The sequence below is a fragment of the Lissotriton helveticus genome, chromosome 8 (assembly GCF_964261635.1).
Source record: "Lissotriton helveticus chromosome 8, aLisHel1.1, whole genome shotgun sequence".
In the NCBI taxonomy this organism is placed as follows: domain Eukaryota; kingdom Metazoa; phylum Chordata; class Amphibia; order Caudata; family Salamandridae; genus Lissotriton; species Lissotriton helveticus.
This window is the reverse complement of record NC_136069.1, coordinates 1498696149-1498768237: the sequence shown is the minus strand read 5'-3', so window position 1 is coordinate 1498768237 and position 72089 is coordinate 1498696149.

Genomic DNA, 72089 nt, shown 5'->3' with positions numbered 1-72089 from the left:
CAATCGCAAAGTCCGGTATTCAGAAGCAGGAATTTGATGAGGTCGCTCATCATATCTTCCTCCCTGACCTGTTGGAAAAAGCTGTGGGAAACACCGAGCTTCCAAACTTTCCTCCCAAACACTAATGGGACTCCCTTTGGCTTGTTTCATTTGAAACAACTCAATAGCATTCCCCATGACTTCCTTGGAATGCAAAGGATGAACACTATAATGTTCATATATTTCTTCACTAGTAGAGGGTTCTACTTTCTCAATTTGACCAGCACACAGATCACTATCCTCTTCCTCACTTACTTCCTCTTCTGCAACATATACATTCTTATAGTATTTATTATTTTTTTTCAAATACAATGTTGCCTTTTTAACTTTCCTAACATCCACTAAATCTTGCCATATTTTCTTATTCTTTGTCGGAACCCCATTAACTAAGATAACCAGAGGTTCCTCTTCCACTTTTTCTACTCCAATTGTGTTAATGTTTTTCTTCAAATCTAGAGGCAAATAAACAACTCTTCCCTTTAATCCTCTCTGTAAATCTGATGGAGGCAATTTCCCTGTCTTTGGCTCCATTCTTACAATAGCCTGAAAGGGATGGATACTTTGAATCAAAATAGATTCATAAGTATTTAAATCCTTCAATTCAGAAGGAATCTCAACCAATTCCAGATTATTATGAACTGCTCTAGCAGGCATCTGGTTTTGATTTAATTTATTACAACAATAAGTACACACACGTTGATCCAATCCCAAATCAAAACAATTTTCTACCATCAAGTATGTTGCGAAATCCTTCCATTCACTATTATTTTCCCTTTCACTTTTTGCATATAAATCCACTAACTTAGTCTGATTCTTATAATAAGTGCGTCGACAACACACACAAGTGAAATTTGGCCTCTCACTTGATTTGACCTGAAACGTCGCAATTTCCCTCTGGAAATTATCTGTACTGGAAACCTGTACACTATCTTCCACATTACCCGCTTCTTCTTGGTCAATTTCAACATTCTCCTCTTTACTTCCAAAGTAACAAAACTCAATTTCTTCACATATATTCTTCACATCTATTTCAGAACCATGCAAAAGAGCAGCGCATAATTGTTTAAGCATAATTGCTGGACTCTTAGCATAATACAACATTCTAACTAATTTCCTCACTTTATTATGATGCACTGCTAGCATCCTGAAATGATGAAAAACACTCTGGCATACTCTCCTGGAAAGACAAGCCAGTGAATGACCATGCAAACCTGTCACTTCTCTCACTCTGCAAGGATCTAATTCTTGCAACAACTTCATTTTCTGCTTCAAACTTTTCTTATTAAATGACCGTACAAAATCACAAAGCAAATTGATGGAATCCTGTCGCACACTGCAAATACTACTACACTTCCAGGTGTACACAGGACCCTTAGGATGTCTTCCTAAAACCTCATTACCTAACACCTCTTCTGCCTCTGTTGTCACAAGTTTTTCTTTTTCAACTGGACAACCATCTTTCACTTCATAAGCTCGACCACTGGTGTCAACTGCATGCACCAAATCATTATCCTGGAAATAACTCTCCTCATTAAAAAATGCCTCACAGCTTGAACTATGCATCCATTCTCCAGAAAAAACTTCACAAAAATTACTACGATTAACTATTCTCTTCCATCTACTATTTCTTTTGAAATCATAAATTGCCTTGTTTAGCTTCCTAATTCTATTGATTATCAAAATAAATAACTTACGTTTAATTTGAAATGCCTGATCAATAACTTTCTCAACTTTTTTTTTCTCTTATAAAAAACCACTTTCTGTTGACCTTTCTTAATATTTTTTAACCCCTTCCATGCTCATGACGAGCTGGGCTCGTCATGCAGTAGCCTCCTGCTACGCTGATGACGAGCCCAGCTCGTCATGAATAGTGGTATCTGCAAAATTCCAGCACAGGAGAAAAATCCCCATAGCGTTCAAGGTGTTAACAAATTGCCAATTATCCTGTTGCGGAACATTCGTTTACGAATGTCCCTAAACTGTTGTTTCCTTCTACTATCATGCACAGAGTTATCTCTTGCTCTAGCAGTAACATTTTTCATTGGCCTTTCCTTTCCGTTTGAATTGCTTCTCTTTTTCTGGACTGAAACATTTTCTGTAGTAATATTTTTTTTACTACAGATATTTCTTATGAATGTTTTTGTACTCTTACCCGGTGCTTTCTTGGTGACTTGACAAATCTTTTTGTTAGAGGACTGCTGCTTTTTTTCATTGACCTGCTGTCTTTGACGTTTTGCAGCCTTTCTCAGTCTTTCTTTGGTTGGCATGGTGAAATCTTGAAATGATCTGCAGTTGAATCTGTGGTAAAATATATTAAAAAATGTTATTAACCACTATTACCCAACAGTAAATCAATAACAGTAATCAAAAACTTAAAACACTACTTGACTTTTTTACATAGAAGATTTTTTAGTCCTTGGCAAATTTAGAATACAGAAATAGCAGAAAAGAAATGGAATTTATATTCATTTTACCTGTGCTATTTTATATGTGAATCTGATCTAATTTTATGAGCATATTTTAATATTTTATTGAAGACACTACACATAACCTGTTTTTGAAGGTGTCTTTATTTTTAAATTAAACGGTTTACATTTTTACTTTTTATTTATTATAAATTTTTAAAATAAATGTTTATAGTTCCATAGGCTCAAGCACGTCAGCTTCCCATCCTATGTCATATAATTCTGACAAATCTGCATCCTCATCACGTTCTTCTTCATCCTCAGGATTTAAATCATCCAAGGGATCAACATCCACTGATGTTTCAATTACGAGTTCAATGATGAGGTCGAAATCAACTGATTGCTGATTGTCGCTCATGTTGATGTTGTCTTTATCTTTAAAGAAAGATAACAACAATGAGATGTTGCAGAGTAAGAGACAAATCTCAGAGATTATAATAGTAAAATTGTTTAACAAGAGTAACATTTTGCAGCTATTATTTAGCCATGTCCAGCGATGCTGAGCAGGTGAAGCCTATGTCTAATTTTTCACTGAACAGGACTCATCTCTTCTTAACCTTGGATAAGCCTCACCGACTCTGTGTCCCCTGCAAATACTTAAATGTAAAGGGGCAGATTTATGTTAACTGGCACATCCCCAGGCATGCACCAGTTAACGTGAACCGCTGCTCTGCCACCCATGGTGTGCCGCATTTACAATCAGATAGGAGAAAGCTGCGTCAAAACCCTGCGCCTGCTTGAAGCAGGCATAGGTCTTGACGCAACATTGTGGAGATGGGGCACCCCTGAGCGTTGCTGGAGCTGCATCGCACTTGCGATACAACTCCAGCAATGCGCCACCTTAACGGCACAGATGCGTCACGCATCTGTGCCATTTTTGCCCCATGCTGCACCGCATTGTAAATGCAGCACACCATGGGTGGCGGAACAGCGGCACAGGATGACTGGCACATCCCTGGTGATGCGCCAGTCATCATAAATCTATCCCTAAGCTTCTTATCTTGTTAGAGATAAACCGCCATATGTATCATCAAACTATTTTGCATTTCCTAAATAGCGAATTTTAAGGAATAAATAGCGATTCTTTACCATTCCTAATTTGCGATGAGCAAATTGCTAATTGCAAAGTACCCATTCATTTCCATGGGCCAGGAGGCCCATAGGAATGAAGGTGCAATTTGCGATTAGCAATTAGCTCATCACAAATTAGGAATTTTTCCAAAGGTGCAGGGGTGTCTCAAGAACACCCTGCTGCACCCCTGAAAAAGAAATTTGGGGGCATATGGCGCACATACATGACCTAAGGGCATGTATGGGCATCATATGGCACCTTTTGTTTTTTAGAAAAAAAGCTTTTTGAAAAGAATTCGCAAATTCTAGTTGGTGGTAATTTGCAAATCCTTAATGGCATTTTTTGCATATTTTTTGTTTGATACATTGCATTTAAGGAATCGCAACATTTGCAAATCCTTAAGTGCAATCGCAAAATAAGGAATAGCAAATTTTGCTATTCCTTATTTTGCATCAAACTTGTTTGATACATACCATTTGTCTAATTAGCATTCGCAAAGGCCGAAATTCGCAGAATTTTGGCCTTTGCGAATGCTAATTAGCTTGATACATATGGCCCCAAGTGAGGCCTGTCTTGCAACATGGTGCATCTTTTGTATCACTGCTGCATCGATTTCATGTGGCACGGTTTTTTTACACCATGACACATCTGTCTAAATGCATCAATTTGTAATTTTGTCGCCTCATAGCAAATCTTTTGCACCGCCGCTGCATCAGAAAAGTGACCAAAGTGGCGCAAAAGAGGCATACACCTATCATAAATCTGTCCCTAGCATTTTAAATGATTAATTCAGGATGACGATAAGGTGTGGCCTATCCAGAGGTTTGTTTAAGGTGAGGCCTACTCAGGATTGCAGATGAAAGTTACACTTGATGAAGAATACAGAGGAGATAAAACATGTAAAGGTCTACCAATGAAGTAAGTGATGTCCACTTCATTGCGCCAGTCATCATAAATGTATCCCTAAGCTTCTTATCTTGTTAGAGATGAACCGCCATATGTATCATCAAACTATTTTGCATTTCCTAAATAGCGAATTATAAGGAATAAATAGCGATTCTTTACCATTCCTAATTTGCGATGAGCAAATTGCTAATTGCAAATTACTCATTCATTTCCATGGGCCAGGAGGCCCATAGGAATGAAGGTGCAATTTGCGATTAGCAATTAGCTCATCACAAATTAGGAATTTTTCCAAGGGTGCAGAGGTGTCTCAAGAACACCCTGCTGCACCCCTTAAAAAGAAATTTGGGGGCATATGGCGCAGATACATGCCCTAAGGGCATGTATGGGCGTCATATGGCACCTTTTGTTTTTTGGAAAAAAAGCTTTTTGAAAAGAATTCGCAAATTACCACCAACTAGAAGTTGGTGGTAATTTGCAAATCCTTAATGGCATTTTTTGCATATTTTTTGTTTGATACATTGCATTTAAGGAATCGCAAAATTTGCAAATCCTTCAGTGCAATCGCAAAATAAGGAATAGCAAATTTTGCTATTCCTTATTTTGCATCAAACTTGTTTGATACATACCATTTGTCTAATTAGCATTCGCAAAGGCCGAAATTCGCAGAATTTCGGCCTTTGCGAATGCTAATTAGCTTGATACATATGGCCCCAAGTGAGGCCTGTCTTGCAACATGGTGCATCTTTTGCATCACTGCTGCATCGGTTTCATGTGGCACGGTTTTTTTACACCATGACACATCTGCCTAAATGCATCAATTTGTAATTTTGTCGCCTTATAGCAAATCTTTTGCACCGCCGCTGCATCAGAAAAGTGACGCACAGTGGCGCAAAAGAGGCATACACCTATCATAAATCTGTCCCTAGCATTTTAAATGATTAATTCAGGATGACGATAAGGTGTGGCCTATCCAGAGGTTTGTTTAAGGTGAGGCCTACTCAGGATTGCAGATCAAAGTTACGCTTGATGAAGAATACAGAGGAGATAATACATGTAAAGGCCTACCAATGAAGTAAGTTATGTCCACTTCATTGTGTCAGTCATCATAAATCTATCCCTATGCTTCTTATCTTGTTAGAGATGAACTGCCATATGTATCATCAAACTATTTTGCATTTCCTAAATAGCGAATTTTAAGGAATAAATAGCGATTCTTTACCATTCCTAATTTGCAATGAGCAACTTGCTAATTGCAAATTACTCATTCATTTCCATGGGCCAGGAGGCCCATAGGAATGAAGGTGCAATTTGCCATTAGCAATTAGCTCATCGCAAATTAGGAATTTTTCCAAGGGTGCAGGGGTGTCTCAAGAACACCCTGCTGCACCCCCTGAAAAAGAAATTTGGGGGCATATGGCGCACATACATGCCCTAAGGGCATGTATGGATGTCATATGGCACCTTTTGTTTTTGGAAAAAAAGCTTTTTGAAAAGAATTCGCAAATTACCAGCAACTAGAAGTTGGTGGTAATTTGCAAATCCTTAATGGCATTTTTTCATATTTTTTGTTTGATACATTGCATTTAAGAAATCACAAAATTTGCAAATCCTTCAGTGCAATCGCAAAATAAGGAATAGCAAATTTTGCTATTCCTTATTTTGCATCAAACTTGTTTGATACATACCATTTGTCTAATTAGCATTCGCAAAAGCCGAAATTCACAGAATTTCGGCCTTTGCAAATGCTAATTATCTTGATACATATGGCCCCAAGTGAGGCCTGTCTTGCAACATGGTGCATCTTTTGCATCACTGCTGCATCAGTTTCATGTGGCACGGTGTTTTTTACACCATGACACATCTGCCTAAATGCATCAATTTGTAATTTTGTCGCCTCATAGCAAATCTTTTGCACCGCCGCTGAATCACAAAAGTGACGCACAGTGGCGCAAAAGAGGCATACACCTATCATAAATCTGTCCCTAGCATTTTAAATGATTAATTCAGGATGACGATAAGGTGTGACCTATCCAGAGGTTTGTTTAAGGTGAGGCCTACTCAGGATTGCAGATGAAAGTTACGCTTCATGAAGAATACAGAGGAGATAATACATGTAAAGGTCTACCAATGAAGTAAGTGATGTCCACTTCATTGCGCCAGTCATCATAAATGTATCCCTAAGCTTCTTATCTTGTTAGAGATGAACCGCCATATGTATCATCATACTATTTTGCATTTCCTAAATAGCGAATTTTAAGGAATAAATAGCGATTCTTTACCATTCCGAATTTGCGATGAGCAAATTGCTAATTGCAAATTACCCATTCATTTCCATGGGCCAGGAGGCCCATAGGAATGAAGGTGCAATTTGCGATTAGCAATTAGCTCATCGCAAATTAGGAATTTTTCCAAAGGTGCAGGGGTGTCTCAAGAACACCCTGCTGCACCCCTGAAAAAGAAATTTGGGGGCATATGGCGCACATAAATTTTAACAACATTCCTTTACCTCAAAAACGATTTTCAAGTCATAATTTGAAAACACTGCCCATGGGGAAATGACTTAAAATGTCCTTAAGACACATGAAAGTGTTTTTTTAAAGCCTTTGCAACTTTTTTGGGTCACTTTTAACATGGCTATGTAACTCAAACAGTCAAAATCTAAATTTACCATGCACAGGTGGGACCATATTTACAAGGAATGTGCTCCACGGGGAAAGGTCTTTTAATGTAATATGGGAAAAATAACATCAGAGACACTGAATGCCTTATAAAGAAGCATACACCATTATGTCCTTGTCATAAATTTAAAAACCATTCCTTTTCCCCAAAAACGATTTTCAAATCATAATTTGAAAACACTGCACATGGGGAAATGACTTAAAATGTCCTTAAGACACATGAAAGCGCTTTTTGATTGCCTTTCCAGCATGGTTGGCTCACTTTTAACATGGCTATGTAACACAAACATTCAAAATCTAAATTTGCCATGCACAGGTGGGAGCATATTTACAAGGAATTTGCTCCACAGGGAAAGGTCTTACATTAAAATGGGAAAAATAACATCAGAGACACTCAATTGCCTTATAAAGAAGCATACACCATTATGTCCTTGTCATAAATATTAAAACCATTCCTTTTCCCCAAAAACGATTTTCAAATCATAATTTGAAAACACTGCACATGGGGAAATGACTTAAAATGTCCTTAAGACACATAAAAGCGTTTTTTGATTGCCTTTGCAGCATGTTTGTGTCACTTTTAACATGGCTATGTAACGCAAACATTCAAAATCTAAATTTGCCATGCACAGGTGGGAGCATATTTACAAGCAATTTGCTCCACAGGGAAAGGTCTTACATTAAAATGGGAAAATTAACATCAGAGACACTCAATTGCCTTATAAAGAAGCATACACCATTATGTCCTTGTCATAAATATTATAACCATTCCTTTTCCTCAAAAACGATTTTCAAGTCATAATTTGAAAACACTCCACAGCTCCTATGCACAAAAAAACCCTGTCAGTACTAATACTTCACATTTTCTCCAATTACAATTTCTCAAAGAAACAAAATCTATTTGTAAAACACTTGAGGCAAAGCAACATTTGAAAAACACAACTTTCTTCATAATTTTCTCCTTAAAGCACACTATTATCTATCTAAATTAAAGAAATCTTTTCTCACCTTAGCAAATACTTTGAGTTTCAAAACAGTCTCAGAAACACACCAATTTGTCTTCAGCAGAGCAAAAGGTATGCACTCCAGAGTCTGCAGCTATCAAAAGCACAGAAATGCTGTAATTCTTCACACATATCTCTCATGTCACCCAATCAAAACTCTTCCCTCACTTTTTTTCAAATCAAAACCCTTCCCCCCTCTGCCCTTTCTGCCTTTTTTGCATAGCAACCACCTCCTTGAAGGCCTCTGGTGTTTGCAAGTTCACACAACAATGTTGCAATTGAACTCTGAACTCTCAGTGCACCTCATATCCAGTGCATTCTTTCATTTAATGATTTTTTCTTGACCACTCAAAATACATCTTTCAAAGAACTCATCCATGCACCCTAACTTTCTGTTTTCAGCAATCAAAATCCACCAATCACTGTTACTGCTTCATTAACACAGAAACTCCACAGTTTTTTTCATTTTAAACTCTTATTTTTTCAACTGAGCAATTAATGGCACTTTTTCCTCAGACTGCCTTGGTATATTCAAATATATGCCAAAGACAGAAATGGAGGTGGTCGAACCAATTTTGTCCACAAATTGAAAAGTCGAGGAAGCATGTAAACAAATCTGTTTCAGCTTACATGAGAGACCATGGAATGGGCTCCTTGTACAACAATAACTTGCGTTACTACATGCAAGATATCTACAGAGGAGATGGAGTTCACTTCTCAGATGAGGGCAACAGAGTTTTCATTCTGAATTTAAGACTGTGCATTGGTACCTACTTATAAGTACATAAATGTACCGTGACTTTGCCCGTGTCAAGTAACTTTTTCCAGCATTTGTGCTTGTATCGTACTGTTTTTCCTTCGTGACTTTGCCCGTGTCAAGTATCTTTTTCCAGCATTTGTGCTTGTATTGTACTGTTTTCCTTCGTGACTTTGCCCGTGTCAAGTATCTTTTTCCAGCATTTGTGCTTGTATTGTACTGTTTTCCTTCGTGACTTTGCCCGTGTCAAGTATCTTTTTCCAGCATTTGTGCTTGTTTCGTAGTCTGCCCGTCCCCCTTCGTGCTTCCCGCTTTCCTCGCCGCCCCCCGCTTCCCGCCACTACCGCCGACCCCGCCCCTTTTTCCTTCTGTTCCCTCCCCGCTCCCGCCTCCCAGCTGCTCCGCCCACCCGCGCACTTCGCCTTAAATGGCGACCGTGCAAACGCGCAGCGTTGACGCGCAGCGGGCGCGCCGATTGTGCGCCGAAGGCGCGCCAAAGGTAAGCCCGTCTGCGCCCGTCCGCGACCGGATCGCGACCAGCGCCAGGACCCCTGGCCTCCACCGACGGAAGCCGACCCGACGAACCTACAACGCCGCCGATCTCATTGCACTCAACACCGGCCGCATCCCTGGATGTTATCGAGCCGCCCTGAAGCACACCCACGGACCCTTCAGCTGCTACGCCTGCAAGTTCACCGGCACCCGGACTCATCCTGCACCAGCACGCGCCAAGCCGAACATCAGCAGCAGCCACCTCAAGTGCATCCTGCTCAACACCCGCTCCGTCCACAGACACGCCGTAGAACTCTGGAACCTCCTCGACACCACCGCCCCGACGTTGCCTTCCTCACCGAGACCTGGATGAACGCCTCCTCAGCCCCAGACATCGCCATCGCCATCCCGGAGGGCTACAAGATCATCCGGAGGGACCGCACCGCCAACCTGACGGGAGGAGGCATCGCCATCATCCACAGAGACACCATCCGCATCACAACCAACACCGACGACACCCTAACCACCGCTGAACACCTGCACTTCCAGATCCACACCAACCCGAAGACCACCCTCAGAGGCACCCTGATCTACCGACCCCCGGGACCACGCACACGATTCAGCGAGGACATCGCCGACTTCGTCAGCCCACATGCCCTCCCCTCCGCCGACTACATCCTCCTGGGGGACCTCAACTTCCACCTGGAGAACATCAGCGACCGCAACTCCATCAGCCTGCTCGACTACCTCGCCAACCTCGGACTCAAGCAACTGGTGTCCACCCCCACCCACCTCGCCGGACACACACTCGACGCCGTCTTCTCATCCAGCAAAGACGTCACCTTCAGCCACGCAACAGGACTCCACTGGACGGACCACAGCTGCGTCCACTTCAGCTTCAAAAGAACAACGATCCACCACCACCAGCAACAGGTTGCCCGAAGAAGCTGGAACAAGATCACAGCCGACCAGCTCACCACCTCCCTGAGCCAGCACCTCCCCGCCAGCTCAGCGAACCCCAGCCAGGCCGCCGTCAACCTCACGAAGTGGATCAACAACGGCGCGGACGAACTCGCCCCTCTGAGAACCCCGCCCAGCAGACCCTGCAACAGAAAAACACCATGGTTCACCGACGAACTAAAGAGCTCCAAGAAGAACTGTCGAGCCCTCGAGAAAGTCTGGAGAAGGGAACCAACCACGGACAACATGACCACCCTCAAGCTCGCCACCCGGAAACACCACCAACTGATCCGCGCCACCAAGAAAAATACATACAAAGACCGGCTGGACAACAACGCACACAACTGCAAGGAACTCTTCAACATCGTGAAAGAGCTCTCCAACCCCAACGCCGGAAACAGTGACATCACCCCGTCGCAAGACCTCTGCAACTCCCTCGCTTCCTACTTCCACAACTAGATCGCGGACATACACAACAGCTTCAGCAACCAACCAACGCAAGCCACAACCGCAACAACGCCTCCCACCACCACCCTCCGCACCTGGACCCCGATCAGCACCGAAGACACCATCCGCACAATGAACTCCATCCATTCCGGATCTCCGACTGACCCCTGCCCTCACCGCGTCTTCAACAAGGCCGACGCTGTCATCGCACCCCACCTGCGGGACATCATCAACACCTCCTTCGACACCGCCACCTTCCCTGAGAGCTGGAAGCACGCCGAACTCAGCGCTCTTCTCAAGAAACCCACAGCAGACCCCACCGACCTCAAGAACTACCGTCCCATCTCGCTCCTCCCGTTCCCGGCCAAAGTCATCGAGAAGACCGTCAACAAACAGCTGGCCGCCTTCCTCGAGACGAATGGATCCCTCGACCCCTCACAGTCGGGCTTCCGAGCGAACCACAGCACCGAGACCGCCCTCATCGCTGCCACCGATGACTTACGAACTCTGATGGACAACGGAGAAACAGCGGCCCTCATCCTCCTGGACCTCTCCGCGGCTTTCGACACTGTCTGCCACCGCACCCTAGTACAGCGCCTCGGCAACATCGGAATCCAGGACAAGGCACTGGAATGGATCACCTCCTTCCTCGACGGAAGAACACAGAGAGTCCGCCTACCACCGTACAAGTCAGAAGCCACCAAAGTCATCTGCGGCGTCCCTCAAGGATCCTCACTGAGCCCCACCCTCTTCAACGTCTACATGAGCCCCCTCGCGGCCATCGCACGCCAACACAACCTCAACATAATCTCCTACGCCGACGACACCCAGCTGATCCTCTCCCTGACCAACGACCCCGCCACCGCCAGAGCCAACCTGCACGAAGGGATGAGAGAGGTAGCCGAATGGATGACGACCAGCCGCCTGAAACTGAACTCGGACAAGACGGAGGTCCTCATCCTGGGCTCCTCGCCCTCCGCCTGGGACGACTCCTGGTGGCCCCCTGCCCTGGGCACCGCACCTAGACCAACGGACCACGCACGCAACCTGGGCTTCATCCTGGACTCCTCCCTCTCCATGACCAGACAAGTAAACGCCGTCTCCTCGTCTTGCTTCAACATCCTGCGCATGCTACGTAAGATCTTCCGGTGGATCCCCACCGAGACGAGGAAGACGGTCACCCAGGCCCTCGTCACCAGCCGACTGGACTACGGCAACGCCCTCTACGCCGGAACCACCGCCAAGCTCCAGAAGAGACTCCAGCAGATCCAGAACGCCTCGGCCAGACTCATCCTCGACATCCCCCGACGCAGCCACATCTCCGGACACCTAAGAGATCTGCATTGGCTCCCGGTCAACAAGAGAATCACCTTCCGTCTCCTCACCTACGCGCACAAAGCCCTACACGACCAAGGCCCGAGCTACCTCAACAACCGGATCAACTTCTACACTCCCAAGCGCCTCCTCAGATCAACCAGCCACGCCCTCGCCGCCGTCCCCCGCATCCGAAGAGCGACAACAGGAGGAAGGTCCTTCTCCTACCTGGCCGCCAAGACCTGGAACTCACTCCCAACCGACCTGCGCCTGACCCAAGACCACCTCTCCTTCAGGAAGAAGCTCAAGACCTGGCTGTTCGAGCAGTAGCGGCACCCCCCCCCACCCAGCACCTTGAGACCCTACGGGTGAGTAGTGCGCTCTATAAATGACCTGATTGATTGATTGATAAACCCCAAAGCTCTTCTCAGAGCTACCCTACATCTGATCACTCACAATTATTATTTTACTCTAACTTTTTTCACTAATTTTCAACAAAGTACGCTCCCCGGGGCGCTACCCGGTACGCGGACCGGAAGCTAACCTCGTGAAATTTTTTTTAAAAATGGGTTTTTTTCGCACATATGGGCCTCCTCAGCCACCCTCAGAAAACCTAGGGGGTCAAGATAAGTCTACCGTGCCCCCTTCTACCCATTCTGAACATTATTTGCCCTCCATCTTGTATCTTAAGTCGACCGAAACACAAAATGGTGGACTCCCGTAACGCTTAAGGTTCGCGTACCGGGGCGCTCGCCAGTTCGCGTACCGGGTCGCTCCCTGGGAAGCGCACCATCAAAAAAGGTGGGAAAGTAGTTTACAGAAAAGCGACTGGAGACACTTTCACCAAATATAGATTAGCTCATAGTACATACCAATCCCTACCATTTTCACAAATTTGATTGAAATTCCATTTAACCATTTAGCCTGTACACCTCTCTAAATACCCTGAGGTAAATTACTTCACAAAACACATCTGAAGTGTTGGAATTGACAACCAATTAAAATGTTACTTTCATTTTCTACTTTTTTTACCTGACATTTGATTGGTTATGTACCTGAATATATATAAAGGAAGAGAGAGAAACACAGCCATTTTGACTACTATTTCCTGAACTACATTGCAAGATCATTTTCACTCACAACTTAAACTTGTTTTTAGAAGGTGAGATATTATTTTATAAATTTGAAAACATTTTCAGATAGTTATATACTATCCCTCTGTAAGAGTTAGACATTGAGAAAGGCTTCTTTATTATAATTATGGATTGATTTAGGTTTCTGTGGTATAATTATGAATTTACTTAGGCTTCTTCACAGGCACTTTTTAATAGTACTACTTCACGCCTGAAACCATACAGTGCCCATAGATTACTTCTCTGTTATAAACTCACAAGTACCTGTCTGAACTTAAACCCAACAGTGCCCTATCTCTACTGATATAATTATTTTTTATGCAAATTACAGCAATAAAATGGAAGGTGAGCAGAATATTTCCTTCGAAATTGTTCTGGAGAACAACACAGAAAAAGATATTGAGGATAATGATGACTCAGATTTCATGGATGAATCACGGGACCATGAATTAGTTCAATGTGTAGAATCTGTGGATCATTTACTTCATTATGATGACGGTCAAATGTGGGAAGTTATGTTCACTCAACAAGAGGACATATCTGACAGTCAAATGTTAGACATTCTATTAAATTTTGAAAAACAATCCGAAAAATAAAATTATATGTAATATTAAAAAATTATTTGAGTCTTTAATCATTTTTATATGTAATTCATAAACTAGTGAAATGTTAGAAATGTTATTACATTTTGAAACACAATTACATTAATAAATAATTTTTTTAAAAATTAAAAAAGTAAAAAATAATCAACAAAACCAACAATCAATTAACATACAGTATTTGAAGTCTATCATTCTTTTTTCCTTATAGTACGCTGCCCAGAACGCTTCCCGGTTCGCGAACCGGGCGCTACCCACGCAAAAAAACAAAAAAATGTTTTTTTCTTTTTTTGCCCCGCGGGGCCCTTTTAAAGCCTCCACATTAAACCTATGGGGTCAGGGAGGATCTACTATGCCCCCTTATGGTCATTTCCCCCTTTGTTTTGGCCTCCTCTTGTCTCTCAATCCTACCGAGAGACAAGATGGCGGCCGCTCCGGACTGTTTAGAATGTTGACAGACACCGGAGAGCCAATCAGCTTCGCTACGCGAAGTTCCGTTACGCGTAAAGTCCGCGAACCGGAGCGCTGCCCGGTCCGCTGTTACAGATATATATCTTTTTTTGAACGTTAATTTCTCAAAATCCACTGAAGCACATATATTGAGACCTAGCAAAGGCACATCGGGCTACCAGTCCCTACAATTTTGCCAAGTTTCGTGGAAATCCATTCAGCCGTTCGGGCTAAAAGTGAGGCCAACCGCCCTATGGAAAACTCAATGTTAAAAACACGTTTTGGGACCACCCTTTTTTCTCGGCCCCCCCTTGACGAACCCCCCCAAATTTCCAGGGGCTGCTCAGAAACAAAATGTTCCATTTTCCAGAAAATTTCAGCCAATTCCGTCCACAAACGCCAAAGTTATTAGACATAGAATTTTCAAAAATCCCATAGGGAAAAAATCCTAACTATATATACCTACTGGCGACCGCCAGTAACAATCAATTAACATACAGTATTTGAAAAGTCTATCATTCTTTTTTCCTTATAGTACGCTGCCCAGAACGCTTCCCGGTTCGCGAACCGGGCGCTACCCACGCAAAAAAAAAAATTTTTTTTTCTTTTTTTGCCCCGCGGGGCCCTTTTAAAGCCTCCACATTAAACCTAGGGGGTCAGGGAGGATCTACTATGGCCCCTTATGGTCATTTCCCCCTTTGTTTTGGCCTCCTCTTGTCTCTCAATCCTACCGAGAGACAAGATGGCGGCCACTCCGGACTGTTTAGAATGTTGACAGACACCGGAGAGCCAATCAGCTTCGCTACGCGAAGTTCCGTTACGCGTAAAGTCCGCGAACCGGAGCGCTGCCCGGTCCACTGTTACAGATATATATCTTTTTTTGAACGTTAATTTCTCAAAATCCACTGAAGCACATATATTGAGACCTAGCAAAGGCACATCGGGCTACCAGTCCCTAAAATTTTGCCAAGTTTCGTGGAAATCCATTCAGCCGTTCGGGCTAAAAGTGAGGCCAACCGCCCTATGGAAAACTCAATGTTAAAAACACGTTTTGGGACCCCCTTTTTTCTCGGCCCCCCCTTGACGAACCCCCCCCAAATTTTTGGGGCTGCTCAGAAACAAAATGTTCCATTTTCCAGAAAATTTCAGCCAATTCCGTCCACAAACGCCAAAGTTATTAGACATAGAATTTTCAAAAATCCCATAGGGAAAAAATCCTAACTATATATACCTACTGGCGACCGCCAGTAGGTAATATATATATATATATATATATATATATATATATATATATATATATATATATATATATATATACACACATATATATATCCGCAGAAAGATTCCTCCAACCAAGGAAAGAACCAGAGGGACAAACCAGGGGACCAGGAAGAACAACTTTATTGCCGCCCAGGAGGCATGACACGTTTCGGCTGACTTCCTTCTTCAAATGCCAAACGCTGCAAACTGCCACCTGCCGCCTTTCAATGATCCATTTCACCTCCATAGGTGGAAGCCCACCTAAGGTAATATATATATTTATTGCTGGCAGTCATCAGAAGGTAGTTAGGACCTAGTTTCCATAGGAAAAACGTTTTTTGATTTGCTTATAACTTTGGCTCCATTTGAGAAATCTTCAAGAAATTTTAAAAACTAATGGGCCACTCACTTCAGCTGGCTTCTGCAATGTCCCGGGGTGCCCACTGCATACACGCCGGCTTGGGAGATGGCAGACGGCATACATCAAGGTGCATCATTGCCTTGTATGCAACATTGATGACGTAATGTATCCGCCCCTAAATATATGGGGACTGATGAATTGAATTCTGATACAAATACCAAAATTTTATATTGATAAATTTCCTTGGACGTCAGATGAAAGATTGGACTAACATTTGTGGAATACTGGTTGTGCGGTGCACTCCACTCACTCACTAATAAAGCCATTGGCATATTGTCTCATTCACCCATACAGGCACTCGCATGCTGAGTGAGTCACCCATAGAACTACTCACACTCTTAGACACTCACCCATATACCCATACAGTCAATCACACAACTACTTACCCAACCAATCAGTTATACACACACCCACTTACTTATACAAATATTAACACATACTCACTCGGCTATACAGTCACTGACAGAAGCATGCACTCATCCTCATAGCCACTCTCATATTACCCATCACTCACATATACTGCCTTTCATATACTCAGTTACTCACCCATACTGACACAGCCAAACAGACACTCGCTCACCCATACAACTTCTCACACATGAAACAGTACCTCAACTAGCCACTGCCTCACCCACTCCCTCATACGTAGGCAGTCCCACACCTCCTCACACACAAACACAGACAGCCAGACAACCATAAAGGTAGTCAGACAACCAAACACTTATGTAGCCATTCAAGTAGCCACTAACAAACCCCCAAATCCAGCTGAAAATCTTAAAAAAAAATAAGCGCAGGCTCCCGCTCTTCGTTTCCATTAGGTCTCCAGGTAGGGCAGGTCTGGGGGGCAATTAAAAATAGTGATGCGGGGGCCCGCGCGAGCCCCAGCAGCCCTGGAGACTGCCACCTCCTGGGGGCTAATTTTTGGAAACAAAAGTTAAAAAAACATTAGATAGATAGATAGATAGATAGATAGATAGATAGATAGATAGATAGATAGATAGATAGATAGATAGATAGATAGATAGATAGATAGATAGATAGATAGATAGATAGATAGATAGATAGATAGATAGATGTTCACTGAAAACACCAAAAGTTACAGGGATACAGGAACATTATAGTTAGGAAACAAAAGTTAAAAAACCTTAGAAATTCAATTAAAAAAGGTTATAGGAACGTTATAGTTAGGTTCAGGTTTTACACACACAAAACCATAGAAATTCAGCAGTTATAGTTATAGTTATCTAAAGCAACTTTAACTTGTGTCCTAAGATAACTATAGCTTGTGCACCCGCCATGCACTGCTAATTACCCCATATATTACATCACTCATGACAACTTCTATGACATCATTGATAATATCATTGCAATACTTTCTGTAAATATTATTCAAGAGAAAACTGTGCATGGCAGAGGTGTGAGGTACACTTACCTTATATGTATATATTCACTGAAAAAACCCAAAGGTGACAGAGAAGTTAGAGTTAGGAAATAGATCTTACAAAACATTAGAAATTCCCTGAAAAACAAACAAATATATATACATATACATATACATATATATATATGCGTCTAACAAATGCCATTATTGTATTGGCAAACACTTTTCAGATCCTCCCACACAAGGTACAGGTTCCACAATCCACTTTAATCCACTGCATGTCTGCTGCCTTAATACCTTTCAAAATGGGAGCGGTTTTATTTATAAATTTGTCTTCTGACTCCCACTATCGGCCGCAGCTATGCCCCATCAGGATTGTTCCACCCAAGGAGTTAGTTTACTAGATGACGGTTACCCATTATAGTAATATGGACTCAGTGTCATGTGAAATTTGCTCCTTCCCCGGCCTGTGACAGTTCTGGCAATATTGATTAAAGTTCTCCAAAAAATGCCACTGTTGCATTGCCGAATCAGATTGAGTGTCTCCTTCACTGTGCAAGTGGCTGCACAAATTAATATCAGCCTCGCTCAAAAGAACATCAAGAGCAGTCAACGTGTTCAAAAGGAATCCATTTATTCTGTTAGGCAGGTGTGTTTCAGGCATGGTTTGCCTTTCTCAGTGCTACTACCACAGAGACACAGAGTTTAATAACTGCAAGCTTTTAAACAAGGAAAAGCACTTCCATTGGTCAATCGTTCACAGTCAGTGATGACGGACTCTCATTCCTCGAATCTTTTATTGTGCCCGCATGGCACCATGCGTTGTAAATTATCTGACTTTCAGTGCAATGCAAGTGAATTGATGGCATCTGTCGTAGATAATTTCTCACACAGGATGTATGTCACTACAACGAGGGCTATAACCACGCGTGCCATTACAACGCTGTTTTTACAACGCAAGTCGTTACAATGACTTGCGCTGTAAGGGCTGGATACTGGAATAGTTTAATTTTCTATTCCAACTCCAGCCCACGTTGGCACTAGGGAAGGTGTTGGAATAGAAAATTAAACTATTCCTTTGCCAACAGCGCCCTCCAGCGCAAGTTGTTGAAACAACTTGCGTTGTAAAAGCAGCGTAGTAATGGCAGCGCGTGGTAATGCCCACGTTGTAAAGGCTGTTCCCCCTCACACACAGGGTACAGGTTCCACTATGAACTTTAATCTCTTGTATGTCTGCTGGCTTCATGCCATTCAATACCAGAGCAGTTTCATTTGCAAATGTGTCCTCTGACTGCCTCAATCGTCCACAGCTATGCCCCATAAGGATTGTTTCAACCAAAGCATTTAGTAACTGACGCTTACACATTTTTGTAATATGGACTCAGTGTCAGGTGAAAACGACTCCTTTCCAGGATTGCAACGGTTCTAGTAATATTGATTAAAGTTCTCCAACAAATGCCACTGTTGTATTGCCGAACACATTTCAGATTGGTGCCTCCTTCACTGTGCAAGTGGCTGCATGAATTAATATCACCAATGTTCAAAAGAACTTTAGGAGCACTCAGTGGTTCAAAAGGAATCCATTTATTCTGTTAGGCAGACGCGTTTCAGCGAGGATTTGCCTTTTTTAATATATATTCCCCAAAAAAATGAAGGATACGTATAAATATTTCTGAACAAGAAAAAGCAGCACTCCAAGGTGATTCTGTAACAGTTATTTATTCACTGTTAACATAGAAAATAAGCCAACACGTTTTGACTATTCAGTCTTACATTTGTTCTTACTTTTATACCATTGCAGCTCATATCTTCCTGCTGCATTATAGGAAATGTATTTATATATGATATAAATATTGCAAAATCAAATTGGCCAATTATGTTGACATTTGGTACATTTTATATTAGGTTTAGATGTCCTCTAAGTGAGGTAACATTTTATGCAACAACCTTTAAATCAGAAAATTAGATACAAATAATTTTGTGTTTTTTTATCCATTGTTACAATTTGACTTACAGTGATTTATAATGTTTTCAAAATTTAGAGTTTTGCCTCTAAGTTAGGTATCTAATCATCATGTATGATCATGTACAATCATATATAATCTTGAGGCACAAGTGTAGTCAATATCCTTGGAGCAATACAGTCTCGATTAAAGTTACTGTGGATGTATAAACAGGTGCCCAACATTATTGAGGCCTTTGGGGCTTTTCGTTCTGAGCTTAATTAAATATCTTGATTCTTTCTGTTGTCAAATGCCCACTCTGTCTCCCCCTGGGGAAGTTTGCAACATGTTCGATTCCATAATGCACCATTGTTTTGCATGTTTCTCCTTGATGTTCTTTCATGCGATGTTTAGCAACTGCATATGTGGAATCTTTGTTTTCAATAGCCCTTATGTGCTCAAGAATCCGTTGACTTAGTGTTATCTGCTTTTCTTTGTGATCTCTTAGCAGTAACAATAAATCAAAGAATTGACTGTGAGACAACACATTGTATATACCCACAAATGCAAGTGTGGCTTGAAATATGCCTGCAGCACAATTTGCCCTTTTAAAAAATGGTTCCTTGAGCACATAAGAGCCATTGAAAACAAAGATTCCATAAATGCAGTCTTCATACAACTTGTCACACATCCACTCACTAATCCATGCAATCACTCACATACCCACAAACTCACCCGTTCAGCCACTCACACAACCATTCACTCACCCATATAGCTACTCACACACCCACTTAATCAATCATACAATCCCTCAAACAGCCAGTCACTGACCCATACATAATCTCAACAGACCTATTGACACACGCATACAACTACTCACACACTCTCACAACTACTTATATACCCATTTACTCATCCATACAAGCACTCAGATGACCACTCACTCACTCACCAAAATAGCCACCAAACAGATTCTTATTCTCCAATATAGACACTCACACACCTACTCAGTTAACCAAATGCCCACTCAAGCAGCCACTTACTCACTCACCCATGCAGCCACTTACACATCCACTCACTCACCCATATAGCCACTCACACAGCTAGTCAGTCACCCATATAGTCACTCACACACCCACTCATCCACCCAGACAGCTACTCACACACCCATACATCCACCCACTCACACACCCCATCACTCACCAATGCAGCCACTCACTCACCCAAACAGCTACTCATGCACCCATTCATTCACCCATACAGGAGCTTAGGCCCTCACTTATTCACCCATACAGCCACTCACACACCCACCCACACAGCCATAGTCACTTACATACCCACTCACACACTGATACAGTCACAAAGCGACTCAGATGACATGTTAGAAACAGTATTATTCATTAGTAGTACAGAAAGAATAGTAATTTAACTTATAATATGGTTCCCAGTTTTTACAGATTTTTACAGATAAATACAGACAGAAAAATACAGAAAATATGTATTTTGTGGATGTTTTTCTCAACTGTCAATCATGAGTGCAAGGTCAGTAAGTGCACAGATTGAGAGGTAGGGGAGAGGAAAAAAGACAATAGCTTTGATAATTAAGCTTAATTAAGTGCCGATCTACAGTTATTGATGCTATTCTACAATGCAAGTGTTTTCAGATAACACTATTGCACTGTATACTGCTGAAACCTATTGGACATTCAAATGTGAGTATACATTTATCAGTCAAATAAATGTGGAAAAATGCCCATGACAGCTTCATTTATACAGAAAACACAAAATAGAAATGGATAAATACAGACAAAATGTGCAAAAAATAAAAATGGATTAATACAGACGGAAATGGAGAAAAAATAAATACCATAAAACCGGGAGCCCTACTTATGATGTAGCTTAGTATATATCTTTAAGTCTCAGAAACATTTACAAAACTCTTTCAATCACTGGATGATGTCATTAGTAATGTATTCAATGAAGTCATTTGAGATGTCATAAGTGAGGCTACAGACCATGTCATGAGTGATTTAATATGTGAGATCATAAGTAGTGCATTGCGTGCCGTAAGTTATAGCTAACTCGGGTAATTATAACTGCTGAATTTCTATGGTTTTGTACAAGTGAAATCTAAGCCTAACTATAACATCCCAGCAACCTTTGGTTTTTTCAGTGAATTTCTAAGGTTTTTTTAATGTTAATTCCTAACTATAACGTCACTGTAACCTTTTTGTTTTTTCGGGTACATTTTAAAGGTTTGTAGAGTTTTATTTCCGAACTGTAACCTGTAACCTTTGAGTGTGTGTGTGTGTGTGTGTGTGTGTGTATGAATGGCTGTTTAGGTTGGTGAATGGGTGTGTGAGTGGCTGTATGGGTCTGTGACTGGATGAGTGAGTGATTAATTGGCTGAATGGGTCTGAGTGGGGCTGTGAGTTGGTGCAGGAGTGTCTGGGTGGATGCATACGTGTCTGAGTGGGTGTCTGAGTGGGTCTGTGAATAGGAGAGAGAGTGTCTGAGTGGGTTTGTGAGTGCTTCCATGAGTGTGTGAGTCAGTCTGTAAGTGAGTGAATGAGTGTCTGAATTAGTCTGGAAGTAGGTGTGTGAGTCTCTGAGTGGGTCTGTGAGTGGGAGTGGGAGTCTCTGCGTGAGTCTGTAAGAAATTGCATGAGTCTCTGAGAAGGTCTGTGAGTGTGTGTGAGAGTATGACTGGTTCTGTAAGTGGATGCATTTGTGTCTGAGTGGGGGTACATGTCTGAGAGGGTATGTGAGTGGGTGCATGAGTGTCTGAGAGGGTGTGAGAGTGTCTAAGTAGGTCTATGAGTAGGTGCATGAGTGTCTGAATGGATCTATGGGTGCATGTGAGAGTGTCTGAGTATGTCTGTGACTGGGCTTGTTAGTGTCTGTGTGGATCTGTGAGCGGGTATATCAGTGTCTGAGAGGATCTGTCAGTGGGTGGGTGACAGCCTGAATGTGTGAATGGGTGTCTAAGTGTCTGTGTGGGAGTGCCAATAGCTTTGTGAGTGACTGGGCTACAATGAAACTACACATGCACCTTTATCCAACAATAGTTCACAGTTTTGCACAAAATATTTGGGGCCAGATGTAGGAACCCTAATACCGGTCGGTAACGGCAGAAATTACCGAATTTCGGCCGTTACCGACCAGTTTTAGGCATTTGGGATGTAGGTGGCTACATTTCAGATTCGGTAATTTACCGAATCGGTATTTAAGAATTCGGTAAATTGCCGAATTCTTAAATACCGATTCGGTAAATTACCGAATCTGAAATGTAGGAAGCACCCAAGTGAGTGCTTTTCACCTGTAAGGATTCGGTATTTACCATCAACTCTAAGTTGGTGGTAAATAATGAATACCTTTGAAAATGCAAATCTGTGCATTTTCAACTGTGCCATGTGGCGGACATACATGCCCTTAGGGCATGTATGTGTGCCACATCTGCACACAAGCACGATTCAGGGGTGCAATAGGGTGTCAAAGTGACACCCTGGCACCCTTGAATGTTTCCCCCATTTTACCGAGTAATTGCCATTCATTCCTATGGGCCTCCAGGCCCATAGGAAGGAATGGACATATGAAAGAGGGGTCCCAGTTCACAGTCTATACGACAAAGCAAAGCAAACAATTCAAAATGATCATATACATACAAATAAACAAAAAATAAATAAACACAGGGATCATATAAAGGTCAGACACACTGTTATTTAATCACAATGTGTAGAAGGAGAATAAAGCGTACATTTTTAGCGTATTCATTTACAGAGTAAGAAGATGTTCTGCATGAATGATAGAGGACTAATCTTTAGCTTTACAATTATAATTGGCAGTTGGTGATAGACCAAGGCCAACAGGCCAACAGGTAGTACACAATAAATGAACACTTCACTATTAAAATAAACCATGCTTGTTGCTCAAAAACATGTTTTGTGTTTGAGATGGCGTCAGCTGGTAGGGGGAAGGAAGAAAAGTCTATACCTTTTCACTCCTTGAGGCACCAATGTTACTGTATATGAATACGCTAACAATGTACGCTTTATTCTCCTTCTACACATTGTGATTAAATAACAGTGTGTCTGACCTTTATATGATCCTTGCGTTTATTTATTTTTTGTTTATTTTTATGTATATGATCATTTTGAATTGTTTGCTTTGTCGTATAGACTGTGAACTGGGACCCCTCTTTCATATGTACCGCATTGCACCCAGGTCCCAGTGACTTTAATGGGTATACCCGTACACTGTACCCATAGGAATGAATGGCAATTACTGAATCGGTAAATACCAATTCGGTAAATACCGAATCTTACAGATTCGGTAATTTTTACCGAAAATGTATCTATATCCCATTTACCTATTCTTAAATACCGAATCGGTAAAATTCGGTATTTAAGAATGGGTAAATTGGGATTACCTACATCTGGCCCTTGGTCAAGTGGAGTACTTCCTTCTGGTTAATTAGTAACTGGTACCTCATTGGAAAATGTCCAGTGCATATTCTACACTACATCTGTGTAATGGATCACGAGGAAAGTCTGCGCCTTGTGTGCGTCTTTACGAGAAATTTGTGATAACATGAATCCTCCTATAGAGAAGACAGCAAGACTGCAAAGAGGTAAAACTCTACCAAACAAGGGTACACCCTCTTAGCTATATAAAATAAGTGTTTCTATTTTCATGGGCCGGCCCCAGGGAGGAGGGGGTCCCCAGGGTACCGGGTCAGCATTACCCCCTTCTAATTATTGGTTTGAAGCCTCAGAGAGGTGGTGGTTCCCAGTGCTCTAAAGAGCCAATGGAGTGGGGGTCTGCACAGCTCCCCTACAATATTTTAACCTGAGCCATGGGAAGGTGGTGGTTCCTGGGGCTCAAAAGAGTCCATGGTCAGGGGTCAGCGTGTCCCCACTCCAATATGTAAATAAAGCCGCAGGAGGTGGTGGTGCCTGGGGCTCAAAGAGCCTTAGGAGTGGGGCCCCCTCCTTATTTTTAAGAAATACTCCTTGGACCTGGCCCATCCAGGGGCTCTTTCCAAAACAAGCATCGGAGTCTGCGCTTGTTTTCTTGGGGTGGGATTTTCATCTGAGTCGAGGACATGCTGCAATTTTCATTGAGAATTATAAACAATACTTTTTTGCCCTGCCGGGGTTCCGAAGGGTGAGGGTATTACTACCCTGCCACTCTTTTCTTTTTTTTAAATGTTTTGTAAGGGAGTGTGCTGAAGCCAAGTACCAAGGATTGCTGCCAACACTTTCTGGTTGAAGTGTTGGCAGCCAATCAGATCTCAGCACGAGATCGGGAGGATTCACAGAGCCTTCATGCCATTAGATATACGAATCTGAATTTGTTTTAATAACTCTAAAAGTACTGAATGGAACCAAATAAGAAAAAAGCACTCTTTCTGGACCAAGAGCTAGCTTTCTGCCAAATTTGTTGTAATGCGATCCAGCGGACCGGGCTGTAGTCTTGTTCAAAATCCCTACAGGAATTAACATGGGAAACACACTTTTATGACCCCCTCCCCTCTTTTTCGCAGCACCCATTTTCATGGATTACCCCAAAACTTTCCATGCACAAGTAAAATCACTTGCAAAAACAATTGATGGACGGAATGTTGCACAATGGCAAAACATTCACCCCCAGTCACAGATCTGGGTTTAATCATCGTTATTTTGCTCACCACACCACCCCAGTTCAGACATGGCCATATGCAAATCAGTCTTGACCCTGTGCCTCATGGGAACAGTCCAGGCCCGAACTGTCAAGCCATGTCTTCACTGGACCAGAATTAAGCATCCTAGGACTGGTTTCTGGCTATCAGCCTTCATCAGCCGGGATAGCTTGATTCCAGTGGCATGGAGAGCACGGGACTCACGTCTGAGCATACCCGTCCCACTTGGGGTGACAAATGCAAAAACAACAATTGATGGACGGAATGTTGCACAATGGCAAAACATTCACCCCCAGTCGCAGATCTGGGTTTAATCCATCGTTATTTTGCTCACCACACCACCCCAGTTCAGACATGGCTATATGCAAATAAGTCTTGACCCTGTGCCTCATGTGAACAGTCCAGCCCGAACTGCCAAGCCATGTCTTCCCTGGACCGTAATCAAGCATCCTAGGACCGGTTTCTGGCTATCAGCCTTCATCAGCCAGGATAGCTTGATTCCAGTGGCATTGAGAGCACAGGACTCACGTCTGAGCATACCCATGCCACTCGGGTGACAAATGCAAAAACAGCGATGAATTTAGGCCCTGATCTCTGTACTGGGGTGAATGTATGACATTGTTCTGCATTCTGTCCATCAACTGTTGTTTTTGCATTTGTCACCCCAAGTGGGGCAGGTATGCTCAGACGTGAGTCCTGTGCTCTCCATGCCATTGGAATCAAGCTATCCTGGCTGATGAGGGCTGAAAGCCCGAAACCGGTCCTAGGATGCTTGTTTCCAGTCCAGGGAGGACCTGGCTTGGCAGTTCGGGCTGGACTGTTCCCATGGGGCACAGGGTCAAGACTGATTTGCATATGGCTGGGTTCAAACAGGAATGGCGAGCAAAATAAAACATGGATTGAGGCCCAGATCTCTGTACTGGGGTAAATGTATGACATTGTTCTGCATTCTGTCCATCAACTGTTGTTTTTGCAAGTAAAATCACTGGCACACCTTTTTTGGGAAATTTTGAGAAAATTCGTCAAACGGCGCCAAAGATATAGGCAAGTCCAAAAACTGTTTTCCTAAGTAAACTAGGACCTAACTGGACATCCAGTAGGATATATATATATATATATATATATATATATATATATATATATATATATATATACGTGTGAGCAAGGCAGGAAGTGCCGAAACACGTTACTGTGTTTATCTGAATAAACAGAAGACCTAATCGTTGATCCTACTTCAGCGTCGGTGTCCGTTTCTTCAACAAATGAATCGAAAGTAGAGTAGATATATATATAGCAGCTTTCTGTCAAAATAATGTCTCAGCGAAAGAGGAAGGAGGCAGTCACCGCCCACTTGGGAAGTACCTACGCATGGACTGCTCGCTGAATTTCAGAGTGCCGGTTTCAGGACACCCCCCATCACGCCAGTCACAGTGCCTCAATCAATCGTATTGGGGTGTCTGTGTTTATAAGTGGACACCTGGGAACATTTTAACCTTCATGGCATTTGAAAAAGTCTATTTAAGACGCAACTCCTCATGCCCTGATGTTCAATAAAAGTCAGCTATCCTGTGGCACCCGTGTGGGCTCATTCCATTCTGGAGAAGGGGACCTGGTTTTATATGTTTGTTTGCGGCCACAGCGCACTTTGAGCACCCACCTCCAAGCAGTCCAGTGGCTGAAGTGGCAATTTTTGGTTCACTCAATGGACTTGAGAACCGGAGGAACGCCGCTTACCCAACAGAGACAATGCCGAGCAATTTGGACCGTGACTGCACGTGTGAACATCGCTTACCTAGGAGATGTTCTTGTGGTGCAGTTGGGATGTTTGCGGTGGGGTAAGGGTCCAGGACAGCTGGTTTCTGTCAACGTAATATCTCAGCAAAAGAGGGAAGGAGGCAGTCACTGCCCACTTGGTAAGTACCTACGCATGGACTACCTCGCTGAATCTTGGAGTGCCGGTTTCCGGACACCCCCCTTACGCCAGCCACAGTGCCTCAATCAATCGTATTGGGGTGTCTGTGTTTAAAAGTGAACACCTGTGAACATTTTAACCTTCGTGGCATTTGAAAAAGTTTATCTCAGACGAAACATGTCATGCCCTGATGACAACCAATCAATAACCCATATATACACTGATGTAGCTACTCACCAACCCATGCAGTCGCTTACACACCAACTGACAGACTAAAACAGACATTCACAAAGTTTAGTCACTAGCCCATGCATTCAGTAAAACACGATTAATCACTCACTTATATCAATAAACAACTAGAGAGTAAGGGCATGAGCAGGCACTCCTGTACCCCAATCAATATTTAAACAACAACTAAGGAGTGACTAGGTGCAAATGAATAGAGAATAATTCAAAAAAAGGGTTTGTAGTGTCTTTTTCTTTATATATGTTCCTCTTACTACCCCCCTCAAGAACTAAGAGACCCCTTTAGAGAAAAATATTCACAAGGGGAAACAATGTTCCTTGTGTGATTTCCAGGGGGAAGGCAAAATCATGTCTTTTTGTAAAAGGACCCTCACTCACCACTAGTTGGTGACATGCTTCATCATTGGGTCCCCGCTGGGGTGGCCGAATGCCTCCCCAGCGTGCTACAACGCCTGATTTACAGCGGAGCGGGATGTGGTGAGTGCAACAGTGCCCAAATTAAGGTGTGAGTGTAACTGTGGGTGCAATATTAAAAATACAAGGTTGAGGCATGTACAAAAATCTTTAATACCGGCCAACCTGTATTAAGTTAAAAACAAAGTGGCGGACTACAAGGTTCAGTTTCAGGAAACCTGTGTCCTTTGAACAAACAACTGGTCAACATGTTTCTGCTGTTACAACTGCAAATTTGCTCAGCATTCGTCAGGACCTAAATGTAGTCCTCCGGTGGTGTACGCGCGTTATGGCGCACCCTCCCGTGAGGCTCTTAAATGTGAAAAATTCTTTTTGAAGTATAGACCATATAATATTAGTCACGGTTAGTCGCCGTGGTAGTTCCCTGCGATTTGCAGGAGTAAAAAAACCTGTGGAGAGAAAAAGACAATACAAAATAACACTTAATGACACACTGACATGAAATAAGCTTATCATATTAGCAAAATATAGTGCATAGCGATATTACATGCACAATGTCAGAATGGTGTCAAAGCCATTATTTTATTTGGGGTGACCATTCCCAGGCACTCTAAAATTCACAGAGAGCCTTCAAGGTTTTCTGATGTCCCCCATCGGTAAAGTGAAAGACTTTTCCACCCCGAGGTGACGTTAATAAGCTGTATTACAGCTGCTTTAATTTAATGTAGGCAGAATGTGGAGGGAGTATATTTTACTCAACCTGACACTGCCAAAAGTAATAATTAAAGAAAGAGTAGCTAACATGCTTCGTCCTGAATAGTGTCGTGCCTCTTCCAACAGTGCCTGGAAACCCAGTGTAAGAAGGGGCCCCTGGTAAGATCTCAGTGGTGCTCTTATCAGCAGCGACATACAAACACATACACTCACGTTACAAGAGTAATAGACTCTCCCCATGGGTCGAGACAGCGCGGGATGCCTTCACGCAGAGTCTATCTTAACAAAGGGGGGAGAAAATGTTATCCCACGAATAAAAATTATTTTCCTTTGTTGCCGCTAAATCAAGTCAGAGCTTGTGACTTACTTCGGCTCTCGCGACTCCCCGCATTATACCTGCACTCTGGGCTGCTGTCTCCCCGGAAGTAAAATGTACTTTCCCGGGATCGCATTTATCTTGCAGTGCGAGGGAGTTCCGATCACGTGGGTAGCCTGACGTAAACTCCTTTACGCTAGGCTCCAGCTCTTAAAGAGGTAGTGTCTGATAATATGCTTACATTCGGGGTTCAAATCCCCAATGTGCCAGATGGAGCGAATATTATAGTATTATAGACAATGCTCACTAAACCATGCCAAAATTCATAATGCCCGATTTAGTTAGTGTAATGATTACAAGAGTGTCTAACATATGGATTTTTATATTAGTTCAAGGCTACAGGCCGGCAGTCGACTCAACCAGCGGGACCTTGAAGTTAGACTAGAGTCATTGCGCTTAAGGTCACCGGTTTGCGAGATGGCATGTACTAGAAAAAGGTCAAAAATTAGAGTATTATCACCTAATAAAGTCACCACTTCTTCTGTGGAAGAGGAGAGACACTAATCTTCCATAGTGGATTGATTTTACAGACGAAGCTATGCTACTTCAGAGAACTGAAACTCTCACAGCTATGCGCTGCGCAATATATATCAATAAACAGCTCTCTTGAATCGTCAGACCTCCCGAGGCTTCGCCGGGAGCAACAACGCTGCCGAGGTGCGGCGCAACGTTCATTTTATCTGTGCATTGGACACTTTTTACTTACCTGCTCCTCGCTTAGGGGTTGCGCTGAGGACATCGCGCACCCCTTGTCCTCCTGGGACTTCCTTGTTTGCCGCCACCAGAGCGCCCCACGCTCAGCGTTCCCTCCCCCTCTGACGGGCAGGTCACGAGGGCGGGGACGGGCGTGTCTCACATCTTGGGCTGCTCTCTGGTTGGCGGGGCAGCTCCTCTGTCCCTCCACCCCCTGCCACGCCCTATTGTTCCCCTACTTATGGCACTAATATCCCGGCCGCGCAGCGGACGAGCGCAGCGGGCGCGACGAAGGCGCGCCGAAGTTGCGCCTAAGTTAAGCCCGTCTGCGCCCGTCCGCGACGGCCCGGGACCAGGGGCCACACCCCTTGCCCCTCTGTTGTCATATACGCCTGCACAACTCCTTGCCTGTTTCACTGAGGTGCCTCTTCCTCACACTCTCATGCAGCATCTTGTTGCATTAGATATTTATGTCCCCTACTCAGACCGTGTTGTGCTGCCACATTCAATTACTCCCTTGCCTACGTCGGACATCGACTCCCTCCCTATTGGTCCCTCATCTCCCCCTCATACTGCCTCTGCCTATCTCCTCAATACTCGCTCGGCAGGCAAACACCAACTTGACCTGTTTAACCTTCTTACTACAGACTCTCCAGATTTTCTGTTCCTTACGGAAACATGGTTTTCGGAGGCCTCCCTTCCCGATTTCAGCTTCTCCCCCAAGCACCCATCGCTGGAGTGGACTTCTTAGTCGCCCGCTCCTCCAATCTGCCTGCACCTCTCACTGTTGTCCTTGTCTATCGTCCTCCCCTGAACATGCCGCTATTTGTGGCCTCCCTGCAGGAACTCCTCGCCACGCTGGTGGTGAATAACTCCTCTGTTCTCCTGATGGGGGATTTTAACTACTGGCCTGGCGACCCCAGGGAGGACCCAGCATCCAAGGACTTCACGGCCACTCTCCTCTGCCTCAACCTGAAGTCCCATGTCTTGGTCCCTACCCACAATCTTGGACGCATCTTGGACCAAGTTTGGTCATCTCAGGACATAGTTTCCTCTCCCAGCATCCTCCCATGCACATGGTCTGATCACTCTCTCATTTCCTTTTCTATTACTACTGGCCCCCCTCACAAGCCCTTTCGTCCCAAGAATGTCTACACCCGTAGTTGGAATCATGTTGACCTGGTCTCTCTCTCTCACTCCCTTGCTTCTTCTTCCCCAGACCTCACTGACATCTCCCTTGACTCTCAAGCTGTTGCAGTTGGTAATTGGCTCTCCTCCGCATGCGATCTAGTAGCCCCCCTTAAGTTAGTCAAGTCCATTCGCCCTCATGAGGCTCACCGTTGGTTTAGCCCGGAGCTTAAGACTCTCAAATTGGAGCTTAGACGCTCAGAGCGCCTTTGGCGCCGTGACTACTGCCCTGATCACAAGGCCAAATACAAACTACTTCTCAGGGAGTATAAGAAGGCCATCCTGACCACTAAGACCAAATATTTTTCCGAACAAGTGGCGCTCTCGGCTAACAAATCCAAAGAAATCTTCTCTTTGGTTAAGAACTTGGCCACCTCTGATCGTGCTTGCCCTCACTTCACTCCCTCCCAGGCCCTTTGCTCTTCCCTTAACAACTTCTTTATTGAGAAGATTGTTAATATTAAATCTAACATCCTGGTCACTCCTTTTACTCCTCTTCACTCTGCCCCCTCTGCGCCTAAATCTTCTTTTTCTTCTTTCCCTCCCCTCTCCTTGGACGTTTTTCTAGCTCTGCTCACTAAAATCAAGTCTGGCTCCCCCACTGACTGTGCCCCTGCCCGCATTCTCAAAACCCTTTTTTCCTCTTGCCCTGACACCCCTCTCTCTCTTCTTAATGCTTCTCTTTCCACCGGATTGGTCCCTTCTACATTTAAATCAGCTATTGTTTCTCCTATCCTTAAAAAACCTGGCCTCGATTCTTCTCTTCCCTCTAACTTCAGACCTATCTCTCTTCTTCCCTATCTTGCTAAAATTCTTGAATCTTATGTTACTTCTTGTTTTTCTGCTTATGTTGAACGGAACCAGCTACTGGCATCCCACCAAGCTGGTTTCCGCTCAGGTCACTCGACCGAAACCGTGGTGTTAGCCATCCTTGACGAGCTTAAAGCCAAGGCTGATGTCAACTCTCCCCAAGCCTTGATCCTCCTCGACTTGTCCGCTGCGTTTGACACGGTCGACCATAACATCCTTTTGGACCGTGTCAGCGCAGCGGGCATACGAGGCACTGCCCTCTCCTGGATCACCTCCTTTCTGACAGGGCGTTCTCAAGCTGGTCACCTTCCCGGCTTTTCTGCTTCCTCCCTCCCGGTGCCCTGTGGGGTCCCCCAAGGTTCCTCCCTTTCTCCCCTTCTTTTCAATCTCTACATTCACCCTCTTATCTCTTCCCTTCTTGAGCTGGGGGTCTCTGTGTATAACTACGCCGACGACCTCCAGCTCATCTTTGACCTTTCCTCCTCTTCTCACGCTTTATCCTTTTTTCACTCCACCATGGTTTTTATCTCTGGGTGGATGAGCGCCAACCACCTCAAGCTCAATCCAGATAAGACTGAGCTGGTCCTGATTGGCGGCTCATCCAGCCCCTGGTCCTCTGCTTTCTGGCCTCCCATTCTTGGCCCTTCCCCCACCCCCGTTCCTTCCGTTAAAACTCTGGGCATCAAGGTCAGACAGGACCTGTCCATGCATGGACAGGTCAGTGCCGTGGTGTCCTCCTGTTTTCTTTCCCTCCGGATGATCCGGAAAATCTCTCGTTTCTTTTCTCTTGACTCCCTTAAAATTATTATTTCTGCTCTCATCACTTCCCGCCTCGATTATGGCAATAGCTTGTTCGCTGGCATTCCTGCCTATGAAACCCGCCGCCTACAAGCTATCCAGAATCAGGCTGCCCGTCTTATCTTTCACTTGCCCAAATCCCATCACATCACTCCCGTCCTCAAATCCCTTCACTGGTTGCCCATCTTGCAGAGATCCCTGTTCAAATTGGGGTGCCTTGTTTATCGGGCCCTTGATCACTCTGGACCGGCTTTCATCAATTCTCTGATTTCCCTTCACACCCCTGCCCGCACTCTCCGTTCATCATCTTCTGCCCTCCTCACTGTTCCCCGCTTCCGCAAATCCCGCACTGGTGGAACCCGCTTTTCTGTTCTTGCTCCCCGGTTCTGGAACTCCCTTCCTCTTTCTATGCGTTCGATTCCTATCTTTTCTCATTTTCGTAAAGCGCTAAAAACTTTCCTTTTTGTCCAGGCCTACCCCCGCTAATCCTCCTGGCCCTGTCTGTCCGGTTCTTTAGAGCTCCCAGCGCCAGGAAGCCGTTTGGCCATCGCGCGCTTTACAAATATTTTCATTCATTCATTCATTCAACTAGAGAGTAAGGGCATGAGCAGGCACTCCTGTACCCCAATCAATATTTAAACAACAACTAAGGAGTGACTAGGTGCAAATGAATAAAGAATAATTCAAAAAAAGGGTCACCCCAAATAAAATAATGGCTTTGACACCATTCTGACATTGTGCATGTAATATCGCTATGCACTATATTTTGCTAATATGATAAGCTTATTTCATGTCAGTGTGTCATTAAGTGTTATTTTGTATTGTCTTTTTCTCTCCACAGGTTTTTTTACTCCTGCAAATCGCAGGGAGCTACCACGGCGACTAACCGTGACTAATATTATATGGTCTATACTTCAAAAAGAATTTTTCACATTTAAGAGCCTCACGGGAGGGTGCGCCATAACGCACGTACACCACCAGAGGACTAAATTTAGGTCCTGACGAATGCTGAGCAAATTTGCAGTTGTAACAGCAGAAACATGTTGACCAGTTGTTTGTTCAAAGGACACAGGTTTCCTGAAACTGAACCTTGTAGTCCGCCACTTTGTTTTTAACTTAATACAGGTTGGCCGGTATTAAAGATTTTTGTACATGCCTCAACCTTGTATTTTTAATATTGCACCCACAGTTACACTCACACCTTAATTTGGGCACTGTTGCACTCACCACATCCCGCTCCGCTGTAAATCAGGCGTTGTAGCACGCTGGGGAGGCATTCGGCCACCCCAGCGGGGACCCAATGATGAAGCATGTCACCAACTAGTGGTGAGTGAGGGTCCTTTTACAAAAAGACATGATTTTGCCTTCCCCCTGGAAATCACACAAGGAACATTGTTTCCCCTTGTGAATATTTTTCTCTAAAGGGGTCTCTTAGTTCTTGAGGGGGGTAGTAAGAGGAACATATATAAAGAAAAAGACACTACAAACCCTTTTTTTGAATTATTCTTTATTCATTTGCACCTAGTCACTCCTTAGTTGTTGTTTAAATATTGATTGGGGTACAGGAGTGCCTGCTCATGCCCTTACTCTCTAGTTGTTTATTGATATATATTGCGCAGCGCATAGCTGTGAGAGTTTCAGTTCTCTGAAGTAGCATAGCTTTGTCTGTAAAATCAATCCACTATGGAAGATTAGTGTCTCTCCTCTTCCACAGAAGAAGTGGTTACTTTATTAGGTGATAATACTCTAATTTTTGACCTTTTTCTAGTACATGCCATCTCGCAAACCGGTGACCTTAAGCGCAATGACTCTAGTCTAACTTCAAGGTCCCGCTGGTTGAGTCGACTGCCGGCCTGTAGCCTTGAACTAATATAAAAATCCATATGTTAGACACTCTTGTAATCATTACACTAACTAAATCGGGCATTATGAATTTTGGCATGGTTTAGTGAGCATTTTCTATAATACTATAATATTCGCTCCATCTGGCACATGGGGGATTTGAACCCCGAATGTAAGCATATTATCAGACACTACCTCTTTAAGAGCTGGAGCCTAGCGTAAAGGAGTTTACGTCAGGCTACCCACGTGATCGGAACTCCCTCGCACTGCAAGATAAATGCGATCCCGGGAAAGTAAATTTTACTTCCGGGGAGACAGCAGCCCAGAGTGCAGGTATAATGCGGGGAGTCGCGAGAGCCGAAGTAAGTCACAAGCTCTGACTTGATTTAGCGGCAACAAAGGAAAATAATTTTTATTCGTGGGATAAAATGTTCTCCCCCCTTTGTTAAGATAGACTCCGCGTGAAGGCATCCCGCGCTGTCTCGACCCATGGGGAGAGTCTATTACTCTTGTAACATGAGTGTATGTGTTTGTATGTCGCTGCTGATAAGAGCACCACTGAGATCTTACCAGGGGCCCCTTCTTACACTGGGTTTCCAGGCACTGTTGGAAGAGGCACGACACTATTCAGGACGAAGCATGTTAGCTACTCTTTCTTTAATTATTACTTTTGGCAGTGTCAGGTTGAGTAAAATATACTCCCTCTACATTCTGCCTACATTAAATAAAAGCAGCTGTAATACAGCTTGTTAACGTCACCTCGGGGTGGAAAAGTCTTTCACTTTACCGATGGGGGACATCAGAAAACCTTGAAGGCTCTCTGTGAATTTTAGAGTGCCTGGGAATGGTCACCCCAAATAAAATAATGGCTTTGACACCATTCTGACATTGTGCATGTAATATCGCTATGCACTATATTTTGCTAATATGATAAGCTTATTTCATGTCAGTGTGTCATTAAGTGTTATTTTGTATTGTCTTTTTCTCTCCACAGGTTTTTTTACTCCTGCAAATCGCAGGGAGCTACCACGGCGACTAACCGTGACTAATATTATATGGTCTATACTTCAAAAAGAATTTTTCACATTTAAGAGCCTCACGGGAGGGTGCGCCATAACGCGCGTACACCACCGGAGGACTAAATTTAGGTCCTGACGAATGCTGAGCAAATTTGCAGTTGTAACAGCAGAAACATGTTGACCAGTTGTTTGTTCAAAGGACACAGGTTTCCTGAAACTGAACCTTGAAGTCCGCCACTTTGTTTTCAACTTAATACAGGTTGGCCGGTATTAAAGATTTTTGTACATGCCTCAACCTTGTATTTTTAATATTGCACCCACAGTTACACTCACACCTTAATTTGGGCACTGTTGCACTCACCACATCCCGCTCCGCTGTAAATCAGGCGTTGTAGCACGCTGGGGAGGCATTCAGCAACCCCAGCGGGGACCCAATGATGAAGCATGTCACCAACTAGTGGTGAGTGAGGGTCCTTTTACAAAAAGACATGATTTTGCCTTCCCCCTGGAAATCACACAAGGAACATTGTTTCCCCTTGTGAATATTTTTCTCTAAAGGGGTCTCTTAGTTCTTGAGGGGGGTAGTAAGAGGAACATATATAAAGAAAAAGACACTACAAACCCTTTTTTTTAATTATTCTTTATTCATTTGCACCTAGTCACTCCTTAGTTGTTGTTTAAATATTGATTGGGGTACAGGAGTGCCTGCTCATGCCCTTACTCTCTAGTTGTTTATTGATATATATTGCGCAGCGCATAGCTGTGAGAGTTTCAGTTCTCTGAAGTAGCATAGCTTCGTCTGTAAAATCAATCCACTATGGAAGATTAGTGTCTCTCCTCTTCCACAGAAGAAGTGGTGACTTTATTAGGTGATAATACTCTAATTTTTGACCTTTTTCTAGTACATGCCATCTCGCAAACCGGTGACCTTAAGCGCAATGACTCTAGTCTAACTTCAAGGTCCAGCTGGTTGAGTCGACTGCCGGCCTGTAGCCTTGAACTAATATAAAAATCCATATGTTAGACACTCTTGTAATCATTACACTAACTAAATCGGGCATTATGAATTTTGGCATGGTTTAGTGAGCATTGTCTATAATACTATAATATTCGCTCCATCTGGCACATGGGGGATTTGAACCCAGAATGTAAGCATATTATCAGACACTACCTCTTTAAGAGCTGGAGCCTAGCGTAAAGGAGTTTACGTCAGGCTACCCACGTGATCGGAACTCCCTCGCACTGCAAGATAAATGCGATCCCGGGAAAGTACATTTTACTTCCGGGGAGACAGCAGCCCAGAGTGCAGGTATAATGCGGGGAGTCGCGAGAGCCGAAGTAAGTCACAAGCTCTGACTTGATTTAGCGGCAACAAAGGAAAATAATTTTTATTCGTGGGATAACATTTTCTCCCCCCTTTGTTAAGATAGACTCTGCGTGAAGGCATCCCGCGCTGTCTCGACCCATGGGGAGAGTCTATTACTCTTGTAACGTGAGTGTATGTGTTTGTATGTCGCTGCTGATAAGAGCACCACTGAGATCTTACCAGGGGCCCCTTCTTACACTGGGTTTCCAGGCACTGTTGGAAGAGGCACGACACTATTCAGGACGAAGCATGTTAGCTACTCTTTCTTTAATTATTACTTTTGGCAGTGTCAGGTTGAGTAAAATATACTCCCTCTACATTCTGCCTACATTAAATTAAAGCAGCTGTAATACAGCTTGTTAACGTCACCTCGGGGTGGAAAAGTCTTTCACTTTACCGATGGGGGACATCAGAAAACCTTGAAGGCTCTCTGTGAATTTTAGAGTGCCTGGGAATGGTCACCCCAAATAAAATAATGGCTTTGACACCATTCTGACATTGTGCATGTAATATCGCTATGCACTATATTTTGCTAATATGATAAGCTTATTTCATGTCAGTGTGTCATTAAGTGTTATTTTGTATTGTCTTTTTCTCTCCACAGGTTTTTTTACTCCTGCAAATCGCAGGGAGCTACCACGGTGACTAACCGTGACTAATATTATATGGTCTATACTTCAAAAAGAATTTTTCACATTTAAGAGCCTCACGGGAGGGTGCGCCATAACGCGCGTACACCACCGGAGGACTAAATTTAGGTCCTGACGAATGCTGAGCAAATTTGCAGTTGTAACAGCAGAAACATGTTGACCAGTTGTTTGTTCAAAGGACACAGGTTTCCTGAAACTGAACCTTGTAGTCCGCCACTTTGTTTTTAACTTAATACAGGTTGGCCGGTATTAAAGATTTTTGTACATGCCTCAACCTTGTATTTTTAATATTGCACCCACAGTTACACTCACACCTTAATTTGGGCACTGTTGCACTCACCACATCCCGCTCTGCTGTAAATCAGGCATTGCAGCACGCTGGGGAGGCATTCGGCCACCCCAGCGGGGACCCAATGATGAAGCATGTCACCAACTAGTGGTGAGTGAGGGTCCTTTTACAAAAAGACATGATTTTGCCTTCCCCCTGGAAATCACACAAGGAACATTGTTTCCCCTTGTGAATATTTTTCTCTAAAGGGGTCTCTTAGTTCTTGAGGGGGGTAGTAAGAGGAACATATATAAAGAAAAAGACACTACAAACCCTTTTTTTGAATTATTCTTTATTCATTTGCACCTAGTCACTCCTTAGTTGTTGTTTAAATATTGATTGGGGTACAGGAGTGCCTGCTCATGCCCTTACTCTCTAGTTGTTTATTGATATATATTGCGCAGCGCATAGCTGTGAGAGTTTCAGTTCTCTGAAGTAGCATAGCTTCGTCTGTAAAATTAATCCACTATGGAAGATTAGTGTCTCTCCTCTTCCACAGAAGAAGTGGTTACTTTATTAGGTGATAATACTCTAATTTTTGACCTTTTTCTAGTACATGCCATCTCGCAAACCGGTGACCTTAAGCGCAATGACTCTAGTCTAACTTCAAGGTCCCGCTGGTTGAGTCGACTGCCGGCCTGTAGCCTTGAACTAATATAAAAATCCATATGTTAGACACTCTTGTAATCATTACACTAACTAAATCGGGCATTATGAATTTTGGCATGGTTTAGTGAGCATTGTCTATAATACTATAATATTCGCTCCATCTGGCACATGGGGGATTTGATCCCCGAATGTAAGCATATTATCAGAGACTACCTCTTTAAGAGCTGGAGCCTAGCGTAAAGGAGTTTACGTCAGGCTACCCACGTGATCGGAACTCCCTCGCACTGCAAGATAAATGCGATCCCGGGAAAGTACATTTTACTTCCGGTGAGACAGCAGCCCAGAGTGCAGGTATAATGCGGGGAGTCGCGAGAGCCGAAGTAAGTCACAAGCTCTGACTTGATTTAGCGGCAACAAAGGAAAATAATTTTTATTCGTGTGATAACATTTTCTCCCCCCTTTGTTAAGATAGACTCCGCGTGAAGGCATCCCGCGCTGTCTCGACCCATGGGGAGAGTCTATTACTCTTGTAACGTGAGTGTATGTGTTTGTATGTCGCTGCTGATAAGAGCACCACTGAGATCTTACCATGGGCCCCTTCTTACACTGGGTTTCCAGGCACTGTTGGAAGAGGCACGACACTATTCAGGACGAAGCATGTTAGCTACTCTTTCTTTAATTATTACTTTTGGCAGTGTCAGGTTGAGTAAAATATACTCCCTCTACATTCTGCCTACATTAAATAAAAGCAGCTGTAATACAGCTTGTTAACGTCACCTCGGGGTGGAAAAGTCTTTCATTTTACCGATGGGGGACATCAGAAAACCTTGAAGGCTCTCTGTGAATTTTAGAGTGCCTGGGAATGGTCACCCCAAATAAAATAATGGCTTTGACACCATTCTGACATTGTGCATGTAATATCGCTATGCACTATATTTTGCTAATATGATAAGCTTATTTCATGTCAGTGTGTCATTAAGTGTTATTTTGTATTGTCTTTTTCTCTCCACAGGTTTTTTTACTCCTGCAAATCGCAGGGAGCTACCACGGTGACTAACCGTGACTAATATTATATGGTCTATACTTCAAAAAGAATTTTTCACATTTAAGAGCCTCACGGGAGGGTGCGCCATAACGCGCGTACACCACCGGAGGACTAAATTTAGGTCCTGACGAATGCTGAGCAAATTTGCAGTTGTAACAGCAGAAACATGTTGACCAGTTGTTTGTTCAAAGGACACAGGTTTCCTGAAACTGAACCTTGTAGTCCGCCACTTTGTTTTTAACTTAATACAGGTTGGCCGGTATTAAAGATTTTTGTACATGCCTCAACCTTGTATTTTTAATATTGCACCCACAGTTACACTCACACCTTAATTTGGGCACTGTTGCACTCACCACATCCCGCTCTGCTGTAAATCAGGCGTTGCAGCACGCTGGGGAGGCATTCGGCCACCCCAGCGGGGACCCAATGATGAAGCATGTCACCAACTAGTGGTGAGTGAGGGTCCTTTTACAAAAAGACATGATTTTGCCTTCCCCCTGGAAATCACACAAGGAACATTGTTTCCCCTTGTGAATATTTTTCTCTAAAGGGGTCTCTTAGTTCTTGAGGGGGGTAGTAAGAGGAACATATATAAAGAAAAAGACACTACAAACCCTTTTTTTGAATTATTCTTTATTCATTTGCACCTAGTCACTCCTTAGTTGTTGTTTAAATATTGATTGGGGTACAGGAGTGCCTGCTCATGCCCTTACTCTCTAGTTGTTTATTGATATATATTGCGCAGCGCATAGCTGTGAGAGTTTCAGTTCTCTGAAGTAGCATAGCTTCGTCTGTAAAATTAATCCACTATGGAAGATTAGTGTCTCTCCTCTTCCACAGAAGAAGTGGTTACTTTATTAGGTGATAATACTCTAATTTTTGACCTTTTTCTAGTACATGCCATCTCGCAAACCGGTGACCTTAAGCGCAATGACTCTAGTCTAACTTCAAGGTCCCGCTGGTTGAGTCGACTGCCGGCCTGTAGCCTTGAACTAATATAAAAATCCATATGTTAGACACTCTTGTAATCATTACACTAACTAAATCGGGCATTATGAATTTTGGCATGGTTTAGTGAGCATTGTCTATAATACTATAATATTCGCTCCATCTGGCACATGGGGGATTTGAACCCCGAATGTAAGCATATTATCAGACACTACCTCCTTAAGAGCTTGAGCCTAGCGCAAAGGAGTTTACGTCAGGCTACCCACGTGATCGGAACTGCCTCACACTGCAAGATAAATGCGATCCCGGGAAAGTACATTTTACTTCCGGGGAGACAGCAGCCCAGAGTGCAGGTATAATGCGGGAGTCGCGAGAGCCGAAGTAAGTCACAAGCTCTGACTTGATTTAGCGGCAACAAAGGAAAATAATTTTTATTCGTGGGATAACATTTTCTCCCCCCTTTGTTAAGATAGACTCCGCGTGAAGGCATCCCGCGCTGTCTCGACCCATGGGGAGAGTCTATTACTCTTGTAACATGAGTGTATGTGTTTGTATGTCGCTGCTGATAAGAGCACCACTGAGATCTTACCAGGGGCCCCTTCTTACACTGGGTTTCCAGGCACTGTTGGAAGAGGCACGACACTATTCAGGACGAAGCATGTTAGCTACTCTTTCTTTAATTATTACTTTTGGCAGTGTCAGGTTGAGTAAAATATACTCCCTCTACATTCTGCCTACATTAAATAAAAGCAGCTGTAATACAGCTTGTTAACGTCACCTCGGGGTGGAAAAGTCTTTCACTTTACCAATGGGGGACATCAGAAAACCTTGAAGGCTCTCTGTGAATTTTAGAGTGCCTGGCAATGGTCACCCCAAATAAAATAATGGCTTTGACACCATTCTGACATTGTGCATGTAATATCGCTATGCACTATATTTTGCTAATATGATAAGCTTATTTCATGTCAGTGTGTCATTAAGTGTTATTTTGTATTGTCTTTTTCTCTCCACAGGTTTTTTTACTTCTGCAAATCGCAGGGAGCTACCACGGCGACTAACCGTGACTAATATTATATGGTCTATACTTCAAAAAGAATTTTTCACATTTAAGAGCCTCACGGGAGGGTGCGCCATAACGCACGTACACCACCGGAGGACTAAATTTAGGTCCTGATGAATGCTGAGCAAATTTGCAGTTGTAACAGCAGAAACATGTTGACCAGTTGTTTGTTCAAAGGACACAGGTTTCCTGAAACTGAACCTTGTAGTCCGCCACTTTGTTTTTAACTTAATACAGGTTGGCCGGTATTAAAGATTTTTGTACATGCCTCAACCTTGTATTTTTAATATTGCACCCACAGTTACACTCACACCTTAATTTGGGCACTGTTGCACTCACCACATCCCGCTCCGCTGTAAATGAGGCGTTGTAGCACGCTGGGGAGGCATTCGGCCACCCCAGCGGGGACCCAATGATGAAGCATGTCACCAACTAGTGGTGAGTGAGGGTCCTTTTACAAAAAGACATGATTTTGCCTTCCCCCTGGAAATCACACAAGGAACATTGTTTCCCCTTGTGAATATTTTTCTCTAAAGGGGTCTCTTAGTTCTTGAGGGGGGTAGTAAGAGGAACATATATAAAGAAAAAGACACTACAAACCCTTTTTTTGAATTATTCTTTATTCATTTGCACCTAGTCACTCCTTAGTTGTTGTTTAATCACTCACTTATACAGTCAGTCAACCACCTACTAAATCATCCATTCAGACACTTGTACACCCACTCATTCTCCAATACACCTTGGCATATATGTATATATATAAAACATATTTAAATTTTACAGAAACACACAGTCACTGGATGATGTCATCAGTGATGTCATCAGTGATGGCATAAGTGATGTAATTTGAGATGTCATCAGTGATGTCTTCAGTGATGTCACTGACCATGTCATGAATGATGTAATATGTGGCGTCATTAGTAGTGCATATCTTGTGCACACAGGAAGCGAATACGATGTTGGGCTGACACCTTTACAGAAACGGGACCGACCAACCTTCAGCAGGTGGTCCCGACTGCCTGATTAGGGTGTGACCGAACACTGTTCAGTCACATTCCAACATTTCCCTAAGGAAGAATTGGTATGGCAGTAATCCGGCTACAGTACATGGTCCCATAGGAATATGGGAGGTGGAGATAATCCCTGTACCCCGTGGCAGGCACCTCAAAGTGCCTGCCACGGGGTGCATGGATCAACAGAATCAGCTGGTCGCAATTGAAACTAACGATGTCGGTCGTAAGGCGTCCGACCTGAGTAATAGGCCCCTCAATGTACAATATATGTATGAGTGATGTAATCTTTAGTTTTTCTGCTTATGCAGTCAGACTGCATTTCATATATTCATATATCTAACTGTACATATTTTTCTATGAACACGTGTAGCATTAATATTGATTGCACATATAAAACATATACCATTTGATTAATAATAATTGGATAGTGCATCAATTAGTCATATATACGTATTCATATGATTTATAATACATGATGGAATTAAGTGGAGTAACAAAATTCATGTATTAACTTTTGCATTTTACTTTGAGTGTGTGTAATTCTCATAATTTGCTTCTGTGTAATTGTGCCAAATTTCAGCAAATTTACATGTAATTACGCAAAATGCGAATCTGTTATTTTGCACTACATATCCGAGTGACGTGTCCTTGCATCAATTTTAGGCACAGGGATGCATTTAACAAAGCACTGTGAACAACAGCTGCTCGCATTCTTTCGTCTGAATGCTTTTGCTGTAAATCTCACCCTGAGTGGGTAATTTTTTCATGAATGGAATCTAATTCTGCCAAATGGCCTAATGGTGTAATTTCAAGAATTTCACATAACAAGCATAATGTGAAATTCTCAAAATTACACAGGTGTAATTTAAATTTCACCCAGACATACATATTACATCATTTATCAAAAGACCTGCCCTTTTCAAAATAATCAGAAAAGTGTATTTAAGATTGAAACGGATATGTTTTAGGCAGCGCAGAATCTTCAGCTTTCTAGGAGACTCGGTTGGTACAGGCTGTGCTGTAAACATCTCCAGTGAAGGTCAGCGGCTTCTCGTAGCAAGCCTGGCCTTAACAGCTCACTAAGAAATTCCATAACTGTGACATGGAGGGACCTTCTGAATTACAGAACAACAACCTTGTTGCGACGCAGGCTAGAAATCACCTCAGGAATCTCTGATGTCCACTTTTGGTTCTAAAACAGTTTAGCTAGGGTCTAGAAGGGAGAGATTGGTCAACAGCCACTGGTTCTATCAAACAATTAGATACATTTCTGAAATACTGGCACAATCTGGTAATCTTTTTAATATTTATCTTTTTACGTGATTTTATTGATCGTATATTTTTCATTTTTATAGTTACATCTCTGCATAATATTAGCACTAGGACACTAATTTGAATAAAGTCTTAAAAACACATACCATGTATTCTTGTGTGTGTCCATCCATGGTGAAAGGAGTTTTGGAGTTCACGAACAAATATTATAACTTGTAGTCTCACAGGCCTGATCATTGACTGGAACACGCAATCCTAATGTAGTGGGCAGGTGGTTCATGGGTTAGGGTCCACCAGATTCAGTCTCCAGATAGTAATTGGGCTCTGAGCCAGTGCATGCACAGAGTGCTAGTTAAACAAAAACTGGGCTGTACTAATGAGTGCATATGTTACAGCAAAAAACATGGCAAATTCAAGTTATTAAAAGTTGAGGCATAACAGGGGTTATCCAATAGACACACTTAATATTTATGAGTAATTTTGGGTGAGAAATGTGAATGATACGTGCATGCATATTTTGTGTTGTTAGATTTTTATGCATTACTGCCACATTCCTAAATATAACAAAGTTCACCAAAATTATAAAATCAATTCCAGGTCCATGTTAATGTCCAGATTTACTAACCTTTCACGCAATGCACTGGAGCAAGGCAACTTGCCGCACTACATTGCATGAAAGGTAGAGAGCAGAAGTGCCCCATATCTACTAATATATGGTGCACTTCTGCTCTCTCCTAGCACTGGTGCACTTCAGGCAGCCTAGCACCAATACAGGCACACTTGTCCCATAATGTAAGGGTGCCTGCTTTATGGGCAGGATTGCTTTTGGGCAGGAATAGATACCTTTTCACACAAAAACAAACCTTAGAGGCATGTTCTCTTTTACTTCAGCACACATTGAAAGAGGAACTAGTGAAGAGAAATGAAGACATGTTGCCACCAGTCTTTGGTAGATGCACCATTTTGCTGAAAACCCAGGTGTATTGCCTTTAGAAAATCTAGGTTTGCATCCATGGGTGGATGCATAGGAACTCTCCTGCCATCGAACGCTTTCTCAGCATAAAGTAAATATATGTTGTACTTCTGCTCTCTCTTAGCACTTTGCAAGGGTACCTGCGTTAAAGGCAGGATTGTTTTATGCATTAAGGGATACCTTCCTACACACAAACAATCCTTAAAGATATACTCCTCTTTCAATGTGTGCTGCAGAACGCTGCACACATATAAAGAAGAAATAACAAGGAGAAATAGAGATCTTTCTCTTCATTGTGGAAGCCTCAGGTAGGCACACTAATTTGCCACAAACCAAAGTTTACTTCCTTTACTAAACCTGGGTTTGTATCAATATCAATGGTTGGAGCATGGGCATGCACATGCTCTACCCATGGAACTTCTCCCCAACCCAAAGTGACACAAGGCATTTGAGGGGCTTTAAGGGGCTTAGTAAATACAGAAATTCCTTTTGTAGCACTACCGGCACTTAAAAGTTACTATTGGGCCTCTCAATTGATGGTCACTAACGCCTGTGTTCATCAGCCCCTAGCAGATCCAGCTTATAGAATGGATAGGTACAATATGACCCCTGGTGATTATCGCAGAGCAATTTGCGGAGGAAATAGGAACACGCCTCAGTGCATTCCAACCTCCACTACCCTTGCACTGTGGCACACAGCGACTTCCGCCTTGGGATAGAAAAACAAGATCACACAAGTCACCCCCTTGCTGGAATGTGACAGACTGGGGCAACTATCAAGACACCCAGGGTTCAAAAAGTGGGACTTAATCGGACTCTATAGTCAGAGATATGTGGGTAGGAGGGAAAGTGAAACCTTTGACGACCTCGAACGGGAATATAAACTGAATGCGAGGGAAACCTTTAGGTATCTTCAGGTGATGAATGCATTACAGAGGGCAATACCCAGGGGCTCTGATGTACCGGTCTCCTCATCCTTGGAAGACAGACTGCTCAACAACTACCTGACAGGGCGATCTCCCTGACGTACAGGAAAATTCACCAGATGCAATGGGAAAAATACCAGCAAAATGGGCAGAGGATGTGGGGACATTAGTGATGGGGACTGGCAGGAGGCACTGGCGTCACCCCAAGAGGTAGCGATCCAATCCCGATTTAAGTTTATCTAACTCAAACTCCTGCATAGAGCATGCTATATAATTTCAGCGTTGGTCAAAATGGGTGTCTTGCACTACCCGACATGTGCCAGGAGCTGTGAGCAAACAGGCACATACATGCACCAGTGGTGGGAATGCCAGTGTTTCCGGACATACAGGGGGAAGGTAACCTCGACGTTACTTTTAATATGTCAGAAAACAATGGAGATATCGCCCTGATGGTGCCTCTTTAACATATGGGACGCTACGGATCTCACAAGGGCTAAAAGAATATGCGTCACACTGGGGTGCATGATCGCCAAACGTAACATAGCTAGATTCTGGAAGGGAACCACCGGGCTCAAACTTAAAGATCAGGAGACAGATATTGACTGGTGCATGCAGGCCGAGCAGGCAGTTTACGAGGGAAGAGGGCGCCTACAAAAATGGACCAGAATTTGGGGGGCCTGGAACAAAAGCCAGAGAATGCTGTGTACACTGTTTGGGGACACTTCTCAACAGGTAAAGGACCACCTAGATGCATGAATATGTATAAGATGGAGAATGTCATCAGATTTGTTGTAATGGAACTGGTTTCATGTAGTGTATTCATGAATATTGTATTACTGCACTTGACCTGCATGAAGACAATGGTGTTGCACTGTACTTTGTATTTGTCAATCCTTGTGTGTTTATTAAAAAAGATTGTTAAAAAAAAAACATCTTTTGCTTTGGGGCTGGGGCCAAAAAGTGGTGCAGCCCCGATGCAAAATGTAACTAAATCCGTGCCTCAGTGTGAAAAATAGTGAAGTAAGTGTTGTAGACCATGCATAAAGAAGTTCCAACCATCCCAAATTGGATGGTTGGAACTTTTTTGTGCATGGTCTACAACAAAATAGAAGAGTTAGGAAAAATATGTTTGCTTGATGGAAAAAAAGTTTTAGGCTTTTTAAAAAACTGTTTGTAAAAACAACAATTAATCAGTTGACGTAGGTCACGCCACTTGCCTTTCAGGACCATTCTTTGTGAATTGCATGAGGATAAGAGAATATTTTAAGAATAATCTACATGACTTGACATTTTTTGAATTGCAATGGTCACTCTTAAATTTTTTTTAAGATTGTCTTCAGGTAAGTGATTTTAGTAAATCCATCCCTTAATATTTAAATCCTAAAAATTAAAATACAAAATAGATTACTAAACACCTGGAGAAAACATACAATACAAATATAGAATTATATTCAATTGATGCATTACAATTAAACAACAAGCATGTCTAAAAATAATAAAACAAATGTGTTTTACCCCGTTACCTGTGCTGAACGCTCTGCGCTAGTGCGGAACGTTCTATTGCGCGGTCGGGCCGCGACGTCCAACGGACGTGTCGCAGCACTACCGAGGTAGTGCACGTGACGTCCGTTGGACGTCGCAAGCAGCAATGGGGTTAAAACATTCACAATGAAAATGATTGCAAATAATCACTAATGCTACGATGAATGAAATACTGAAAGCATAAAAAAATCATACAACTTAAACCAAGGAAAAATATAATTTCACTTCTAGCTCACATGTAATAAGCAATTAAAACATAACACACTGATAAAACTCCATGCACACAAATAGAATTAAAAACAGATATGTCAATGAAAACAGAACTTTACTACTTATACTCCATCCTAAACAACAGTAGGCAAAGTACGTTACACTGTAGCAGTCAGATTTAATATTATCCCATTGTAAAGTAAGAAACAGTAGGGAACGTATTAGACCTTGGAAGGGTTAGATTTACTATTTCCACTTGAGCAAGCAACAGTAAGAAAATGGTAAACTTTGAAGGATTCTGATTTACTATTCACAGTCAAATGTAACAATATTGGTGAAAGTTTGGGACTTTGAAGGGTCAGATTTACTATTCCCACACCAACATAGGCAGCAGTAGGAACCAAGTTGGACATTGGAGGGGTTAGATTTACAATTTCCACTCAAACTTAATCCATAGTAAGGAAACTGTTGGACTTTGGACTGGTCAAATATACTGTTGGTACTACAAAGTGAGCAACAATGAGGAAAGTGCTAGACTTTTGAGGCGTCAGATTTACTATTCCCAGTCCAACTTACACAACAAAAGAGAATGTGTTTGATTTTGTTCATACTTAAAATCTGAACTAAACAGCATTCGAAAAACATACACATTTCAGCACTATTCTCAATCCCAAATAACAAAACTACAGGCAACCCAAGTTGATATATTCCCATTTGTAAAGTCCCTCCCATCCCATTGTAAAGAAAGCAGAGATTTTTTAATGGAAATACACAATTTAGTCTGGGCAGATTATTATTTGACTACAACACTGGGTGTGACTTCGCTTTATACATGCTTTGACCATGCAACACTTGCTTGTGGACATTTTTTGAAAACAAGACCAGCCCGTTACCTTGAACATAATAAGATGCTAATCAATATGATTCAGACCAGTTTGAAAGACAACATATTCATGCATGACAGGGTCCTGTACTGACAGAAAGTTGGTACTGCAATGGCCTGGGCGGATGTCTACCAAGAGTTTGTACAGAATGGTTTAACATGGACCTGTTATATAGATGACTTGTTTTAATTTTGGAATGGCACACAAGAAAGAGCATATGAATATGTTGACAGACTAAATAGTAATCCTTAAAATCTAAGGTTTATGGTTTTGACTATTCTGGATATAACATTGAAGGGACAGGAAGGCAACATATATACTACACGGCAGGGAATAGCACTTTGGACTTTAAAAGCCAACATCCTAAGAATCCCAAGGAGAGCATCCCCGATGGGGAAACCTTAAGACTAAAAAGAATATGTAGTCAGGATGAGGAATTCACTAAACAATCGACATGGATGAGAGGGAGATTTTTGAAAAGATGTTATACTTCAAAAGCCCTAAACATAGCAGCCAAAAAAGCGGCAAGTTTGACTAAGGACCAGTTGTTATACCCCAATTGTAAGTCTGATAAGGTAGATTCGAAGGTACGATTTATCACTTCTTACAATTCCATGTCTTATTAAATAAGACATGTGATGAGAAAACAATAGCCTATAGTAAAGGTGAATCAGTGATCAGCAAGAATTACCAATGATTCCCCCTATTTCGTATAGAAAAGGGAGAACTCTCAAAAATGAGTTCACTCACAGCTATTTTTCAAAAGCTCAGAAATCTGAGACATTGTTATCTAAAGCTAAGGTTTGTTTTAGGTGCAGTCACTGTAAGGCTTGTAAGAATGCCTCTAACAAAATGGAATATACCACCTCCGAAGGAATAATAGAAAAATAAACAGTTTCTACAATTTTAGTTCAGATCACTGTGTATATGCATTGGTCTGTCCTTGTTCCCCCATGTATGTGGGGAGCAGTATTTTTCCCTTAAGGAAACAAATAGTAGATCATCAAAAGGCAATAAGGAATACAGATTTTACTTATCCGGTGGCCAGAAAGTTTGATAAAAAACACAAAAGTGATCCAGAAAAGCTAGCTTTGTTTACGGTAGACAAAGTACCCATCAATGAAAGAGGCGGCAACAGAGTCATGAAATTGAGACATCTAGAGTCTGGATATACTTTAGACCTACACACAATGTTTCCTGCAGGTTTGAATAGAGAAGAAGAATTGGAAGTACATATGGGATAAATCACCCTTTTCTATGCAGGTTTTTTAAATTTAGCTTTGATGATTGAGATTTCTCAAATTAATATATATGGTTATCTATTTGGCTGTTAGAGGTTGCATTTTTAAGCCATTTTTAATTCCAGCATAGTTGTATAGATTACTTGTAGCTGCTATTATTATCACGCAATTTGTACAATATTTATGATGCTAAGCAAACTGTGGATTGGGCACTTTATATGGATTTGCTGCTATGATATCCTATTTTAACATTTATGTGGTGCTATGCAAAATGGATTTTGGTTGTTGCTACAATTGCGATATTTTGCACACTTTCTGCAGTTGTGAATAAAAAATGACATCTAAATTAAATTTTTCAATGGAATCGGATTTATTGCTGTGATATGTGATTTTAACATTCATGTGGGGATACATAAGATGAATTTGTGATGTTGTTGTTATAACTGTGCTATTTTGCACATTTTCCTTTCCTCTCTTTAGCAGTTATATATACATACTAACAATTAAATAGTTAACAGGTTAATACGGGTAAAGGGTTGGCAAAATGTGCATATTCCTTAAACTTCTTAAATTGATATTCGAGTATAGAGACCCAAATGGAATGGTGCTGATGTCTTCTTATTGGGGTTGAAAATGTAAAGAATGTAATATAGGGGGCAATGTGGATGATATTTAGAATTGAAAATTGGAGTATTGAAAGTGAGGAACATGAGTTATTGTGATAAGGTCACTGGCCTGATGTGAGTTTGAGAGGCCTCCATCTCTCTTAAAGAGCAGATGATATCACCACAAATGGAGAATTTCCAGAGTCTACTTGTTTTCTCTTAAAGTATTTGTTATTTGTGTGTTTAAGAGACTTCTTTCCGATATGACGGTAATTTGAAGGATACTAAAGACAAAGATTTTAAATATTCTTTATATTATATTAAAAAAAACAGCCAGGATAGATTAAGAAATTGTCTCTGACATTATAAACACACAATGTGATTTTAAATAGGTTGTTTTATTATTTGTAACATCTGTTTTCACACATTATGATGATTCTTTGGTCAACAATTGTATTATTTCCATTTCTATGGAGATTTATGTGTATGTATTTCGAGTAGTGATGGGACTTGTACACTTTGAGAAAGGCTGATGGAAGCAGAAATGCGTTAGTGTTGCTGATAGAAATATCTATCTATCTATCTATCTATCTATCTATCTATCTATCTATCTATCTGTCGATCTACAGATTGACAGATAGATAGACAGAGAGAAGGACAGAGAGAAATACAGATAGCGAGACAGATAGATAAACAGAGAGACAGACAGATAGACAGAGAGAGAGACAGACAGACAGTGAGAGAGAGAGAGACAGACAGAGGGAGAGAGACAGACAGAGAGAGAGAGACAGACAGACAGAGCGATAGATAGATAGATAGATAGATAGATAGATAGATAGATAGATAGATAGATAGATAGATAGATAGATAGATAGATAGATAGATAGATAGATAGATAGATAGATAGATAGATAGATAGATAGATAGATAGATAGATAGATAGATAGATAGATAGATAGATAGATAGATAGATAGATATTTCTGGTCACCCTCGGTGAACTAAGGAAAAAGCGGGATCTCCAAACAGTGTATCTTGTCTTGTCTATATGTGTATCTATGTATAGATAGATAGATAGATAGATAGATAGATAGATAGATAGATAGATAGATAGATAGATAGATAGATAGATAGATAGATAGATAGATAGATACAACGATAGAGAGATACAGCTTTCCGTTGTATATATAGATATAGGTTCGCAGAGGATCCATGACCCCTCCCAATCTCTTACTGAGATCTGATTGGCTGCCAACACTTCAAACCAGTAAGTGTTGGCAGCCATCTAGTGACTTGGTTGAACTGAGTCACAAGAAAAGACGTTGAAAAAAAGTAACGAAAAGGGGTAATGCTAGAAATACTGTGACCCCGTAAGCCTCTTAGGGGGTGGGCAGGGCCAGAAAATCAGCAGGGGTTTAAAAAAAAAAAACAAAGTGTGGCCTCCCACCCTTTGTTAAATATAGGCCCCCAGGTGAGCCAGGACCCAGGGGCAAGTTTTTATAGTAATGCGTGTGATGTCTGTGGGGCCCCCCCAAAACCCAGGGACTGCCACCTCTGCGGGGCATAGTTGTGAAAACTGATGTGGAGGCCTCCATGGCCCCTCGCAGCTTCAGGGACCGCCACTATCCCGAGGCTATTGAAATAAATGAATGCGTGGGAGGTCTGTATGGCCCCCCCATGCAATTCCAGGGACTGTCACCTCCTTGGGGCAAATCTTTTAAATTAAATACAGAGGCCACATTCCTCCCATAGCCCAGGGGACTACTACCTCCCTGGAGCATAGTTAACAAAGGAAGAGGGCCGCTCGACCCCCCTCGTGGGTCCGTACATGGTCCTGGGGACAACTACCTCCCACTGCCGGCTAAAGCAATATCCTGGGATGCCCACCCCAGGACAGTGCAGTTTGCTATGGCTTGGCGGGAGCACCATTCCCGCCAAGCCATAGCGAAAACAAAAAATGCTCTCACTTGTTTAACTCTGAGCATGTCTGTTTCCCTGCCCGCTGTGAAGCAAACAGAGAAACAGACAAATTGCTTTGAGAATCAGTGAGCTGCATGTTAGCAGCTCTCTGGGTCTCAAAGCAATGCCCGCTCCCACAGGAGGCTGGGAGCCGGCAGGGACTGTGGGGCCATCAGGCTTCCCCATGGTCCTCAATGTTGAAAATGTGGGTGCTCTGGGTGGGATCAGGGCACCCAATCTACAGAGATGAGTTCCCGGGCCGAAAAAGGCCCAGGTGGGAGGGTGCACTGCACCGACACCTTTTTAAAAATAATTTTTTTTAAAGGGGTAGGACCCAGGCAACGGGGTCGTCAGGGCTGAAATGGCCCAGGCGAGGAGACGCTTGGACCCCTGCCTTTCCATTATAAAAAAATAAAAAGCCGGGCCCCAGGGGATGAGGTTCCTGGGGCCAAAATCAGGCATGGAGGTGGCAGTACTTTTTAAAACAAAATTGTTTAAAAGGGGCAGGCCCCAGTGGATGGGGTCCCGGGGCCCAAAATGGTCAAGTGAAACGGAGTCCTGTGCACACGCTTTAGAGTTCCCGGTGAGTTCAAAGGCGAAATGCGTCGATGCCCATCCGGAAACGCATCAAAGCATTTCGCCTTTGAACTCACCGGGAGAACAGGTCTCCCCACGCTTGGATTTATCTGATCCAAGTCTGCCCCCGTGTCCACGTTTCGGACACCAGGAGAACTCTTCTTTCACCATTTTCCATACTCATTATCCTTGCCGCCTACCAGGCCTTTCATTTGTCTTTTTTTTACCGATCCCAACAGTTTTTCAACACAAACCGACAGTCCTGAAGATTCACATCTCTAACACGGTGTGACGAAACACGTGTCGGCTAGTTTGTTGGCTTGTACTGACCAAATTGAAATACAAACTTGTTTTCACATGAAAATTGATTGTTGATTTCCATCATTTATCAAGGAATTTTGTTATGTACTTTCGGTTCTGACTCCAGAACCTCAAACTCTAAAGCGTGTGCACAGGACTCCGTTTGACTTGTGTGGTGTGGTTGTTCTTGCACACACTTGCAGGGGTTGATCCTTCTTCTGGGTTTTTTCCCCTGACCCGTCTGCACCGTAACTTTATGATACATTGCTTTCTGGACCCTACAAACGTACACGCTTGGGTGCCATCACTTCCTGCACCAAAGCCAAACCCATCACTGTTACTCAAAATGGTCAAGTGATCGGGGTCCACGTGGCCCCCCGTCCTAAAAATAGAAAAATAAAATAAAAAATAGCCAGCAACTCGCTGGAGGCCCCTCTCCCTTTCTCCACCACTCTGCAAACGTGCCTCCTGGCACGCTGCTGGTTGTGGGATGAAGTCCACTTGGCTGCTGAGAGTCCTTAGGGACCAACAAGGCGTCCTTTTATCCCCAGTAAGCCCCTCACAGTGGGATTGCTGAGAGGTGGTCAGAGGCATGCCTCCTTTTTCCACCACTCTGCAGGCACGCCTCTTGATGCACCGGTGGTGGTGGGATGAGGTCTTTTTGCCACCTGAGGGCCTCAGGACTAAAGTAGACCTCATCCCCCTACTAGTAGTGCACCAGGAAGTGCGTTTGCAGAGTGGTGGAGAATGGGGGCATGGCCTCCTACCAGGTCTCAGCAATCCTGCTGTGTGGGACTTACTGGAGGTAACACTCTGCAAACACTGCTAGGGGTGCACTACTGGTTGGAGTATGAAGTCCTCTTTACTGAGGGACATTGGGGGCCAAGTAGCCCACCTCGTAACTTTTGTAGGTCCTACACTGCGGGATTTCTGAGAGCTGGTCGGAGGCCCAGACCCCTTTCTCCACCACTCTCCAAACCCGACTACTAGTTGAAAAAAAATGGAAATCCACTAAAAAAAATAAAGGTTACAGGGACAGACCTGCCACGTTCCAGGAGATCGCCCAGATAGTTTCTGGCCTTCTAACCACACAGGCAGCAGGGCGAGTCCTGGCTTCCCCCTCATGGTTTGATCACAAGTGTTGGCAGGCTTTAAGGAGTATAAAAGCAACCTTATAAGAGGTGCCACGGGAGAAAGATAGTGTCCTTGTGCCGACGCCTTTATAAAGAGTCACTGAAAGAGCGCAGGCTCCAACTTCAAAAGCAGGCTTGGGAGGACCTAATCAAAGCGGGCAAATTGAGGGATTCAACCTTATTTTGGAAAATCATTAATAGCCCTTGCTTCGCCAGAACCAACCGTGTGCCACCACATTGCGCTAGACCAGTGGGTGACTCATTTTGAAAAAGTTTATAATGTAGCTTGCCATGGCGAGCGATGCGTAGACATACCTCCCTGTCTGGCGGTTTCCCCCATTCATTATTCTCTTGAGGAGATAGCTTCAAGCTTTGAGTTGTTGGCTTTAAATAAGGCCCCAGGCCCTGACGGTATACCCTCGGACCTTTTCTGCGATAACATCGAGGTTTGGGCTCCTATACTGACACAAGTCTTAAATGCGGCAGCCTCGAAGGGGAAGTTGCCCTCCTGGTTCACCGCTATCATAGCTCCAATTATTAAAAAAGGAGACAAGAATAACCTGCAATCTTACCGTCCAGTCTCTCTCATTGATGCCTTAAGGTCTTGGGCGGGCTACTCCTATCCAGATTGTCTTTTTGGGCCACAGATAACCAGATTTAATTGGAAGTCCAATATCGCTTCCGGGAAGGTTTGTCAACTAGGGACCAATGTCTTAATCTTTATCTCCTGATATTTAAATATAGAGTGGCCCAACTGGGCGCTCTGTATTTAGCTTTCATGGACCTTACATCGGCTTTTGACGAGGTAGAACCGGACTAAGTTGTGGGACATATTAACCTTCTTGAGAGTGAATTCTTGCATTGTCCACCTACTTATATAACTCCATGCCCACACGACGGATGGCAGTGAGATGTTCCCATGAGGGAGACCTTTACAATCAATTTAATTGTATACGAGGAGTGTGCCAAGGCTGTATTCTAGCTCCTTTTTTATTCTTGGTTTAGATTAACTGCCTCGAGGCTGCTCTTTTGTCACTCCAGTCAGACTCCCCTAGAGGAGAGCATTGCCAGGCCTACTTAATGCCGACAAAGCAGTGCTCATGGCCCGTACGAGCCGGGGCCTGCAAGTTTTAATAGATGGGTTTGTGGCATTTATGGACCGGCTGGACCTGTCAATTTTACCAAGTCATATGTCTTAGTGGGTTCCAGGGGGCTCTGGACACAATGTTTTAAAGCTGGCAACCATACCCTTGGCAAGGTTCCGGCCTTTCCCTATCTGGGTGTGTTATTTGATGATAAATTACAGTGGGAAGCCCTTTTAGAAGGGAAGCTAAGCGAGCTGAATAAATCCTTGGGAGCCATCACTAGCTTTGCAAGTAGAATAGGCTCATGGGCCCCGGAGGTCATCTTAAAACTGTATAAGTCTAAGAGTATGGCAGTGAAATCTGGGGGATGTGCCCCCACATAGGTTACAGGTGGAGGAAAATAAGTTCTTGCGTCGAATCCTGCGAGTCGCCCAAGGCACGCCAGCCTGGTCTGTGCATGAAGAATTAAGGTTTGGTTACCTGGCAGATCAAGAGGCAATCAAACCTTTAGTGTGCTGGATAAAGATATGGACATGTAAACATAAGAGTTTAAACCGCATGATCCTATCAGATTGTCTGGCATTGGAACATGGCAATAAAATACCTTGGATACAATACGTAAAGGAGTCTTTCCAGGCTACAGGAAGGCCAGACATTTTCTATGCACATGACACTTTAAGTTTGGTTTATGTTAAAATCATAAAAGACCTACACCATAAATGTTTTACTGTGAATAGTGAAAACACTGAGCTTAGTAAACCCTCAGTGAGGGCCTACGTAATGTTAAAATCGGTTCCGGGTATCGAACCATGGGGCATATTATCAATAATAATTATTTTAACGCACGGGTGTGTGCTGTCCTGTCCTGAGAGTTTTATAAATTTGTATTGTTCTAAAAGTTGTATGATGTTTTAGCTGCATCAATTGCTTTTTTACTTATTATTTGGTGTATTTTTCCTTTTTGGTAGGAATGTTTGACTGTATCCTTTATGGATGCATTGCACACGAATAAAGAAACATATATTATTATTTTTACACTTGTGGAGTAAAGAAGTGACGGTTCCGGTCAAACAAATTTTTTTATAAAACGTGGAAATCTAAAAGAAAAAATATTTGTATTTGTTTAATATTATTTTGTGTTCTAGAAAGTGCATGTTGCACTTATGAATTTATCTATTTAAACTGGCACTGCTTTGCCTCCTCTGAGGCCATGGGTCTCAAAGGCAGTACCAGGGGTCGCAAGGGGCAGACCAGGGGACGGAGCTGCTTGTGACATGCCAATATGAAAAAGTGTGACAAAACTCAGTGCTTCTGAGATGCCAGAACAGCTAAATCAGGATCTTCTTGAATCCTTGAATCGAAGCGAAGATAGCAGAAGATCGAAAGATGATGCATCGCGAACACTTTACTACATTGACCAGAGTCCTTAGGGGCGACACCGCCGGTGTGTGAGTAGTGTGCGACCCCACCCCCATTTGTAATCTTACTACGATATGTTGATTTTTTGTTCAGACACACCCTTTCCACCCTAGTACAAGTGTGTTTGTGTTCTCTGAAGCTTAGTGGTCACTTACAGTACAAAAACTTTCTTTAAGGCTTGTCCTACTTTGTATGTGTGATTTAAAATGCAGCACAGATGCAAAGCTGGAAAACCAAGCAGAACCAAAAACTTTTCTCCCAGTGCTGAATTTGAGCCAGTGGATTCCACTGCTTACCATCTGCACTTAATTGTCAACACCAGCACATATGACAGTCAGCCACACAGTGGCACTGTTTGTCTAATTTAGAGATGAGCACAACAGATGTATATAACATGATGGGCATCAAAAATGACTACAAATCTGCCATCCAAGCCATTCCCATAAGCTTGGGGACCCAGAATAGTCTGCATTGACACACCTGTAGAAGTGTGATGGTTAGTACTTGTGTTGATGCTGTCATTGACCACACTGGCAGGAGCAATGGGTGATACAAGCTGCAGTGGCTGCCTTATGGGAGCCAGCATATATGTTTTTTTACAAGTTAAGGACTGATCTCTCTACCAATGTTTGTAGATAGGGATAGAACCCATGGAAGGTTGCAGGCAAACACCCAGACACCACCCATGAAGCTCCCTCCTGATGCAAAGGAACACAAAGCGGTGCAGAGCACGACTTTGAGTTATTTTGGGATACTATTCAATCCAAACTCTGAATTACATCAGATAGAAAATCCCACCTTAACACTTTGCACCGGATTTGCGTTACATTAGTAAACCTAGGCCTGAGTGTCAGTAAGTATGAGTGAGTGAAAATGAGTGAAAATAGGAGTGAATGCAAGTGAGTGGGTGAAAATGGATAAGAATGACTGAAAGGGGTGTAAGAGTGAGTGTGAGAAAGAGTGTGAGTGAGTGAATGTGTCAGCCAGAATGTGAAACTGGCAAGTTTGTAATTGGAACTTGCACACTGAAGGTCATTATTCTTTTATAGAGACACCCAGGGCAAAATACTTGCTCTGGCACACTTTCAGAAATTCCTGGCACGGCAGACCCCTGTGACAAAATACCGGCATACTAGGATTAATTCTTTAGCATAAAGGGCACCAATTGTAAAATACTGGTACTGGCATACTGGGGGTATTTCATTGCATACAGGGCACCTGTCACCTGTGAAAAAATACTGGCATACTTGAGCATGTGGACACCTGTGGCAAAATGCTAGTACCAACACAATAAAGGTAATTCGTGCCATAAAGGTGGATAACCTAGCATATAGGAGTATGGCAACCATAACCAAATGTTGGCCCTGACATACTGAGCTACTATTTACATAAGGGTCACCTGTGGTATATGTACAGCATACATTGTCAAATTCTGCACTGGCATAAGGGGGTACCCATGAATTATGTGGGTATCAATGGATTATGGAGGCAACCATGACAAAATGCTGGCCCTGGCACAATGGAGGTATTTTTTGACATATGGGAGCATCCTCATTATATTTTCAAAAACAAATGGCATCAACTCTTGGGGAACTCAGGGTTGCATTGGCCTGGCACATCAGGAAATGATATGAATTTTCACTAGTGCCCTTTTAGCGCCTATGGCATTTTAGCAAATGTATGTGAAGATTGTACTTTAATATGCACTATTTCACCCCCTTCTTTACAAATTCTCTGGTGAAGAAACCTCCTAGACGAGGTCTGGCGTACTCTCTATGCTTGCAAATTACAATTCAGGGCAAGTTCTATTCCCTAAAACTTTCAAAGAACAAGTCGGCATCGTCATATAGGTGATATCTTAAACTATACATTTTTCTGTGTTATGTTATCGAAATTCAGATGTCAATTATTGTGATGTTAGGGTCATTTGGCATGTCGTCTTGGAAAAAACAGACTCAAGGGTTACATGATGACACTTCGTGTGATGTCATTACGGTCAAAGGGTGTGTGCTGTCACTTCCACTACCCCAGAAATGTTGATGAATCGACGCCCAAGGCAACACCCTGTCACATATCAGTCAGTCAGTCAAAATTTCTTTATTCGATTAATTAAAATCATAAAAGAACGAGCAATACATGGTAACATTTCATCATGACACACAGTAATACATTTCAAAAAATCTATTAAAATTTATAACAATTTATAAAAATGTATAAAAAACCCTAAAAACACATTATACGCGAATAAAATTGTACCAATAAAATCAATAAAATATAGAGGGTAATCATTAATCAGAGACAGAGTGCCTAGTGCTAAAGCGATGCTTATTTATGCGTGCGCCAGCAACCAAAAAACTAGCAACATGAAATGCCACTTTTAAATTGGGTAAGAATTGCAGGAATAGCATAGCTGGCTTTACCTGTGTAAAACCCATATTGCACAGTATTGGTAGTAAAACATTTTTTCTACTCTCTTTATAATGGCCACAGAACAGGATAAAGTGCGTCGTGCCTTGAATAGAAAAATAATCGCAATCGCAAAGATCAGCATTTTCAGGTCTAGTCCATTTTTTAAAATTGCCCAGAATAAAAGGAATTAAATCAAGACGGAATCTTGTTAGGAGAAAACGATGGTATGGTTTGTGTACCGAGAAAAGGTATGGTTCCATACCTAGGACAGATGTTATCGTACAATGTTTCCTAACTGTGTGTTTATTCAACTCTGTGGGTTCCCTCTCCAAGACATAGTGATCAGTCAAAAGATTTTTGACTGTCTTTACGTCTTCTAAAATTATCAAATGTGGGGAGGAAAAAAGTTCAGATCGGCCAACTAGAGTTAACTGCGTCTTGACATATTTTAACCAAGGAATGTTATGTACATTATCCAAGGCTAAACAATCTTTAAGAATATGATGGTTTAGAGTGAGCTCCTGGTTAAGCCACACTTTCAACCAACCAATAACTGGGGCTGCCTTTAAGATATCGGTAATATAGCCCAGACCGAGCTCTGTATGTGTTATGTATGTAGAAGTTGACTGGGGGACGGAAAGCAGAGTTCTCAAAAATTTATTTTCAACTTTCTGAATTTTATCATACTCATGATTAGTGTACCCCCAGATAACAGAGCCGTATTGGGCAACCGATAAACATTTGGATTTATAGACCTTTATAATGCTTTCCATGGGGCGAGCACCGAGCTTTTTAGCAAAACCAAGCAGCCCAGCTGCTGCTCTAGCTACTGCGCTGCTTTTGGCCATAAGCTGGGGGCCCCACTTGCCTTTTTCGTCAAAGATCACGCCTAAATAGGGAAAAGACGGGACTCTCCTAACCTCCTTCCCCGAACAAAATAAAGTTTTAAACTTTCTTTTCCTGCCTGCAGGTCCTGCTATCAATACATGGGATTTTTCTACATTTGTTTTCATGTCCAACGAGGACATGAAATCCCCAAAGGCTGAGAGTAGTTTGTTCAGTGCCACTCCAGAGCGAGCTAAAAGGACAGCGTCATCCGAGTACAGGAGGACAGGTATCTTTATTTCTCCTGCCCGCGGAATATCAATATGGGACCCTGCCAAGACTGCCTCAAGGCCATTAATATAAAGTGTAAAGAGAAGGGATGCAAGGATACATCCCTGCCTAACCCCTCTCTCTGATTCAAAATGACAGGTACATCTTCCTTCCCTGGTCACTCTGACCGACGTCTTGAGGTCTCTATGTAACTCTGCCAAGTATCCCACCAAAGGGGCGTCAAAGCCCATGGCCAAAAGGACCCCCCACAACTTAGCCCTGTTAACCAGGTCAAAAGCTGAGGAGAGGTCCATAAAGGCCATGTACAGAGAGCCCCCCTTGGCAGCCACATATTTACTTATGATCAGTTCTAAATTTAGACACTGATCTAAGGTTCCCCTTTTGGCTCTAAAGCCATATTGTGCATTTGATAAAATGCCCTTCCCTTCTAAGAGCTGAGTCAGTCTTCCTAAAAGGACTCTTCCCAAAATCTTGACACTTGAATCGATTAGGGAGATTGGCCTATAACAGGCTGGGTCTGTTCTTTGTCCTTTTTTAAAAATTGGTATAATGGTAGACTTCGACCAGCTAATAGGAAAAACAAAATCTCTTGTGGCATTAAAAATGTTGGTAAGAATCTTGGCGCTTAGTTCAGGGGCGCTCTTAAAAAAGTCAGCGGGAACCCCATCGGGGCCCGGGGCCTTTTTAGAATGTGTGTCGCTGATAGCTTTTTTTACCTCTTCTATGGTAAAAAGGGGAATGAGAGGGGCTGTTTGTGTGGATTGCGATCCACAGCCTGAGATATTAGCAGGACAACTGTAGATATTACTGAAGTGTGTGACCCACTGATCATCCGGTATAATGCAATCTGCTCTCTGCTTATCTAGATCGACAAAAAAGGGGTGATTTATTATCGCCCAGAATTTTGAGCTATCTCTCTGAATATCGGGCGACAACAAGTCGTTCCAGGCCTCAAGTTTAATCTCTGATTTTCTCTTCCTGATAGCGTCATTATAATTTTTCCTTAACAACGCTATCTGTGCTTTGTCTCTTGGCTCAGCTTTTAAAGCCTTTAGGAGAGTTGAGTGGGCCTTTGAACAATCTGAGTTAAACCATTTTTTGGCCCTAGATGTCCGGGCCTTATTCCTTACAGTCAGATCTAGATCAACCTGATTACAAATGATGTTAAATGCTTCTATCAAGGTAGTGGGCAGATTATTATTATCCAGGCAGATTGCAACCTCGCCCTCAACCTTGGACAAAGTGTCCTGTATAAAAGTGATCGGGGTGACTTGATCCCACTTCAGCCTACGGTTTTGGTCTCCCAGGACTAAGTTAGTCGCACATGAGACTACAGCCTCTCTTTTTCCAAAAACTCCCTGGGATAAAATCTCTAAAATTACTGGGTTGTGATCACTGAAGACTGAGGTTACTACCTTATAGGTTGAAACCTCAGACAAAATACTAAACGACAGGAAAATGTAATCTACTATTGTGCCGGAGTTGTTACCCACAAATGTTGGTAGCCTCAAGTCTCTGCTACTACTAGAAAATTCATACAGGTTAAAAGTAGCTAGGAGTGATTCCAATGCCTCCCCTCGCGGTGAGTGTTCAAAGTGCGGAATACAAAGGAAGGGAGGAAAATCTTCATATTCCTCACGGCAATCCATATTACATGGGTGGATATTATAATCTCCCATGAGAATCTCATCAAAGCCGTGGGCACTATTCTCGCTGTGGGTGGACAGGAAATCCTCTAAAGTTACCAAATGCTCGTTAAACAATTGACTGACAGGAGAATTATAAAAATTAACTAATAAAATAGGCTGTGAGTTAAATGTAGTTAATTCGACCGCTAATATATTTGATGAGTTAGTTTTAATTTGTCTTGGCTTTCCCTGAACATTTAAGGAAATATATATAGCCAAGCCTCCCTTGGCCCTTCCAGATGTGCTAGAAACAGCAGGTACAGAGAACTGGGAAAAGCCATCTAGGGCAAATCCGTCGGACGTCTCCCAGGTCTCCTGGAGTACAAGAATGTCATATGATTTAACCATTTCCAACCAGTTCTTATTACTAATTTTAGAACTAATACCAGCAACATTCCAGCTCAAGATGGAACAAACCCTGTTACTTATAATTTTTAAATCTGAAAGTACAGGGACAGATAAAGAAACAGGTAAAAAACCCTCGTTGTTGGTATCTTCTGGAGGAGTGAGTCAGTCATTCTGATCCATGAAGGACAATGGGGCAAAGCGATTGAATAACTGGAGAGGTTCAGCAAAAGAGTTATGCTGTGGTAAAAGGGGATATTGGGCTACAGAATTATGCCTTATATCCTGCCCCCGTCTAGAATTAAAATCCCAGGGTCTATCCCACCCCAACGCTGGAGTCCTTGGATAAGTGACATTATGTTGCTCCCCATAAAAGAACTTCAGAGTTAGAGGAACAACAGTGCCTTGTCTGCGTTGGGGGGGGAATAGATTGGCCAGTATGTTAGGGAGAACATCTTTATTCGAAAGGGTCACTGCCACACAGTCCCCTTTAAACTTTTTCGGGCGGTTTCCCAGCCAAGGGACCCTTGACGCTGACTTAATGACGTTTGCCAAATGCTGTTTCCCCCCTGGTGCTAACCGCATATTGTTAGTTAGCCAGTGCAGAGCCTTACTTGTTAGGGAAGTAGGGCTTTCAACTGTTCCCCCTTCCAAGGGGGGTACATTTGCAAGCACCAAGACCACTGGGGTGGCCTCGACTAAGAATTGGAGGGGGGCCATAGTGTGAGTAGTTGCTGGGGGTGGTCTGACAGAAGGGAGATCATCTGTTGGGATGGTAACTAAGAGAGGGCCCTCAGTGGTGGTAGACAAAGGTGTTAATGGCTGGGGCAATAAGTTTTCAACAGGTAACTGAGTCCCTTCATTATCACAAAAAACTTCGTTAATCACATCTCCCCCTATGTTATTGGGCAAATTTGTGACCAGCTTGGTGATATTTTCCACCCCATCTACAACCAAAGTACTTAAGCCACCCAACCTCTTAACCTCTGCTTGCAGCTTGTCCAATTTAGATATTAGGGGTTTAACAATGGCATTGATTTTTTGTTCCAGAAAGTCAGAGATCCCTTCGAAAAAAGCATCCTCGGAGATGTGACTCTGATTGTCCTCCACGACATTTGCTTGTTTAGTCTTTGGAGTAGTGACCCTTTTCTTTCTTGCCCCTATACGCGGGCCACTCAGCTTAGGAGGATTTTTAGTGCATAAACGTTTTGGCCTTGTTGCACGCCCTTTTGGTGTCACCTCCTCGGGTGCAGCTTGTGCATGTCTCTCTTGATCAGAGTCAGTGTCAATATCAATACCACCCTCGACCTGTATGTTAGAGGTCTCATTAGTCATAACTGCATTATCCGGGGCACTACTTAAATCTAGGAGAATGGGACCGCCAATTACATTCTCCTGACTAGTTTCCTGCAAAATAGTGTCATCAATCATAGTAGAAGCAGTAGGTGACAAACAGCGAAGGTCTGGCGATTGACTTAACCCAAGAGAGTCTCTCCTTTGAGTATTAATTTTCCTAACTGTCTGGACAAGATAATTATCGAGTGTGTTCTGTGGGGGTTCCTTTGTTTTCACAGGCATACTTCTCAATGTGCTCACAGCCAGCGTTAAAATAACTTAAAATACTTAGTATTGTTTAGTATGCATCAATGTTGCTTACTTGAGTGTTAGTCCTGCAGAGTTTCTGGCCCTGCCCTGCCTCCTAGTGCCGATGAGGGCCGTAGAGGGCCCGCCCTTTGCCCGGGCTTAGCCCCGGGCGTCCCGCTCGCGTCCCGCGACGCGGGGTTCCTCCTCCCTTTTTGGTGCCTTTCGCGCTCGCTGGCGCGTGCTGCGTCACATCCTCGCGCCGCCGCGTGGCCTGCCGGGAGTGGAAGTCCCCCCGGAGCGGCGGCGCGGTTTCCAATGCCAGGGAATGACTCTCGGCGGTGGCGGCCAAAGTGTCAGCACAGGTAAGTTCTTTTTTTTGCCTGGAATGACTCTCGGCGGTGGCAGCAGCAGTTTCTCCCCAGGTGCGGAACAGGTAAGTGCCAGCAAGTGACTCTCGGCGGTGGCGGCAGGTATGTATGTCTCCCGGCGCTCTGCCGGGTTCCTCCTCCCTTTATGGTGCCTTTCGCGCTCGCTGGCGCGTGCTGCGTCACCTCCTCGCGCCGCCGCGTGCCTGCCGGGAGTTGAAGTCCCCCCGGAGCGGCGGCGCGGTTTCCAATGCCAGGGAATGACTCTCGGCGGTGGCGGCCAAAGCGTCAGCACAGGTAAGTTCTTTTTTTGCCTGGAATGACTCTCGGCGGTGGCGGCAGCAGTTTCTCCCCAGGTGCGGAACAGGTAAGTGCCAGCAAGTGACTCTCGGCGGTGGCGGCAGGTATGTATGTTTCCCGGCGCTCTGCTGGGTTCCTCCTCCCTTTATGGTGCCTTTCGCGCTCGCTGGCGCGTGCTGCGTCACCTCCTCGCGCCGCCGCGTGGCCTGCCGGGAGTTGAAGTCCCCCCGGAGCGGCGGCGCGGTTTCCAATGCCAGGGAATGACTCTCGGCGGTGGCGGCCAAAGCGTCAGCACAGGTAAGTTCTTTTTTTGCCTGGAATGACTCTCGGCGGTGGCGGCAGCAGTTTTTCCCCAGGTGCGGAACAGGTAAGTGCCAGCAAGTGACTCTCGGCGGTGGCGGCAGGTATGTATGTCTCCCGGCGCTCTGCCGGGTTCCTCCTCCCTTTATGGTGCCTTTCGCGCTCGCTGGCGCGTACTGCGTCACCTCCTCGCGCCGCCGCGTGGCCTGCCGGGAGTTGAAGTCCCCCCGGAGCGGCGGCGCGGTTTCCAATGCCAGGGAATGACTCTCGGCGGTGGCGGCCAAAGCGTCAGCACAGGTAAGTTCTTTTTTTGCCTGGAATGACTCTCGGCGGTGGCGGCAGCAGTTTCTCCCCAGGTGCGGAACAGGTAAGTGCCAGCAAGTGACTCTCGGCGGTGGCGGCAGGTATGTATGTCTCCCGGCGCTCTGCCGGGTTCCTCCTCCCTTTATGGTGCCTTTCGCGCTCGCTGGCGCGTGCTGCGTCACCTCCTCACGCCGCCGCGTGGCCTGCCGGGAGTTGAAATCCCCCCGGAGCGGCGGCGCGGTTTCCAATGCCAGGGAATGACTCTCGGCGGTGGCGGCCAAAGCGTCAGCACAGGTAAGTTCTTTTTTTGCCTGGAATGACTCTCGGCGGTGGCGGCAGCAGTTTCTCCCCAGGTGCGGAACAGGTAAGTGCCAGCAAGTGACTCTCGGCGGTGGCGGCAGGTATGTATGTCTCCCCTGGTAGGTGGTAGGTGGGTGTAGTAGAACGGAATACGTTATCTGATTGACCAAGTAGATAACGTATTCCGTTCTACTACACCCCCCCCCCCCTTTTTAGTGTTCCCAGCTAGGGAAGTTAATAAATCCTTTTTTCTACTAGCCAGGGAATTTTTAATTTTTCTTCAATAGCACATCTACACTGAATTAGGTCTCTACCACTCATTCACTTATCACTGTCCTCACACTACACATAGCCTATCGTCATTACATCAAGTGCTCCCGCGTAGTTCATAGGTCGCAGCACGCCCCGCCCCGTAGAGGGACGGGAAGACCCCTATGATGAAGCAGGACACTATGGGATGCATAGTGTGTGAGGGGTATTTTAAAAGCAGATAACTAAAGTGAACACATAACATACAATCATAGAATATAGTTACAGCTGTTGCAGTCACTGCTGAAACCTTAACTGGATAGGTGCATTGATCAAAAATATATATTTTTTCATTTATTTCCTCATGTGCAAAGATGGTGGTTTACACTGGGTATGTGGGTGAGACTACTGTAAACTTCTCCAAACAACAGGATTATTGTGACTAAGTCATGCCATGGCTCGCCATGGTGTCCCTGCAATCTAAAATTAAAAAAATATATTTTGAACAATAAGTTAATATTAATCACCTTTCCTGCCTATTTCACCTTTGAATGCGGCAGAGCTACTTTTAAATGATCTTTAAATTTATGAAGTGGTTTGAAGGAAAGAAAATAAAGACACTTTTTACCATATTCAAATTAAATTCCGCAGATGTGTGTATTAGATTTTTCGCTCCATAGAACACTTCTGAAAAAATTAGATTTAACTTTCCTAGACTTGTCGGGGATGCAGCACGCTCCATCATGTTACACTGTTCTCTTATTCAAATTAATGTAAGCCACAATGCCACGCACCTGGCAATTTAGCAACTATCTGCCTCAGCTTTGCATATAAATCCGGGCAGGTTTAGCGGAATTATAGATGAAGGCTTTAGAATACAGTGTGAAAAGGCCTCTGTGTATCCTCTCAAGTATTAATGAGCTGTTCGCCTGGCCACCCTTTGGGACTCGAAGTTTGCCTTTTGGAAGCCAAAGTGCTGTTCTAATAGTATCTCATTAAGTATTTCCATTCTACTTGAAACTACTGTGAATAACAGAACTCTCCGAGATGTGATGAAAAAGGAATAATTTGCAAACAATTCTTCAGCAGTTGTTTTCACAAGGCTCTAGGATGGAAATTATCAAACGTCCCCTGTTGTAATATAAGCCCTGGGCTCTCTGTTTGCTTCCAAGGCGCCCTGGTTGTTAAATGGATATGTCTTAGGACAGTGACATTCATGCTGTTAAAGTCTTTCTTGTCTCCCTTCCCCGAACCAGTTCAGTTGATTTCACGTTTATTCGGACCATTGGTCCACAAACAATACATATCGATAAAAATTAATCTAAAAAACATTTCATTAACACACATAAATACATCCTAAAAACATATTTAATCTAAAAACCCACTATTACCTGAATTGTGGATAGCTATTTGTTAAAACTCGTTAAAAAGATATAAACCCATTACTCCATTTTTGTCGGGTTCCTCGTTCTTTTCAGGTGTTTTTACACCTATTGAGCAAACCAAGACCTTCATTCATAATCGATTATAACATGGTTATTTATTCAATGAGGACCTATTTCATCATGCCTGTTTCAATGAGCATTCTTTAAGAGCTTCTCAAAATCACAGGTATCATGAAATGCTTCCACAATGCAAATTAATTATACCATTTAATGAAATTGCAAAAACATCGTATCATTAATCATAAGCCCATCCCGTGCCTAATCAATAAGTATAAAAAGACAAGGAATGATTAATCAATAACATGAAAAGGAAAAATAGAGGGGTTTCAAAAATCAAACCTGACTGTGTTCCATACACTACTACAACATAAAGCACATAGGGCCAGATGTAGGAAGCCTAATTCCGGTCGGTAACGGCCGAAATTCGGTAATTTCGGCCGTTACCGACCGGAATTAGGCTTTTTAGATGTAGGAGGCCTAAATGAAGGATTCGGTAATTTACCGAATCGGTAATTTAAGGAATCGGTAAATTACCGAATCCTTAATGTAGGGAGCACTGAAATTAGTGCTTTTCCCATTTCAGTATTCGTTATTTACCACCAACTACAAGTTGGTGGTAAATATCGAAAACCCTATAAAAAGCAATTTATTGCAATTTATGACAGTGCCATGTGGCAGACATACATGCCGTTAGGGCATGTATGTGTGCAACATGTGCACCCATGCACTATTCAGGGGTGCAACAGGGTGTCAAAGTGACAGCCTGCCATCCTTGAATGTGTTCTCCCTTTTACCGAATCGGTATTTACCGTTCGGTAATTCCCATTCATTCCTATGGGCCTGGAGGCCCATAGGGATGAATGGGAAATACCGAATCGGTAAATACCGATTCGGTATTTACCGAATCTTACTGATTCGGTAAAAAATACCGAATGAATACCTACATCCTATTTACCGATTCTAAAATACCGAATCGGTAAAATTCGGTATTTTAGAATCTGAAATATGGATTACCTACATCCGGCCCAAATCTCCCCTTGTGGGGGTGCTATTAGGTGTTGTACATTCCAATATTTAGTGGTTAAGTCCTTTTTATGTCTGGCATTGAAGTCCTGTTGTATATACTTTAGTATATACTTATATGTCTACTTCTGTGTGGGTTTACAGCCCACCAACTGCTTTTGTTTGTATGTGTCAGTGTCCTTTAAAAATCCTTGCTTGCTTGTGGTCAATCCTTACTCTTGTCCCTCCTCTTCTGTCTTTCATTTCCTGCCACTTGCAGCATTGACCTAGTACGGTATCCTCACGCTTTTGGGGGACTATTTTATTTCTTTTTTCCTGCTTGTCAAAAGACCTCCTCTTCATAAGATCTGCATGTTCCACTTGTTAACTACTTCCAAACTACTCATTTTGCCTCTGCAGCACTGCCCGATTTCTGAGGGGCTGAGCCATTGCTCAGACTGGGTGTGCCTGGGTCAGTTTCATGCTCTGATGGAGTGTACACTCCAACATTCTCCCGGGGCACAGTCAGGGACCTCCTTGCGAGCTCCCATGTTCTTTGAGCACTTTACAGTGTCCCCGGGGCCAAAGCAGGCATCCACATTTGTGTGCCTTTGTGGTGCAGAGGGGTTACCTGAGACCTAAATGTATGTCTACCTGCGTTACCAGAAGGGACTATTTTCTGCACAAATGGGCAATATTTTTCCTATTTGAATGAAAAAATACTCAATTGGCGGGTGCCTATTTTTTGGGCTTAATTTTGCCGATGTGCATTTTCTTAAAGTGGGGGCGGGGCCTCAGCATCAGCGCTACAGTTTATCATTCTTGAGCTGCCAGGTTTGTCAATGGTAAAGTGGTAAATGGACACCAGCATTACTGGATAATGGGTAAAGAGGTTACCTCCAGACGGTATCAGATCAATAGAGAGAGGTGCAAAGGTGGCATAGCCGACCAACTATGAAATTATGACATGTCTTCATTGGATGGTCCTGTCAGGCTAGAACAGAGGCCCGGTGCGCATTTTACACCACTTCACCGCCAGACCCAAAACGCCATGGCAGGATATCTGAATGTGGGTGAAAAACACATTTGTTCTGAATTAGTCAGATCAGGATGCCGAAGGAACAGGGAGATGAAGCGATTTGTCCAGGATTATACCACATTGGTAAGGTGGGGTGAGCCGGGATTAGAAGTCACATTTTTGGACTCTACAACTAGCAATGTCCCCAACACATAGTATTTGATTTCTTGTGCAGCTGCTGATTTATCAGTGCTACTCTAGAAAGCACCTTATTTTATTGGAAATGCATTCAAGGTGTTATGGAGGCGAATTTAATTGATTTTCAAATCTACATTGATCTTAGCGGGGATGGAAAAGTGCATCTGGCATCTTTCATTTAAGCGCTCAAAAATCACTTTCAAGTGCATACACTGTACCTACAGTGTGGGTGGGTGTGGGCACAAGCCATCTGCTTGGAGCATTGTTTGTATTCCTTGTTTGTATCTTCTTGGGTGGATACCTTCCTTGAGAAGAAACACATTCTTCTCCCTCCCTCTTGTGCCCCAAGGTGAGACACCCACAGAGAGGACTATGGGGCATATTATCAAGGGGGTTTATCTCCGCTTTTCTGGCTTTAAAAGCCAAGAAAGCGGAGATAAAACTATCTCCCTATTACCTAGCTGTCGCTAACACCAGTTAGCGACAGCTAGTAGGAGATAGCGACCATCTTGGGCCCCACTTTGCATGTCAGTGATATTTATCACTAATGACATGCAAAGTGGGCGTGCCAAGATGTTAGCGACTGGAAAAAGTCGCTAACATCGCTATCTCCTATTACCAACTTTTGGAGATATTCGCGCTAAGCGCGAATATCTCCAAAAGCTAACACCTGTCCTGAGCAGTTCTTAGCCATGTTATCCAATGGGAGGTGGATAACATGGCTAAGAGCATTAGCTCGGTAATGCATGAATATCGCTGAGTTTTCAGCGATATTCATGCATTGCGGCCGTTTTTTATCGCATTTGCGATAAACCTTGGTAATACCAAGGTTTATCTGCGATAAAAATCGCCGCAGCTCAGCGGTAAAATTTTGTCTCTAACCAAGCAATAGCGATAGTTATCAACGCTGTGTTTCCTTACTTTCCTGTCTGCACCTGACGTTTGTGAAACTGAAGTATTGTCCATGATCCATCGAGAATCTTTTGCAATATCCCAGAAGTCTTTGGAATAGTGAGTGCTCTTTAATAATCAAGCTTGCACAAGTTCAGTATTTTTTTGTAGAATGGAGAATCATTGGTGACAGTTCAGTATTCTTTGACACAGTTGTGGTCTTTTTCTACGAGGAGCATTTGTGTGATATTCAAGTACAGTCAGCAGTAGTCCCCAAGTTTTTCAGAAGTCAAACAGTCTTCTTTGTATTAATCAAGTTAACTAATGTTGGAAATTGGAAATAAGAGTATAGCTTGTGATAGCCCTGCTTTCTTCGCAATAGAAAAGACTACTTACCATAATGGAATACTTTTTTTAGGGTCATGTTGTCTGAGTTAGTCCATAATATTGGCAGTTGTTGAGTGCTTGTTGTGGTAGCCATGTCGTGTTTGCAACAGTTCAGTGTTCTTGAACTAGTCAGCTACTATTCATAAGTCATTCTCCTGACATTCGAGTACTGTTGGCATTAGTGGAGTACATGATGTGCAAAAATGGTATATTAGTTAACCATAGTCCAAGATTCTTTGTAACAGTTAGTTATTCTTCGTCATTGTCTATTACTGTTTGCAGCAGGTGGATATTGGTTGTGATGGCTGTCCGTTATTTGTGATATGTCTGCATGCGCTGCGATAGTCCAGTATTCTGAATAGGTGTGGCTTATTGGCGACAGATGGGCGTTATTTGTGATAATCTTTTATTTTTTTTAAAACAGTCAGGTACTGGTTGCAATAGTTGTGCATTAGCTGTGATAGTTCAATATCCTTCTTGTCCTGTTTGCAATAGTTATGCCATATGCTGTACTTCTGGTCTGTTGATTAGGAAAAGTTAAGGCAAAGGTAGTAAGCCTAGCTTATTTATTGTGATCTGCATTTGCTAAAGCAAAAAAGCCTCAAACTGTGGACAATTATCACACTGTATTACAGGCTGTAGTTAGGTATTTGGTTATATGCCACAGAATACCATAGTAAACAAGTGTTTTGTTGTTGTTCACCCACTCTGACAAAACCTTGGGGAGTAGAAGATATTTACTGTGATGTTTCTTCTACGGCACTATTGGGAGACCCTATTGCCTGATGGTCAGGGATTCTTTGAAACCGGTGAGTGTTTTTACATGCAGTTTTCAGAGGACTAGTCCCACTAGTCCAATGCAGACTGAAGGTGCTTCTGGCTTCTACAGGGGTCCCTCTGCCAGGGAGTGCTGCGTTTTAGCCACGGACGAGGATCGCTCACTCAGTTCCATGTCTGTTGCCTCAGGCACACTGTAGTTCTTTTCTGCTCTGGTACAGTGGGCAAAATCCTGTTGTCAGTGACACAGGTCTCCTCTTGATTCCTTCTTGAAGTAAGTTGTTCAAAGCTGATGTTCTGGTGTTCTGGGCGCCCCTTAAATCCTAGATATAGAAGGGCTAGTAGACAATGAGCAGCTAGTCCCCGCATCTAAACTGCCCCTGAGGTGACCACATGAGGGTGCGTAGGCCACCCTTTCTACCCACAGACCACTATTTCTGCCCTCCTACAAATAGCAGAATTTTCTTTAGGTGTACAGATCAGGCTGCTAACCAGGGAGGTGTGGCCAGCCTACCTGGAGGAGTACACCTCCTGCATACCTTATTTCCTGCCTTGCTCAGGTGCAAGCACACCTGGGCAAGGGGAGGGCTGTATCCTTCTAAGGGGAACAGCCCAGATGCAATTCAGAGGTGGTGCAGCCTTTGAAGCTCACTGCTCTGATGTGTCATTTCACTAGCCTGCTGGCGAGGGGGGAGTGTTGACCTCCTTCCTGCCCAGCCTTTATTCCTGACTTCTGGGAGTGATCACACTGCTTGGGAGGAGGTCTGAATCCTGTATTGGCTGCAGCAGGTATGAGAAAGGATGGGTTACTCAGCCAGAGTACAGTGAACCTGGGAAAACCCAGTGGGCAACATCTAAGGTGTGCCCTGGGTACATGCCAGCCTTCCCTGGACATCAGATTCATGTCAGGGAAGAGAAGGCACGTTGTTTGAGACCAAACTCGACATATTTAGGTTGTACCATAATGTAGCTAGCAACCCGGGTCTGCCCGGGTGCAAGTCCCATGTTATCCTATTGACTGCCTATCATTATAGTGTACTTTAAAGGTAAAGACACTATTGAGACATATAAGCTTGCATTTACATGTCTACACTCTTAATATACTGCACCCTGTCTCCTGGGCTAAGGAGACATTCCCTAGGGGTGAATGGCATATACTAAAAGCAGTGCATTTGACGGTGCCACACATGATGAGGGCACAGTCGAGTTCCAGCAGTTTGCACTGCTCCTGCAGTGTGCAATGACAGACCTGCTGTC